This window comes from Felis catus, chromosome B1 (assembly GCF_018350175.1).
Source record: "Felis catus isolate Fca126 chromosome B1, F.catus_Fca126_mat1.0, whole genome shotgun sequence".
NCBI lineage: Eukaryota > Metazoa > Chordata > Mammalia > Carnivora > Felidae > Felis > Felis catus.
The window spans coordinates 171,400,259-171,461,206 of record NC_058371.1 but is presented as its reverse complement, the minus strand read 5'-3'; the positions used below and the strand labels follow the sequence as shown (position 1 = coordinate 171,461,206).

Here is a 60,948-nt window from a genome sequence, read left to right as displayed (position 1 = left end):
AGCATTCTCCACATTCTGTCGATCATCATTTCCCAAATCCTACCACCCAAGAGGATTTTACGGAGATGCGGATGCAGCATCCAAGAGCATTGAGTCACGGACTGGGAAAATCAGTCCCTTTTTAGTTTTTCCAATCTTCCTGGTTTTGTCAAGAAAACAAAAAATCTTCATTTGATGTCAGTACTTCTCTACCATCTAACACTTACTAATCTACCCTTAAAAAACCCCAGCAACAACAAAATGAGCGCAGATCTCAGATTTTGAGTCCTTAGTTAGATGTGGTGTCTACTTAAATGCTATGTTGTCTAGCTCAAATTTGACATTATTGTTTCATTTATACTGTGATTATTTTTAGGATTCATTTTCGGCAGGGATAGCTGTTTGCCATTTATTCTTTTGAAATAAATAGCCTCAAGTTTTTAAAATGATAAAGAAAAATATGAAGTAAATAATTGCACAGGTGCTATTCATCAATCATGTAAGTCATGAGGGCAGTATATGGTGATCTTCGGCTATGAGAGAAATTGGGAGGGAATACCCAAATACCTGACACGTGAACAACTGGGCTTTGGAATCAGATGAACGGACGTGGGTTTAAATCGCCATCTACCACTGGATACTTGACCCAGAGCAAGTGATTTAACTTCGTTCCACATCTGCAAAATCAGGAGAATGGCCGTTCACTACCCACCTTGGGATTTTTGTGAAGACAACGTACGTAAGCTTGCATGTGTAATGCATGGTCCTAGAACATACTCAATAAGGTTAGCCATTATTATTTTTTCTGGAAGTTTGTACCTCTTATTACCCTTCACCTGTCTGCCCCTCCCCTCACCCCCCTGCCCCCTTACATGCCATGTAAGCGCCGTGCCTGGCACCTAACACAGTGAGGTATAACCACTCCCGTAATTTCTGTTATCATTAGCATCATGTGTTAGTTTATGTCTGCTTTGAAGCAGATGTCAAAGTGGGATTAGATGAGCACGGGACTTACGAAGGGGAAAACCTGTGAAGGAGAAAGGACCAGAGAGCAGGGGAAAGGGGAGAGAAGTCCTAACACCTGTAACAGGAAGGAGGCTAGGGTTGGGGAAGCCTCAGACTGCAGTACAGTGACAAGCCACTGAGGAGTCTGGGAGCCAAAGTCGACCAAAGTCGAGCCAAAGACATCCCTTTGCTGCACTCTGTCATTGGTTGGGAGAAACTCACGGGAAATGTGGTCTTCATGTGGACGTGGTGGCAGATCTAGAAGGGCCTCCCCACCAGAGGATATCTGAGTGGCACATTCATGGCTGCTATGCCTATCATTTCCATCTTGCACGTGAAAAATGCAACCTGAGAGTTTCCTCCAATTCATTTATCTAGTTAAGTACCCGGTCATTGCAAACCAGAGAGAGATTGAAATTACTTCACACCTAAAAGTGAAATATGATATTTGAAGGATGAAAGAAATTCATGGCCAACTTACGATTTTTTTGTTTCAATGCCCAGCTAACAAACCAAGAAATTATTTACTTTTGAAGAGTTTGTCTTGATCACATTTTTTTTTTTACTAACCCTATTTGCCTTTTAGCTCTAATTTGGGGTTTCTAAGGTTTAGCATTTCAGTCAGAGAGTTAAGCACAGTTGATATTTTCATGCAAATTGAATCTAACCCAGGGGCCCAAATGTCAATCTACAGGTATGTTCAGCTCATACGATGTTAAAAATATTATTGAACCAACATTTTAAAATTGGGAGATATCATATTAAAAAAAATTATTTTTGGTCTCAAAAGCCAGAAGATCTGGAACATTGAGCATGAATTTCAGCATGACAATATGATGTAGGGTGAGGTCAACTGCCGCTCAAAGTGGGGCTTTCCTGTTTGCTCCACCTGTAGGCTTCACTACCCGCATAAAATATGCAGACGTCCTTACACCCAGCAGGCTTCACTTATTTATACACCGGCTTGGTCCTTTGGGCAGAGTGGTAAGTGTGCCCCCATATCACATTCTACCCTTCTGTAGCAATGTTTTAGCTGGACTCATGGGTGCCCATCTAGGACTACATTTCCCAGTCTCCCTTGCAGCTTGCAGCTAGTGTGCTCATGTTGCTAAGTTCTGGCCAATGGTACGAAAGCAGAATTGATGTTTGGAACTTCCAGACTTCTTTTATTTTATTTTATTTTATTTTTAACGTTTTTATTTATTTTTGAGACAGAGAGAGAGCATGACGGGGGAGAGTCAGAGAGAGAGAGGGAGACACAGAATCTGAAACAGGCTCCAGGCTCTGAGCTGTCAGCACAGAGCCCGACGCAGGGCTGCAACTCACGAACCACAAGATCATGACCTGAGCTGAAGTCGGACGCTCAACCGACTGAGCCACCCAGGCGCCCCCCAGACTTCTTTTACAAAAAAGCAAGGTGCCCTCCCTTCTTTCTTTCCTTCTTCTTGCCACAGCTGGAATGCGGATGTGATGGTGGGAGCCAGAGCAGCCATCTGACACCACAAGATGGAAGCCATATATATTGAGAACAGCAAAGCAAAAAGATAGGAGGAAACCGGGGGTCCAACACCAAAGCACACGTACCAGCTCTGAAAAGCTTGTGCTCAGACTGTTACACCAGAAAAATAAAATTCCACTTTCGTGTCCCTTTTACACAGCAGCCTTAACTATATCTTAACTAATACATACCCATTTGCAATTGAGTCTGGCCTCGGACTTAATTGGAACTGAGGTGTAAAGGAAAAGAAAATTAGTGATTTTGCAATTTTTTCCTCCTAAAAGGAACCTGTGTGAGCAGCATCAAAACAAATTGCACTGAGAGCTGAGATGAGGCATAATCCTCTCTAGGGTAAAAGCAGTACGGAAAACCCTGTCCCTGTCTTAACAGGCTCTGTTTGCAGGTGGTTCCATTTTCCGGTCGTGAACTGGTTTGTGCAAATGGCTCCTTCGGGGCCACTGTTTCCCCCACAGCTACATGTCGCGGGTTCACAGGCTACTGTGCCACATTCTCACTTCTTTTTCATCTCCACCTTGTCTTTGAAGGCCACACTTGAGCAGTCAGCCCTCCCACCTTTTCTGGGCAGTGCCCTGTGAGCAGAAGAGAAGTAGAAACTTCTCGTTTGGTACTGTTCTGGCTCCCAAGGGGCCATCAGAGGTTTCCCGGGGCTAAGCGTGAAACCATTGAGGATTTTCACAGTTGCAAACTGAGCAGAGCCTGCTGCACTATGTGAAGGTAAAGGGCCAGTTATGGAAATTGATCTATGACCAAAAAAAGATGTCACTACCTCCCCAGAGGCAGGTGCCAAAAATGAATGTTACTGTGTTCCCTAGAATGATGAATGAAAACATTGAATGAAACCTGAGTAATAATTGTGCTAGACTATTTAGTGTAACCTGTGACAAAGAATCCATTAAACCGGGACTATTTGGGGGAATACAAGAAAAAAACGTGCTGTTTAATGTGCCATAATCGTGGGGCGCCTGGGTGGCACAGTCAGTTAAGCGTCCGACTTCAGCCAGGTCACGATCTCGCGGTCCGGGAGTTCGAGCCCCGCGTCGGGCTCTGGGCTGATGGCTCAGAGCCTGGAGCCTGTTTCCGATTCTGTGTCTCCCTCTCTCTCTGCCCCTCCCCCGTTCATGCTCTGTCTCTCTCTGTCCCAAAAAATAAATAAACGTTGAAAAAAAAATTTAAAAAAATAAAAATAATGTGTCATAATCGTGATGTACATTTTCTCGTTCCACCATCTCAAAATTCCTCCGAGGTAGTATTATAGCTGCTGGTTTCTTGAAGCAGGTATGTTAAGTAACTGGACAAAGGTCACACAGCTAGGAGGTAAAAAGCCAGGATTTTGACATTCTGGTGATCTACGTTCATTCCATATCATGCAGCCTCGTGGATGCTCGAAGACTGGCCTAATCAGAAGGAGGAGGCAAGTGAGATCACAGACAAAACTGCCAGGGATGGAAGTATCTGGGTGAGGAGGATGCAGAAAATGGATGCAGGAAAGCAAGAAAAGAAAGTGGAAGAGGGAGATGTTGAGAAGACTATATACCTGCATCGGATCATCCTAAGGCCTCACAGCTTACAGAAGAAATCAAGATGAGCACAACTCCCTGGTCCGTGAGGGAGAAGGGGTCGTGGAAGAGGCAGTTGGCAGATGTGTATCGGGAGGGCTGAGCCGGCAGCAAGGTGAGATAAATCTGAAAAATAAATTTTACTACGCTTTTTACCTTGCTGGTTGGTTGGTATGCTATGGAGTGGAGAAAAAATTATAACTTAATAGTTAGCCAGACTGGAGTTAACGTTTCTGCTTATTTGTGTATGTGTGCTTTCCCCCTTCCTGGCAGATCTTTTGTTCTGCCCCATGTACCCAGGTGATTCTTTAGATAGTTGGCCTCTATGTCCATTCATACCGCAAGATCAAAAGGGAAGATGATTCCCAAAGCACTGTTCTGGGACACTGAATGTCACCAAACCTCACACAGAATTATACCAACTTTTCTTTTCTTTCTATTATCACTTAACTTCTGCCTCCTCAGAGAGGCAGTTCATCTTTATTTTCGTTTAGAGGTAAAATATTTTCTAACAGCATCAATGAAACCACATTCAAAGTCGATGACGACCCACTTTTCATTTTTTAATTTTTTTTTATTATTTTCCTTCCGGCTTTTTTAGACAGAAGACAAATGTGAGTTCTGTTTGGCACAAAGTGACTATTCACAAATCTTTTTATGTATTTCTTTCTCCTTCAGCCATTGACAAGTGCCTGACAGCTCCAAACTCCCTCAACATCGAACCAATTAGACAGATGAAACCCTCAGAGACAGGGAGGTTGTTTGAGATGTAGACGGTTACATATTTGTGGTGGGGGCGGGGGACAGGCTAGGGTCTCGATATCTACAGTTAGGCTGTGATAAGAATGATGTTCTCTCCCCTTGGTCAGCCAAGCGTTTTCTACAGAATGAGTGTCCTCTCCAGAGGAGAAGGAAGACAAAAAGATGTAATGAGGTACTAGGGAAAAGCAGTTCTCCCTGGCTGTGGCCATGGCCTGGTTTGGAGAAAGTGAAACTAATTTGGGCAAAGTCCTGTCCTGTTTGTCCTGTCCGTTCTGTCTGTGAGGCCCTGGGGCAGAGGCAAAAGGTCGCGCATATTGGACTAGAATATTAAGGAAAGAGGAAACAAGGTCTAAAGTGAGACTGTGGGGTCCGGGATATTTCCAAATTTAACAATTTTTTTTTTCTGCTTTAGGAATTGCTCTTTCAACTCACCTTTTCTTTCTTCCTTCCTTCCTCTTCCTTCCTTCCTTCCTTTCTCCCTTTCTTTCTTTCGTTCTTTCTTTCTTTCTGTGAAGTTTCCGAGAAGAAAAGGCAATATTTGCTCTAAGTGCTACAATTTACTTCAAGCTAACTGGGTTCTGAACATGAAAGCCCTTTTTACTTTCACAGCAATTTAAAATACTAACAGTGATAATGGAGTGTTTTCATACTAACTGGTAGGGTCCCCACTTAAAGCTACATAACCCTTTGAGACCCGAATTTCTCCTCTCTTATCAGAGACAATCGGGGCCTTGCCCAAGGTCACACAGCTGGTAAGTGGCAGAGTCTAGGGATTTGTCTTCCGCCACACCTGTCACCACAATTCTCCGGTGTGAGCAGCCACTTTAGATAATTCTCAGGTACGAGCCGCTTTGGGCTCAATGTGACAAGGACACGCTCCGCAGCCTCCCACAGGGGTGTTGTGAGACCCTTCCACAGACTTGAGTTCTTCTTCCCTACCAGTGCGGCCAGAGCTACAAACAGCTGAATTTCTTTATCATCATTTTAGAAATGATAAAAAAAAAAAAAAATCCAAAAGACATTTTATTCCTCATGAAGAATTGGCAGTCTTTATTTATGAGGGATGCGTTCTGGAATGTTCTGCCTTGGTGAGTGAGAAGGAGACTTTCGTAGAACTGAAAGCAAAGAAGAAATGGGGATAAGTGAAGGAGAGCTGAAAGGAGGATTTCAAGTGAGATTGGGACTCTTCACTCTTATTCCTCCTCTTCTTCAGCTTAGGAGGTCTCTGCCTCCCTGCTCCTGGGAGAAAACAGGGGCTATAGCCTTTTAAGTCAAACAGAACTTGGCTCAAATCCTAGCTCTGGTGAGAACTGTTGAGGAAGCTATTTAATCTCACAGAGCCTCATGTCTTCATCTGTAAAATGGTGATAATATTATTACCCTCTTTGTTGGGTAAATGGGGGGGGGGATTGACGAAATTATGCAGTGTTTCTCCAAGCATACCACTGGTGGTAACAAGAGGGTTTTCTGGTGATACGGTCGTATTTTAATGTAATATTTATGATACAACAAACCCATTATTTCACAGGTCTTATTGCTTAGTGCAAGGCTAAGTAAAAAAAAAAAAAAAAAAGCAAACCAATGTAAAGCCTATTTTAATAAAATGTTGAATGTGCGATGTAGAGCTGGCAAAAAGGGGCAGAGGGAGGGAACGACTGTCAGGAAGCCCTGAACTGATGCTTATGAAAGCTGCTGGCTCAGCCTCCTCTGCTCAGGGACGCGACTCCTTTCCCACTCCTCCTGGTAAGGGGCGAGGGGGGGGGGTGCGCAATTCTGGACAAAGAAGCAGAAAGACCCAGGGTGGATGGGCCAGCTGCGTTCCCTTGGGGACCTGGAGCGAGCTGCGCTGTGTGGAGCCCCTGGAATTTCACCACCCGCTGCTGCCCTCTGGTGGTCATGTGCTGTCGCAGCATCCCAAGGAAGTTAAAGTTAGACCCACAGCGATTTAGCACCCAGCACTTGTGCACCTCCCTTTCTGACACCCTTTTCACCTCTTCCCTGTCCTGCACACCCACCCCATCAGTCCCACATGGCCTACCCTCCCCAAAGAGTCACTTCCTCAAGCCTAGACACCACAACACCTGTTCCCCAAACTCCTTACAAATCAGTAGGGGATGTTCTGATTCTCAGATGTGAACAGTTGAGCTTAGGTTTCCCAGGAAACTCTTGTTTTAAAGGAGAAACTGGTTTAAAAACCAAATGAAGTCAAATCAGCAGAAAGCAGCTATATTTTATGATGGGACCTTTCCTTGGCTCCCACCTTTCTCTGTGAAATAGATGCTTCTAAGTAGGCACTAGGTCCAAAAGACAAAATCCTTGTATTTCTTTCCAGAAAATTCTGCAAGAAACTTTCAAAATAGTTTTACAGCTGGCATTATAGCTACATTATTTTTCTTGAGTCTGAAACCCCCAAATAGTAGTAGTTTTAAAAAGATTAAAAAATACTTATCTCTCACATAAACAGAGGCAACCTAGGGCTGGTATGGTGGTGGCCTGATCACCGGGTTCCTTCTTTCTTGTTGTTCCATCTTATTCAACACATGGCTTCTACCTTGTGGCCCAAGATGACTGCTCCAGCTCCAGACCTTGGATCAGCATTCCAGTCATTGGTCTGAGGAAAGTGTGCATTTTCATCCTTTAAAGCACTCACCACTTTCCTTTACATCCTGCTGACCAGGACTCAGACATGAGTACATTGTAGGAAGTGTAACTTTTTTTTTCCTGAGCAGCCTTGTGCCCTGCTAACTTTGGCATTGTATTACTGAAGAATGGGAGAATGGATTCTGGACACAATTAGAATCTCCTCCGCAAGAATATTGCTGGGGTTGTGAGAAACACTCAGACTCAAGTAGGATTGGATCCAACGACTAAAGTCAGCCTCGTCTGTATTTCTTCTGCCATTGTGAAATGCCCCTGGAGTAAGGGTTAGTGCTTTAGACCTGCAGCCCAGGGTATTGATGTTCTAGTTTTGGCTCCACTGCAGGCCAATGTCACGGCCTTGAGAGAGAAGTCTAATGTTCCAGGCCTCAGTTTCTCTGAAATAGGTTAGCTAATTTGATCTCCAGGGTCCTTTCCTGCTCTAACATTATGACTTCTTATAGCCCTACCTTGGCATCTATAATCAAGCAGTTAAATAGAAAATGAACATACCGTTTTTCCTACTAAATGCTATGGATAAGCAAGAATAGATAACCAATTGCTAGCCCTAACTGTCCTTTTAGCCTTGTCATCCTTCAGCAGGACTCCTTCATGCAGGAATTGGTTGGAAATGCAGTTGTGGACCAGGAGATGCACTTTATTTTCCCATGGCACTTTGGAAGCAGAAGGGCTAAAGCAACAGACAAGGAAGCTTGTGGTTGTAAAGTCTCTGTTTATATCCGGTGGTAGTGGCTGCAATTGCTTGTCTCAAACTGCTGGGATAGGAAACATCTGTAGCCAATTGATAAAGAGGGTATCTGCTGTGCGCACTCTAATCTTGAGGAAATGGGGATCCCAAAGTCACCTGGATTAGCCACAGACCAGAAAGGAGCCCTTTTAGAGTTCCTTTCAGTTGCTGAGGCACACGATGTTTGAAAACCCCCTCCTGCTCCGTCCCAGAGGTAGAAAAGCATAAGTCACCATTGCTCGACTTCCTTAGAAATAGCCAATGAACGCTAGCATCTGGGCCTTAATAAGTGGCTAATCTGTAAACACAAACACTGCTTTGTCTGCTTCTTGGAGCCACATAGGGAACAGTTTGCCGGTTAATCACCAGAGCTATGAGATATTACCCGTCTAGCTCTAGGTCACAGAGTGGATGAGCTGCGTGGTGGCAGGAAGAGGACACAATTGGACACCCAACCAGGGAATGAGGCACACATTGCCACTTGCCTATGAGGCCCCCAGCCCAGGGTGAGCATTGCTCCTGACTTGAGAAAGGCTTCCCAGAGACTGGCAGAGGCAGGGAATGAGAACGGGCACTCCCAGGTGTAGCATCTGGGGTAACATCTTTTTTTGCCAGGATGACTCCTTGGGGTCAGGAAGACCATGCCTGGAATCAAAGAAGAAGGGATCTAGAAAGTTCTAGAGCCAGGCAGGGTAGCTCTGAAATTCCAGTACAAAGAATCTGGCTTCAGCTAAATGACAGCGATTTCTTTCCTGGAGCTGGCCAACATTTGAACTCTGTCTACCTGACTGGTGGCTTAGATCCTTTATGTTACTCCCACTGTGGTGTGAGTCCTCCAAACACCTCTTTCTTGAATGCCACATAACTGATATTGATAACTGATATTTATTGAGTTCTCACTTGGTAGTTACTGGCCTAGGTACTAGGTAGTGTCCTAACATTTTCTTATTTAACCTCACAACTACTATTATACCCACTTTATAGGTAAGCTGACTGAAGCACAGAGAGTTTAAGTAACTTTCTCAAGGCCACACAGCCAATTCCCAGCATAGCCAAGACTCGAGCCCAATGACATCTGGCTCTGGAGTCCATGCTTCTAACCATGCTGCTTCTCTCTTCAACAAATATTTATTAAGCACCTACTATGTACAGGTACTGTGCTTGCTGCTACATATAATCCTGGGGTGGACACCTAGTTTTCCTGCTCTGACCTGGACCAGGGCAGAGGCACAACTTGGACACCAGCAGAGTAGATCCAGAGTCTTGATTAGAGACATTTTTATTTTGGACAGAGTGGAGGGCACAGGGTAGGTCTGCATCAGTGCTGGTTGTTTATGCTGTGATCTGTTCTGATGGGCGTCCATGCCCTACTAGTTGTAATTACTTTGAATATCGCCCTTGCCCACACAAAGTTAAAAAAAAAAAAATGAGCTTGAATGCTTGAGTTGGTCATGAGCGCACAGCTCCTGCAGTCCTCACTATTCCCTATTACCTTCTTATTTGCCTCTTCACTCATTTTGGCTACTATCTTCCATCTGAGTTCATAACTCCTACCCCATCCCTTTTGCATCCCAAGTCAGGCCCTGCATTGGCTCCCTAGTTCCCTGAAGGCTAGGTGGAAAGACTCCGAGTGGGCCTGGGGAAGGCATTTAGAGCTGGGGGAGGTGAGGTCAGATGGGCAGGGAGTCAATCCTGATTGTGTTGAAGTGATATTTCACGTTGTGAAATGCTATCAATACGTCATGGGGTACAGTGCCTATTGGTGAGTTTGTCCGCTCCTTGGTATAATAAGGAAAACAAGAAGTCAGAGGGCAGGGGAGACACAAGGGCAAAACACAAAGTGTATGAACAAGGAATAGTCATTGAGGGAATGAGATGCTGCCTGTCTGCCCAGAGCCCTTCGATCTGCCTGGGGGTCCTTTTCCTCCTTCTAGTCTAGCTCACTTGCTACTTCCTTTGAAACTCCCAGAAAGCTTACATCTTCCTTCTTAGGGCACATTTATTTACTCTATTTTATTTTAACAGCAGCCAACACCTACTGAGAGCTTCCTGTGCACCAAACACTGGTTTGAGTACTTTACTACTGACTCACTCAGTTATTACAGCAGTGCTACAAGCCAGACATATCATAATGGTGCTCAGTGTACCGATGGGGCAGACTGAAGTGCAGCCATGTTAGGTAACTTGCCAAAGTCAGACAGCTGTGAGCGGGAGAAGGGGGTTTCACTGCAGCCACTGGGGCTAGGAGTCTGTGCTCTCACCCACTGTGCCACACTGCCTCTCTTGGCTTCGTCTGTTCGGACATCAGTCTGTTGGACTGGCCTGTGTGCTTCCGGAGCTTGGTCTTACTTGAGTCCCCATGTCCAGTGCATAGTACCTGCCCCTCTGGAGGGTTCAGTAATTAAGCCAGCACGTACATAAGCACCATGTTATCTTTAACAGAGACATTTTCGTTCAGAGATTTTCAGGGTGAATCTTTCTTCATATCTTAGGACTATCTTGGGCAGCATGCTGTTTCTTTGAGGGAGGGCTCCAAAACCAGGGCTAGAAATGGGCTCTTCATTTGGAGAGGTTGCACAGCTAGAGCTTAGAGCATCTACAGATTTCCCCCTCTATCTGAAAGTACAGTGTTCCTATGAAACCTTTCATAAGCCAAAATAGCGTAAAGCAAAGAAGCAATTACCACTTATTTATATGGAGAAATTTTGAGTGTTCCCCAGACTCAAAAAGTAACCTTTCATAGGCTTTTCTGATGCCTTCGGGACACTTCTTGCTAACAAATACACAGATGTTCGTGACACAGTTCAAAGCTATGGTGGCTTGATGCTGAGATGCTGAGTGTGGTTCCTGGGGAAGGAGCTCAGACGGGGGCCCCCCTCATGGCTGCGCTGCCTCTGTAACGGCTTGCTGTCACACAAACACCGAATGCTATTTTTGCTTTTCACCTTTTCTCACAAAAGCAAAACCTCTCTTGGGTTTCTTTCCGTTAGTGAAAACAGGTACTAACGTAGGTCTTTTGCAAAAGCCGAGTGGCATAATGTGAACTTTCAACAAGTGGATACCTGTATGTGATCTCATTTTAAAAGAGGTGCATAAGGGGTGCCTGGGTGGCTCAGCCTGTTAAGTGTCCGACTTCGGCTCAGGCCATGATCTCATGGTTCATGAGTTTGAGCCCCACGTAGGGCTCTGTGCTGACAGAACCCTCTGCCCCTCCCCCACTCGCACTCTACCCCTCTCTCTCTCAAAAATAAGTAAACATTAAAAAAAAAAGTGCATAGGGACCATTGTGAGGCAGCTTCCAATGGGTAAGTTGGGGATGGTTTGAACGTCAAAATAATTAAAGACAACCATGGGTTATAAAGTATTGAAAAATTGCAATCCACTCATCCATACTAGGAAAGAGATAAAGGGGAAGAAAGGGCTCTTGCTTCCAGTAGAAAGCTGTGTGCTGGCTAATACTGTGCAGGATGTGCTGGAGATTGAAAGTTACCAGTTACAATCCTCCACTAAGAGATTGGCCCAGGCAAGAATCATCAATGGTTGCTAAATCTAAATGGAAGTTTTGATGAGGAAGAGGATACTTGCGTGGTCTTAAAGTGCCACTCAAAGATTCCTTATTGCAAGGGAAAAAATAGTAACTGCACCGTGAAGAAGTCAGATCACACCTCGACTGTGCCCCTCCAGTAAGGGGCAGATGGACTTTGTCTGCTTCCAGATGTGATGCCCTGAGAAGGACACAGCATCTCCATAATGTTGGGGTCAGGAATATATAACCTGAGTTTAATGGTGAGGAAACATCAAAAGCCCCAAATGAAAAAATTCTTTTAAAAACAGGAGAGGAGGGGCGCCTGGGTGGCTCAGTCGGTTAAGTGTCCGACTTCGGCTCAGGTCATGATCTCGCAGTTTGTGGGTTCAGGCCCCATGTTGGGCTCTGTGCTCACAGCTCAGAGCCTGGAACCTGTTTCGGATTCTGTATCTCCCTCTCTTTCTCTGCCCTTCCCCTGCTCACGCTCTGTGTCTCAAAAATAAATAAACATTTAAAAAATTAAAAAAAAAATAAAAACAGGAGAGGAAACTAGTAGTCTTCAAAAATATCAGTGTCATAAAAGACAAAGAAAGACTAGGTAAAGTGTGTCAAGTTAAAGGAGACTAATGAGTCCCAGCAATCAAATACTCTAACTGACCCTGATCTCAGGCCAGATCCTGTTCTAAAGAAAATAAAGTATCATACAGAACATCAGTGAGTCCATTAATAAACTAGGGAGAAAGATAGTAGGTTAGATATAATTACTTTACCAATGTTGTATTTACTAAGGTTGGTAACTGTACTATGTTATACAAGACAATATACTCAAAATACACACTAAAGTGTTTAGGAGTCAATGGCCTACGATATACACCCTTTAGATGGGTAGATAGATAGATGGACAGACAGATAATCAGATGAGCAAAATAGGAACTATAGAGGAATATGGAATAAGGGAATAGTATTCTTTGCTTTTCTGTAAGCTTGACATTAAAAAAAGCACATTTGTTTATTTATTTAAACTTTATTTACTTTGAGAAAGAGAGAGAGCAAACAGAGGAGGGGCAGAGAGAGAGAGACAGAGAGAGAGACAGAGAGAGAGAGAGAATGCCAAATAGGCTCCATGCTGTCGGTGCAAAGCCCAATACGGGGCTCGAACTCACCAACTGTGAGATCATGACCTGAGCTGAAATCTAGAGTCAGATGCATAATCAACTGAGCCACCCAGGTGCTCCCCAAAAAGAAAAAAGTTTTAAAAGGCAAATACATGCTACTGTGATGCAGAGATTGTGGAGGGGAAAGGGCAGAAGCAGGGCAAATGGTTAGGGTGTCATTGCAATAACTGTAGGTAAGAGAAGACAGTGGGTTAGGCCAGGACAGTAAGCGGAGAAGGGGCAGGAAGTGCCCAGGTTCTGGATATGCCCTGAAGGTAGAGCTAATGGATTTGCTAATGCATTCATTCCTTGTGGAGCTGAGAGAAGGAAAGGAAACCCGAGGAGAGACTTGAGGATTCTGGCCTGACCAACTGGGGGGAATGGAGTTGTGAATAACTGAGATGTGGAAGATGAGGGAAAGAGTAGGTTTGAAATGGAAGATCATGAGTCTGGTTTTGGACACGTGCCTGGTTAAGTGGATTTATGGAATATATGATCTAACTTTAGGTAAGCTAAAGCTTATAAAATGGATAACTAGCCTTAAAAGATTCTTCCAAGGTAGCCACGAATCAAAGATAAACTTAATAATGTGAGCACAAAGTGAATTTTCAAAACAAGTTTGCATTTTTGGTGGGTAGGACTCTCAGTGGGGCCAGCAATGACAACCCTTAAAATCAACTGGGGGGGTGGGCTAAATGGGTGATGGGGTGATGGGCATTAAGGAGGGCACTTGTTGGGATGAGCACTGGGTGTTATATATGTGACGAATTACTGAGTTCTACTCCTGAGCCAAGACTACACTGTATGTTGACTAACTTGAGAAAAAAAGAAAAAAGAAAAGAAGAAAAAAATCTTTAATCATCAAAAAAAAAAAAAAAGCAACTGTTGATTATAAGCTGAACTTAGAATCAGACCCCAGAATAACTGTAATACAAGGTGTTAAGCCAATATTTTTAAATATTTTAAGTATAACAAAGCAATCACATTGCTCTTATCAAAAACAATAAAATGCTTTTATTATACATTTTAATATAATTTATTATTAGGTGAATTAATGTCTATTTCATCTTTAATTCAACCCATTAAAATGTCTATTTTTAGTGTATGTTCTATCATGTAAATAATATATTCATAAGTAGTACATGTATATAACATACATAAATATACATAAATGGCTGGGGGGTACATGCTCAAAAATTCAACATGTGTGGAGATCAGAAAAGTTTGGAGATGCAAAAACAATAAAAGCAAAAATAAACAGGTGGGACTACATCGAACTAAAAGCCCCTGCACAGTAAAGGAAACCATTAAATAAGTTAAAAGTCAACTACGGAATGGGAGAAAATACTTGCAAGCCACAAATCTGATAAGGGTTAATATCTAAAATGTAAAAGTAACTCAAACAGCAAAAACAAAATAACCCAGTTAAAAAATGGGCCAAGAATCTGAATAGACATTTTTTCCAAGGAAGACATACAAATGGCCCATGGGTCCATGAGAAGGTGCTTGCCATCACTAGAAATGCAAATAAAAACCACACAGAGATATCCCTTCATACCTGTTGGGAGAGTTATCATAAAAAAGACAAGAGACAATAGATGTTGGTGAGGATGTGGAGAAAGTGGAACCCTCTTACACTGTTGGTGGGAATGCAAACCGGTGCAGCCACTGGGAAAACATTATGGAGGCCCCTCAAGAAATTAAAAATAGAATTACCATATGATCCAGCAATCCCACTTCTGAGTTTTTATCCAGAGGAAATACAGTCATTATCTTGAAGAGATATCAGTATTCCCATGGTCATTGCAGTATGTTGTTCCTATAGTCAAGTTGTGGAAACAACCTAAGTGTCTGTTGATGGACATATACATACATATATACATATATACATACATATACATACATATATATATACATACATATATATACATACATATATATATACATACATATATATACATATATATACATATATACATACATATATACATACATACATATATATACATACATATATACATACATATATATACATACATATACATATATACATACACACATATATATACATACATGTATATACATATATACATACATACATATATACATACATATACATACATATATACATACATATACATATATATACATACATACATATACATACATATATATACATATATATATACATACATATATATATACATACATATATATACATACATATATATATACATACATATATACACATATATATATACATATACATACATACATACATACATACATACATATATACATACATATATATACATACATATATACATACATATATATACATACATATACATATATATACATACACACATATATATACATACATGTATATACATATATACATACATACATACATATATACATACATATATATACATATATACATACATATACATATATATACATACATACATATACATACATATATATATACACATATATATATATTTATATATACATACATATATATATGTATATTTATATATAATAATATTTAGACATACACAATGTAAGGATAATACATATTATATATTAATTGAATGCATTCTATAAAATAATTGAATATTATTCAGTTTTAAGAAATAAAGAAATCCTGCCATTTGTAGATTGACATGGATGAACGTGGAAGGCATTATGCTAAATAAAATAAGCCGGACAGAGAAAGGCAAATACTGTATGGTATCACTTACACAGAGAATCTACAAAGAAAAAAATAAATTAAGAACGTCGAACTCATAGAAACAGAGGTAGAATGGAGGTTCCTTGGGGCTGGGGGGAGGATTAGTAAAAGGGTACAAACTTTTGGTTTGAAAACAACAACCAAAGAACAAAATTTTAAAAAAGGAAAAATTTGGAGACCTCTATAACCTACAATGCAAATTCCAGGGGTAAAGCTGTTACCTATGCTACCGTCTGTTCCATCTTCCAGCAAAGGTACAGTGTGGTTGGAGTAGTGTCATATCAGACCCACTGCCCGGTACCCAGCTCAGTGAAAATATATCGAGTGCAGTAACAAGTTCTGTCCACAGCATGTGAGTGACGGCATGCCATCTAATAGAATAGCGTGCAACTTCTAAAAAGAAGAGACCATTTTGGATTGATGAAGAAAGACGCCCAAGATGTAATAAATGAAAAAAAGCGTGGTAGAACAGTGTGGTGTCAAATAAACAAGCATATATATGTGCCTTTATATTTATAGAAGACTTCTGGTAGCAGTGGGCAGTGGTTACCTCTAGGAAGTGGTACTAGTTAGAAGAACCCTCTTTTACTTTGAATTTCAATTTACTTATTTAAAAAAATTTTTTTATTTTAGAAAGAGAGAGAGCACGAGCTGGGGAGAGGGGCAGAGGGAGAGAGAGAGAGAGAGAGAGAGAGAGAGAGAGAATCCCAAGCAGCTTCCATGTTGTCAGCGTGGAGCCCCATGCAGGATTTGATCCCACAATCCTAGGATCATGACATGAGCCAAAATCAAGAGTCGGATGTTTAACCGACTGAGCCACCCAGGCACCCCTCAATTTACTTTTTAATATATTGTTTAAATTTAAAAATATATTGTAAACATGCATTAGTTCAATTTTTTTTTTTAATTTTTTTTTTTCAACGTTTATTTATTTTTGGGACAGAGAGAGACAGAGCACGAACGGGGGAGGGGCAGAGAGAGAGGGAGACACAGAATTGGAAACAGGCTCCAGGCTCTGAGCCATCAGCCCAGAGCCCGACGCGGGGCTCGAACTCCCGGACCGCGAGATGGTGACCTGGCTGAAGTCGGACGCCCAACCGACTGCGCCACCCAGGCGCCCCCTTTTTTTTTTTTAAAGCATTAGTTCAATTTTTAAGAGTTTCTAAAATTTCAGGCTTTTGAAATTCCTTTTATGATTTTATTATTATGAGATACATACTGTTTTGTACTAAGATGACCATGACAACACGGATCAAAATGGCGTAAGATTGAAAAAATAAAAGGTGTAAGATTGGCAATAATCTAAATGTCGAGCATTAAGGGAATGGTTAAGTAAATAATGGAAAATTGACTGTAATATAATGTGGTATTTAAAAAAAAAAATCAATATTCTGAGAATTTCAGCCAGATGGGAAATGCTGACAATATACTAAGTGAGGAAAGCAAGATCTATGTAAATTCAGTGTTAATATCAACGATATTAAAAATACATAGAAAAAAAAAAGCCTGGAAGAAAATATCCCCAAACGATAACAGTGGTTGCCTCTGACGGTGAGATTATGGGGGATTTTTCTCTTTCGGGACCTGTGTATTTTCATCTTCCTTCCCATTTTTGTGCAACGAGCGTGCATTATTTTGTAATGTGAAAGAAAAAGAAAGTAAAATACTGAGAAAACCATTACATGCGTTCCTGGCATGAGTCAGGAGCTGAATTTTCATGTTTAAATTAGTTTCAGAAACACAGGAGTGGTTTCTAGGCAACCTGCTTGGGAAATCATGCTCCTTTCCTTTGTTGCTGTAGTGTGTGTGAGGGTCTCAGAGAAAATGTAGGAGATGAATCTTTGTGAAAGCAGACTCCTGCTAAGGAAAAACAACTTTGGCCACTCCGTTTCGGTCACGGAGACTTGAGTTATCGTGACCCCAGAGACACATAGGGACCCGAGTTTTGTGCGGTTTTTGTGTCAGGGGGTTGTGTGTGTGTGTGAGTGGGTATGTGTTTTGGCAAATGAGTGATTGATTTTAATGACGATTGCCATAGGTAGGTACAATAGCTATTCAAGTCTCTGCCTGTGGTGTGAGAAATGGGTAGGGGGTGGGGGGCGGGGCGGGGCCGGGAGGCATAAGAACCCAGACCAATAACCCCAGGTTGAGGGCTTTCCTGAGAATTCAGGGCTGTGAATTCAGACAGTGAGTGGCAAGGTTTTACAAGACGGATTGCAGCTCAAGATGTGAAAAGATTGCCTCATCATCATGTGAACCATTTACTATCATTATAGACAATCCTGCTGAGCCAAAGGGCTTTAATCAGGAGGAAACACTGAAAAATGGAATCGGAGCTAAGAAACCCTTGGCCTAGTCTGATGGCTTGTGGAGGATGGGATGAGTTAAGAATGCTTTTTAGCCTCAAGGGAGCCATGTTCTTTACTAAGAGTTAGCAGAAGGGGCAGAAGGTATTGTTTTCAGCTCACAGTGTATGTTTTGTAGACCCTGACTACATTTTTCATCAAGAATGACATGCATTCTGCTTGATAAATGGGGTCTGAGCTTAGATTCTTGCTCCTAGGCCCCCTAGTGGTTGTCTTTTGCAATTAAATAAATTAAGTGAGTAGGTAAATAACCATTTGGACAATGATAGCATTTGTCTAAGGGTTATGCCTTTGACTTTGGCAACTCCCAGACTTTGTCAAAGCACAAGAGGGGTGGTTGCAAATCAGGATCTCTGCCTCAGGGAGGAAAGACCCATTTCCTAATAGAAGGTGGGACAGGAGGGCAGGAATCTTCCAAAGTGGATGGTAATGAGCTTATTCTGTCTCCGCACTTTTTCTTTTTTTTCTGTCTCCACACTGCTGAACCCACATCCTGCATTCCACTTAGTAATAGTCCACTGGGTCTGCTCACCCCTCCTTTAGGGTGACAGACACCTGGAGGGTAAAGGAAGAGGGGGACTAATATTTACTGACCCCCTTCTCGCATGGTAGCTCTTGAGGACAAAACACTTCTCTTTTCATGTTTGTTTGCAGGGCTTAGCACATGTGTTTGTGCTGAATGTTTGCAGTCTTGAATGCTATATGGAGGCCATGAGAAAAGTGAGGTGCAGAGAGGTTAACAAATGTCTGAGATCTCTAGCGAATAAATGGCAAAACAGAAACTCAAACCCCAAGTTCAAAGAATCTACTCTTCTTTCTACCCGGATGTCCCCCAATCTCACCCCATGCCCTCTGGCTTGCTGGCCCAACCTGTCAGGTGAGAGCTATGCTGTCTCTGTGTCTTTTGAGCCATCACCCTGGGGGCCAATGGCTTCTCCCTTCTCTGAACTTCTCTTTGGTAGAGAGTGAGTCACCCCTTTGAGGCATATTCTTCTTGTATTTCTTGTTCAACTCTTGTTTATTTATTTATGATTCAACTTTTCTTAGAAGTTTGTCTTTTTTCTCCATTAGCACCTTGAGGGAAGGGGCAATGTATTAATTTTTCCATAAACTCTCTGCCCAGCATCTAGTAAATATTTGCAATGAGACTAGATTAAGTAGCAGGGCTCTGGTCAGAACTTGCTCCCCGGGGGCCTTTTGTATTAGGAAAATAGCAAACAATTTTAATTTTTATCTAAAAATATTCCTTTTCATCAAAAATAATTAAGCGATGTTTCCCCCCTGCCAAGGGGCTTGCCACCTAAGGTGAGTTAAGTACAGATCTTTCTCTAGGAGCTTAGAATCTTGAGCATATATATAGCTTGACTGTGACTGCACTGCACTGGGGTCAGAAATGGAACCTAAACTCACTTAGCTCCTTCCATTCTGACTGGAATCTGTTGGCTCCCAGGCCAAACACAGGGCACCCCTTCCAAAGCAGAGTTCTGCTCTGACAAGCCGGAACACTGATGGAGCTGGGAACAAGTAGCTGGCTTCTCTACCAGGTACATTTATATCCGGGTTTCTTCTTCTTCTTAAGGCTGCCCTGCAGGGAGCCAGGCTGGCCCAGGTACAGGCAGAGTAAGGTTAGGACCCAAAGCACTCAGCTGCCACCATGCTTTCCCAGAGGACACCAGGCAGTGTCATTCCTCAGGGGAGGCTGACCAAGGCTGCCTGGGGAAGCCTGGCATAGGAAGAGGTGAGCTGGCCGTCAGAAGACCTCTTGACAGACTCTTGTTCTTGCCACAACAATAGTGTATTTCATGAGCATTTATTGGGCTTCTTGTGTATGCCAGGCACTGGGGATACCGAGACAAATAGAGCCTTTGGGAGGTATTCAGTCTGGTTGGGGGAACAACCTTGTAAGCAATTAAACAGTAGGACAGGCATTATAATAGAAGCATGTCTGAGAAACCTCAAGAACATGGAGGAGGAAGCACAGAATTCTGCCCGGAGAGGCTAGAAATATGCTTAATTGATTAGGCAACTCTCAGAAAGAGTCTTCAAAGAGAAGCAATTGTTCAGTGGTTGGGCAAGGCAGGATGAGCACGCTAGACTGAAGGAATGCCATACACGCAGCATGGTGGCAGGAAGGAGTGCTGCAAATCCTTCCTGGCACTAAAGCTATGGGGGGTGGGGGGAAGAGGCGGAGCTGAGAATATGAAGGGCCTCATATGCTGTGTCTTAGGGTGGAGCTCTGCCCTATGGATGACAGGGGAACATGGAAGGATTTCGAATGGGGTGCAGGGGGTGTGTCATGGTCAGATGTCAAAAGGTCTACGTAATGACGATGTGAAGGAGGGACTAGAAGAAGAAGAGGCTGAAGTACAGGGACCAGTCCTGAGGTGATTTGCAATAGTCCAGGCCACACTCGCTTGTCATGTGTCAGGGAAGATGAGAAGGGTGGTATGTCCTCAGGAGATGGGACCAATGAAGCCTGGTGACAGATGGGATGTGGTGGTTTGTGAAGGGAGTCTAGGCCAACTCGCAGTTTGGGCATGGAGAAATGGGAATGGTGGCTCCATGCACCAAAATCAGGAATGCGTGAGAGGGTAGGGGGCGGAGGTCAGGGCGACAGATGAGTTAAATTTTGGCCATGTCTAAAGTGCATGTGGGACACCTGAGCAGAGCTATCTAGTAACTGGTTGGTATGCGGGCATCTGAGCTCAGGGAAGATGCTGGTTTTTGATGGAGGAAGGCTGGATCAGGCTTCTCTCTCTGTAGACATTCAATAAACATTGTTTTGAATAGCTAATTAATGATTACAGGGCACTGGGAAAACAGAATGATGTTGCAATGTAAATGTGGATGCTCTCACAGTAATGGACTGATGGTTGCAGAAAAGCTCAAGCTAAATAACACTAATTTTTTCCTGCTATAAATAAACCTTCTTCTGCAGTCGGGGTTTCCAATTACACAGTGAAAAGAAATGCAGCAGTGGAAATGAGGAAGGGGGGCATATGGGAGGCATATCATGCCTGCAGCGTGAAAATGTTAGCAAGTTCCAGCCCAAACGGATAAGGTAGTAATTTGATCTGGTGGAAAAGAGATGAGAGTCTAATGCCCTCGGTCCAAGTACCGGTTTCTCAACTACCTAGTTAGGTGTCTGTGAAGCTCATCGATGTGCAGTAAATGTTTTCTACTTACCTTTAGAGACATAGTCATGTTTTAAGCTCTTTATGTGTGCTATTACTTCATTCAATCCTCAGAACAAACACATGGTGGGTCCTTTATTATGTTTCTTTGCAAATAAAAAACTGAACACAGAGGGTTGAGGTGACTTACTCAAGACCACCCAACTGAAAAATGGCAGTTCCAAGATTTGAACCCAGACAGTCTTGGGCCCAGAATCTGTTAAGAGGCAATTAACTGCTGTGCGTTTCTGCCTCTCCATGTAAAAGAGTTAGGAAATTCCACTGTGCTGGGCTTTTGTGCCCAAAATCGGTGCACAGATTTTGTAAAGGGCAAGAAGCAGAATTTATAGTAAGTCCTAAATTATAGGTGCGTATTTGTATTATGCTCTCCCGTAATTAGTCTTTCAAGGAAGTGGTATTTAAAGATTTGTCCCGTATCTTCTTTTTGGGGAAAGCTCTGGGAGTTCCTAAAATTATGTGACTTTGTGTTTGAAGATGACAGCGGACTACCTGAGCAGCAGTATTGTTCAGCATTAGAGATAACGGTGTATGGAATTCAGCACAAGAATAGTGGTCATGGGCTCATGAGTAGGAGAGACATTGCTTCCATCCCACATCTGCCACTTGGACATGTTGTTGAAAACTCTCCATGTCTGCTTCCTTGTCTGTACATGAGATAACACTAATAACTTAGTGGGGCTATAAGGGTTACAGGGGTACAGAGTTCACAGTCCAGGGTAAGAGAGTCACTGAGTGCGCTAAGCATGATACAAATAGGTGTATGAGAATTGGGGGAGGTGCATTCTAGGAAAAAGGAAGAGCGGAAGGCTTGCTTTGGCAGGGAACTTGAGCATGTGATAGACTACAAGAAGGTTGGTGAGACCATCTCATAAACTTATTAAGCAACTAGCATTCTTTTTGACATCTTCAAAGTCAGCATTTCTCTATCATGCACGTATAACTAATAAAGCAAAACTTATGATTTTAAGGAAATAATTTTCTCCAAACACTTAAGTGTTGATTGCAAGCCTAATTAAGTTCTTCTACCCATTCAACCAAAGTCACAACATGAACACGTTGGATTTCCTTAAATGCATCAAATGTCTTAAAAACCTGATAAAACACACACCAGTTTTGCAATGATTACAGAAATTATTAGGTAAAATTTATTTTTAAATTGCTAATATCATGGATTTAAGGTTGCCTGTTCATCATCTCCATTGTTACCCATATCTTAATTCTTATTTTTATTTTATACTTTCCTCAGATTACAATTTTATACCAACTTATGGTTGCAATACCCATATAGATTACCCCCATCCTCCCCCTCCCCACCCCCCAAAATTTCAGACTAGTCAAAGTTGTGGATTCTGTGATCAAATGGTTGATTCTTAGTGGGGATACCAGACCTAGCAATTCAAACCTGCACAATTAGTCTTTAGGTTGAACCTTTGAAAAAATAATCAAGTCTCCTTTCTGATGTCACAGAAATTTTAAGTTCAAAGGGATTTTGAGTTTAGAAACCAGAAACATATATTCCTTGAAGTTTTCACAATCTCTATTCCCCATCCCACAATTCAGCCATTATCATATATTGATTTGATCTGTCAATATAACTAGCAACTTAGGTAAACTTTATCAGTACCTCATTATAATTATAGAGTCACCTAGAGCCTTGCTACTCACAGTGTGGTCCAGGTACCAACAGCCTCAGCATCGTGTGGGCTGAAGAATCTCAGGTTCACTTCAGATAAGCTGACTCAGAACCTGCATTTTCACAAGACATCCATCCACCCTGTGATTTGACCGCACTTTAAAGGCAAGAAGCACCAGTATAAGGAATTCATCTCCCTGAGGGTGAGGGGTCAAGCCTGAAGTTGGCACTCCCTTTGCAGCACATTCAATTAATTTGTCATCTTGGAACCCAGTGTCTCTCCTTCTTTTCTTATCGTTTGAGACTGTATTTTTAACTGCTAAGATTTTCTGCTACACCGATCAAGAGTAGAGGGCCTGGGACTGAATCTGAGAAGTCCAGCACTGAAGAAGGGGGTAGATGAGGAGGAGTTGCCCGGAAAGCTAGGGGGGAACCAGGCGGGCTTCCCTGTCATGGAAGCCCAGAGCAATGACCTTTCGAGGACATAATATTTGTCAGGTTCTCTTATCACACTGATAAGCGTGTAGTGAGCACTCCCTAAATATTAGCCGTTGTTCCTGCCGTGGTTATTAGTAGTAATTTAAAAATGAAGAATTTAACTTAAATTTAAGATTTGAGTAATTTAAAAATGAGGGGCGCCTGGGTGGCTCAGACGGTTGAGCATCTGACTCTTGATTTGGGCTCAGGTCATGATCTCAGGGTTGCGGCCCGGGCTCCACGCGGGGCTCCACGCTGAGTGTGGAGCCTGCTTAAGATTCTCTCTGTCTCCCTATGCCTCTCTCTACCACTCCTGCTCTCTCTCTCTTTAAAACAGTGATGAAAAAATAAAATAAAAATGAAGAACAGATGCTGTCTTGGGCAAACTGGAAAACCTCAAAAGGAGCATCGTCACAGAGATTTCCCACAAGAGCCATTTTCCCGGGCCTTGGGGGAAGAATCTACAGTCCCTTCCAGGGTGTTGAATGGAGAAGGGTTAATTTTTAGAATGACCTCAGAAAAAAATAAGGTCAAAGGAAATAGTCCATTGGCTTTTGGAGTATTTACATTTCCTTCCGAGGGCAGGATGAGGAGGCACGAGGGAGAGGGTGATAATGTGCATAAACGTATTTTTAAAGAATGCTACAACTTTTCTACCACTCTGTTTACTGACCTTTGACCATAGCACTTCATGCATTTGCTTTTTTTTTTTTTTTTTTTTTTTAACAGAAGCAAATAGTTTGGATGCTGTTTTCAAAATTCCCTGCCCTACAGGAGTGAGAGGTCTAGTCCTGGAAGCCTGGTGAAGAGTTGATTTCTCTGAGACCCTCCTGAAATATTGTTTTGGTCTCGCAGAATTGTGCTGTTAGAAATTGATCCAGCTATGGGATGAGGAAAATATAATGCAGGGACATCCTAGAAAGTATACTGATTAGGACAAACTGACTCTAATAATCTATTTCCTACCTTGAATATGTTAATAGATTGCATTATCACAAGCATTTAGCTATTAGCCTGCAATCCTGGACAGGTGGATGGGTCTCTGTAGATTTAGTATCTGGAGCTGTTGCATCTCAGACCGTTTTGTGCCATCTCTTCAGAACTGGTTAAAAACCACAGATTTTATTTATGACGTTATCCTGAGCGTCTTGTGCGAGGGCCTGCGGGGAGTTTACAGAGACACCTGGTGGTTGGTAAGGTGAAGTACCCTGGCTTTGTTAGATAATAAAGGATTCGAATTGCATCTAAAATTTGGGTAATTTTTGGGGCGCCTGGGTGGCGCAGTCGGTTAAGCGTCCGACTTCAGCCAGGTCACGATCTCGCGGTCCGTGAGTTCGAGCCCCGCGTCAGGCTCTGGGCTGATGGCTCAGAGCCTGGAGCCTGTTTCCGAATCTGTGTCTCCCTCTCTCTCTGCCCCTCCTCCGTTCATGCTCTGTCTCTCTCTGTCCCAAAAATAAATAAACGTTGAAAAAAAAATTTAAAAAAAAAAATAAAAAAAATAAATAAATAAAATTTGGGTAATTTTTGTGGTTGAGAATTCCATTGTTTTTTTCCAAATATTTTAGTAGGATTGCCATCATATATATTTAAAAATTAGACTTTGAATCATAGAGATGATTTTTATAGGCTCCAGCCTCGCTTTCCTTAAAGAAACAATCAACCAAATGAATTGACCAGCACCATCAGCTGGGCTAAATCTAACCAAGGCCAGGACTAGGGTGAGGCAAGAGTGAATTCAAGGAGGCACCATTCAGTAATGAACATATATAGGTTTTTAATGCGATATTTTATTTATTTATTTCTTAAAGTTTATTTTTAAGAGAGAGAGAGAGAGCACGAGAAGGGCAGAGAGAGAGTGAGAGAGAGAGAATCCCAAGCAGGCTCCACACTGTCACCACAGTGCCCGAGGTGGGGCTCAAACTCATGAACTGTGAGATCATGACCTGAGCCAAAGTCTGACATTTAACCAACTGAGCCACCCAGGAGGCCCTTAATGAAATATTTTGAAAAGTCAAAATTAATGCAAAAAGTCTTTATTAACAAAATGTCAAAATTGTAAACGTAGGATCAGTATTGCTGATTTTCTCTTTTATTTCGGGCTCCAATATGGCCAGAAAGACCCTGAGAAGAGTGAAGGTGTCTGTGGACTTATCCCTGACCTGGCTCATTTATGTCAATGGATGCAGGTCCACCCCTCCCCCAACCCATGGTTTCCCTTGTCCTTCCAGTGGCTCTCCAGGTCTCCTCCAATCCAGATCAAGAGTAAGGAGCCTCAGTCAATGGCAGTGCTTGGTGAGAAGAAGAAATGGAGAATAGAAAATTAAAAAGTGGCCCGGGGAAAAAATTGGGAATTCTGTCTTCCGGTTCTCCTGCTTGACTTATCAGGACCCTCCTTCCTCTACCTTCCTCCCAAACATGCTTGTTAGAAACAGGGAACATTCATTCCCACTGAGCTGCGTTTTGCGTTTTGCTAGGTAGCACCAAGGGCAAGTGAGAATGGAGGTAGTGCTCTGGTGAGAAACCCCTTCTCAGGCCTTTTCTGTTAAAAAATTTTTTTAATGTTTATTTTTATTTTTGAGAGACAGACCGCAAGCGGGGGAGGGGCAGAGAGCGAGGGAGACACAGAGTTCACAGCAGGCTCCAGGCTCTGATCTGTCAGCACAGAGCCCCACGCGGGGCTCGAACCCACGAACCATGACATCATGACCTGAGCCAAAGTTGGTCGCTTAAGGACTGAGCCACCCAGGCGCCCCTAGATCTTTTCTGTTTTAATATATCCCTTTAGTTCCCCTGGACCAGGACCAGGGTGGGGGTGGGGTGGGGTAAGCAAGGATCTGGGTCCAGGGTGACCTGCTGCTTCTCAGGGGGTGCGCACTTGTGTGAGATGTTGGTAGCCAGAAGCTCTCAAAATAGCCTGGGAGGGTGTGAGTTTACTGCACGGTGCCGTCTCTGCACTTCCGCTTCCCCTTCGTGAGGCCCGGCAAAGGCAGAAGCAGCTCGCTATAGTTAACAGAAGTGACCCCTCCTGCCTCCTCCCTGCTCATCTCTCACCTAACCCTTGCACTGTCATCAGAGAGATGGTCACTGGAAATCGCAGGAAAATATGGTGTAATTGTAACCACGTGAGCTGCTAAGAGAGGGGAAGTAAAGCCCGTGGGGTGAGAACATACTGAGGCAGGAAGGGATCAGAAACTCAAGAACAAAGGGAAATTTCAGAAAGTCCCACGAAGCAAGTGGCTTAACAAGGAGTCCAAAAGGGTCTTATAGATAGGGTCTCCTCTTCACATGGTGAAGAAATCCCAGAAATAAGAGGAAGCCCAGGGGCGCTCATCTTAAACAACTGTGTAAAGTTTTATGGCTTTCAAATATATTCCCTTAGAGGGTTTCAGGGAGAACAGTGCACCTTCTGACAATGCACTGACACCAGAGCCTGCCATGGTCTCCGGATCATTCACCCAGACACATCGGATACCCTGTCTCGTGTATCAGCTGTTCTCCTGACCCAGAAAATTGCATATCCCTTATCACCTGCTCATGTCTCTTCATGAACTTGGCTCTTCTGTTGGCAACATTATGGGTCTCTTTTTACCAGTGGAGGTTTTGCTGACTACCAGAACCCCTGTGGTTCAGCAGGGGAGTGGCATTAATTTTTTTTTTTTTGAGTGGCATTAATTTTTATTGCGAGCCTGCTCTATGCCAAATATGTGCTTGGAGCTTTATCTGTTTTCTCTTTAATCCTCAAAATACCCTTTTAGGTAAATATTATAATTATCATTTTTCACAAATGAGAAAATTGAGACTCAAGGAAATTATGTGAGTTGCTCAAGCTCATTCAGGTAACTAGTAAGGGGTGGGGCCAGGACTTGAACCTGGGCCACAGAACTCCTCCTACATCTTTATGGGTTTTTGTTGTTGTTAGATTAAGTCAGCAGAGACAGGGGAGAGATGCCTTCACTCCCTCCTCTTGCATCCATGGCAGATTCTGCTAACTGATCTTGGCATATGTTTTCCTGAGCTGGGACAATGTATAAGGCACAGGATATATTTAGAGAAGTAGAAGTTATGATCTATGTTCTCAAGGACTTTTGCCTTGACCTAGGTTAAAATATTACATAATACCAGAATAGTAATGTAAGGCTGCAAATAACACCCTAGCCATAAGTGCTAAAAAGATTCTGGTAAGCTTATGAATCATAGGATCCACCATCCTTTGTGTGAGAGCTGGCTGTCTCCCAACTTTTTAATTCCCTGGATTTCTTTTCTCATTTTAGATATTACTCATTTATTCAATCAATCAATATCTCCTCTGAACCTGAGAGTAGAGCACGGAACAAGGCCATATCCCCACTCTCATGGAACTTAGTTTCTAGTAAGGAGACAGACTATAAACAAGCAAGCGCACACATGCACGCACGTACCTCAGCTGGCCATAAGTGCCATAAGAAAAGTAAAGCAGGAAAGATATAGAGAGAGGGTTGGAGTGCTACTTTGGGGAGGGTCCTCAGGGAAGGGCTTTCTGAGAAGGTGGCGTTTGAGCTGAACCAAGAAGGAAGAGGGAGGGGGAGTTGGGAGGATGGGTCCAAGGACGCCCCAGGCAGAGGGAACCACCCCGAGCAGGGGTGGTGTGTTTATGGAAAAGCAAAGGAGACCAGTGTGGCTGTGGTGGAGGAAGCAAGGGGAACAGTGTTAGAGATGGGAAACCAGAGGTCTTGCAGTCACTAGCAAGGATTTTGGCTTTTACTATGGGTATATATACACCACATCTTCTTTATCCATTCATCAGCTGATGGATATTTTGGGCTCTTTCTATAATTTGGCTCTTGTTGATAATGCTGCTATAAACATTGGGATGCGTGTGTCCCTTTGAATCAGCATTCTTGTATCCTTTGGATAAATACCTAGTAGTGCAAGTGTTGGGTCATAGGGTAGTTCTATCTTTAACTTTCTGAGGAAACTCCGTATTGTTTTCCAGAGTGGATGCTCCAGTTTGCATTCCTCCCAACAGTTCAAGAGGGTTCCCCTTTCTCTGCATCCTCACCAACATCTGTTGTCTCCTGATTTTAGCCATTTTGACAGGTGTGAGGTGGTATCTCATTATGGTTTTGATTTGTATTTCTCTGATGATGAGTGATGCTGAGCATTTTTTCATGTGTCTGTTAGCTATTTGTACGTCTTCTTTGGAGAAGTGTCTGTTCATGGCTTCTGCCCATTTCTGAAATGGGATTATTTATTTTTAGGGTGTTGGAGTCTGATAAGTTCTTCATAACTTTTGGATACTAGCCCTTTATCTGATATTTCACTTGCAAATATCTTCTCCTATTCCATAGGTTGCCTTTTAGTTTTGTTGAGTGTTTCCTTTGCTGTGCAGAAGCTTTTTATGTTGATGAGGTATCAATAGTTCATTTTTGCTTTTGTTTCCCTTGCCTCCAGAGATGTGTCTGGTGTCTTTCTAAGAAGAAGAGACTAGGACACAGATACACGCAGAGGAAAGGCCATGTGAGGACACAGGGAGAAGGTGGTCATCTACAAGCCAAAGAGAGAGGCCTCAGAAGAAGCCAACCCTGTCGGCACCCTGATCTTGGACTTCCAGCCTCTAGAACTGTGAGAAAATAAATTTCTGTTGTTTCAACCACCCAATCTGTGGTATTTTGTTATGGCAGCCCTAGCATACTAATATGTGGGAGACAGGAGTCAGAGATGATGCCCTGGGGTGGAGTCTCTTTTCCGTTGTGGTTACGAAAGTTTGGGAGTTGGGTATTTTCTTCATAATGCTCAGAAGCACCAAGAGAAGTTGTCCTGCTTGCTTTTGCTATGAAGAGTTTCCAGTCTACTATGCACCTCTAGCAGTGCCAGAAGGCCGTGGGGAAGGAGGAAGACACAGACATGTGCAGTTGCACAGGGAGGAACAACCCCGCCATGCTAGCACCACGCTGAGATGCATAGCCCACTGTTCTGTTTTTCGGGAGGTCCTCCTTCCCTCCTTTCCTGAATCCCTTTTGTTGTCATTTCACCGGCATTTCCCCAAGCCAAATGGATTTAGGTACAATTGAGGGGTAGGAACAGAACGGTGCTCTGGGACTCAGTGAAATTGCTACAGCCCTGCCCCCAAGCTCTATCTATCTCATTCATGGGAACCTGAAAGGGACTCACACTTACTTCAGAAACATTCCCCTGCTCTCAGCCCCAGCCTGGCCGCGGCCGCAGGTTCTATCATCATGGTATGTCACCCATAGTTGGGGATTCTGATTCCCTGCCCATGTGGAAGTGAGGAAGCCTCCCCAGCCTCCAGACATCGAACAAGGTTGCCGTGTGCTCTCTAGTTGCCAAATGTTTCTGGCTCTTCCATTCAAAGTCTCCTTTTATGCAAGAGCTCCCTCTCTCTAGGAATTTGAAGGGCCCCTTGGAAGCCTGCACTGGAAAATAGTTTGAATTTCACTGGATGAGCTGCAGTGTCAGCCCCGGCCTCACGACACATCTGCCCTCAACAGGCTTGCACACTGTGATTCCCTTTTCCTTTCGGGCTGCACTCCTTCATCCGGGATGCTGACCCCCATGGCGGTTTTCTTGAGCCTGGGTAAGTGGATGTATGTCAAAGGTCAGGAAACTATGGCCAGCTGTCTATTTTTGTAGATAACGTTTTATTGGAACCCAGCCGTGCTCATTCATCTACACCTTGCGTATGGCTGCCTTCGCAGCACAACTGCAAAGAAGAGTGGTTGCTGCAGAGACCATATGGCCTGCAAAGCTGAAAATATTTACTATCTGGCCCTCTTCAGAAAGCATTTGCCAACCTCTGTGATAGATTTAGATCGGCTAACTTTCACAAAGTGGATAAGAGGATTAAAAAGACTACTACCAAAAAAAAAAAAAACAAAACAAAAGTAAGAAAGCAAACATATAAATCCACTGTGGATTGACAGTAATATTAACATTGCAATAAAAGAAGACAACAAGAAAATGGCAGGGCTGTTACTCTCTCACTTGTAGGGCTGCTTGTCAGATAAAAGGATAATCTTCTAATTAAGTCTGTCAAGAAGTTGGGGTGGGGGTGTACAAAGAAATGGATGGAAAGAAAGATAGATGAGAGAGAGGGAGAGAGAGAGGAATTATGGCTACAGGTTACATGGAAATGCTGGAGTGCATTTCCCCCCTTTAATTATCACTTAACCCTTTTTATGGTCAAGCACTGTTCTTAGGAATTCACATATATTAACTTATTTGATCCTCAAAACAACCCTAAGAGGCAGGCTCTATTTTAGTTGTCCCCATTTTATAGATGAGGAAACTAAGGCACGGAGAAGTTAAGTAATCTGCCGCAAGTTACACAGCTAGTATGTGGCAGGCAGGACTTGAATCCAAGCAGTTCGACTCCAGAGTCTATACTCTTAAACTCTACGCTATCCTGTGTCTCCTGATTATGAAAACAAAGACAGAAACAAATCCCCAAATGTTTGGAGAGCACTGCCTTAGTGGGTAGCCCTCTGGGGAAGGCTTGGCATCCAACTTGGCAGCCCTTATCCCAAACTCCGGTGTGTGGTGAAAGAATTTGGAGACCACCCCCTTTAAAGGGACTTTGAGTTCTTAATTTTGAGACTCATGTCCAGGATGAACCCAGCAAATGTAGAAAGTAGCAGTGAGACAGGTGCTCCTTGCTACCAGTGAAATAGGGTGTGGAGGCCCACGGGGCATTTCCTGAGATTTCAAATGAGTTGAGAAGCACTGCTTAGCAAGTGTCACAGCTCTGAGCACCCAGGACAGCTGAGAGCTCGGGCCGCTTGCTAGGAGGGGCCGAGGGCCTCCGGCATGGCTCTCGGTGGAGATCTGGCTCCTTTCCTATCTACCCTGTCCCTAGGCCCCACTTATCTCATTTGTAAAATGAGGGAGCTCAGCTAAATGATCTGTACAAGCTCTTCATGGGTTAAAACTATTCTGATTTCGTATTTAATAAAATGAAGAAAATATTCATGCCATGTTAATTTGTGGGGTTTTTATAAAAATAACCCTTTACATTATTTTTGACTTTTGCAATGAAAATGTAGCAGAAAGAAGGTATTTGTCCTCCCCCACCCCCACCCCTCCTCTGCTACTGGGAAGAGAGTCTTTCAGCAAAACAATTCACTAGAGTTCTTTGTCAGGCAGGAGTTCTATTTCCAAGGGGTGGAAACACTGCCATCATTCTTCTGGAATGGAGCCAGGGATACTGCCTCCCCCCCCCCCCCCCCCCCGGGGAGGCTTGACCACAATGGGCAAAGCTTCAACCCAAAAGGGTTGAGTAGGGACCCTGGGGGTGGGGAGAGGGACAGGAAAGGCTGGGAGACCCTTGAAGGTAGACTGTGTGTGAGCTACAATGCAACCCCATGGGAACAGGAAAAGAGTATTTAGAAGCAGCCTCTGCACTTCCATGTGTTCATGAGCAAGACAGAATTCTGCTAATGGCCTGTGTCCTTCCAGGTCTCAAAGACATGACAACACAGTTCCATGGGCATTTTAAAAAAGATGGCTGCCGTGTGAACCTTATCTTTCTCTGCATGGTTGGATTCTTCTGGGTGACCTTTCTTTTCCCTTCATTGTGCTTTTCTGTACTTTCTAATTTTTCTGCAATAGATATGTATTGCTTATGTAATAAGATATTGAAAATATTTTTTTTTAATTTTTTTTTCAACGTTTATTTATTTTCGGGACAGAGAGAGACAGAGCATGAACGGGGGAGGGGCAGAGAGAGAGGGAGACACAGAATCAGAAACAGGCTCCAGGCTCTGAGCCATCAGCCCAGAGCCCGACGCGGGGCTCGAACTCACGGACCGCGAGATCGTGACCTGGCTGAAGTCGGACGCTTGACCGACTGCGCCACCCAGGCGCCCCATGTAATAAGATATTGAAAATATTATGGGGGTGCCTGTGTGGCTCAGTTGGTTAAGCCTCTGACTTCAGCTCAGGTAATGATCTCATGGTTCGTGGGTTTGAGTCCCACGTCGGGCTCTGTGCTGACAGCTCAGAGCCTGGAGCCTGCTTCAGATTCTGTGTCTCCCTCTCTCTCTGTGCCTCCCCTGCTCATGCTCTGTCTCTCTGTCTCTCTCTCAAAAATAAATAAAACATTAAAAATTTTTAAAAAGTATTATGATCTTATAGAATGTCTCTAATATCATTATATTACATTTTGGCAACAAACAAGTACCTCAAAATTGGTCCGTTAGGGAGGATTTGGCTCCCAGAAACTCTGAAATGGCTAGAATACTTTATGTCTGTGAACTTGTGGCAAGGGACTGCCACTTCTCAAAAGGTGCAGATGTTGAAAAGATTATTGTGCTCTCCAGAAATTCTTTTTTTTTTTTTTAAGATTTATTTATTTATTTTGGGAGAGAGAGATAAAACATGCTCGGGCACACACATGTGTGCACAGGCAGGGTAGGGGCAGAGAGAGAGAGAGAGAGGGAGAGAGAGAATACCAAGCAGGCTCTATGCTGTTAGCACAGAGCCTGACTTGAGGCTGGATCTCACAAATTGTGAGATCACGACCTGACTGAAATCAAGAGTGAGATGCTTAACCGACTGAGCCATCCAGGTGCCCTGTGCTTTCTAGAAATTCTTTGAATTGTGGGTCCCCTTTATCTGGCTAGAGTATACTTTATTGGGTGATGATTTTGCATAAACTATGGTGAGATGCTGTTCAGAACTAGTACCACGAGCTGGGAGAAGGTAGCTGTTGGCATGAAAACCATGAACTTTCAAACTTAAATATCTGAGTGCTTTGTTAACCTGGATAAATATGCCATTGGATATGGCTGACCCTAAGTTAATGAGGCACTCAGGAAATGGGGTATATTTGGAGGGTCCACATTTCTGGATGGCTAAGGTTTATTCAGATTATATTCATTGTAAATCAGTCTAAAGAATATCCGCCTGCTTCTCAGCCTTAACCCTAAATAGTGAATTCAACAAATTTCTTTTTTTCATTTAGTGTCCTGAAAAGCATGGGACTGCCATATTACAGGTTTCTTTTTTATACAGTTTGGAGCTGAGAGATTGGATAAAGATAGGCAGGTCCCTAGGAAAGCACCTAATAGTTGTTTTTAGAATGAATTTTTAAGCCTATTTTACATCTCTGTTGAAATTCTTCATTCATGCATTGTTCTTTTAGAATGAATTGGGGTGGAGTTTGCTTTTGGTCATTAGCATCTTTGCCCTAAGAGGCAGAATTGCCCCCACCTCCAAAAGTACTGCTTTAACTTGGATTGTGTTAACATTGTAGGTTAGTATCGACTGTTAAGTATTTAAACAAATTGTAAGTGACCAAAATGAATGAACCGAGTTAATTAAGAACAGTAAGATCACCAGGGATGATCACCTTCCAGGCAGCAGTACCAGCACCAAGTGTTCACTCAGCACCTCTCCCCAGGGGCTGTTCTGAGTGTCAGAAAGGATCAAAGAAACACAGGTAGAGACTCTCTAAGCAGGAGAAGTTATCACCCAGCTGCTGTCAATTGCCAAGTGGGTGAACAACAAAAGGAGGAGGGGCGTATTAGCTTGTCGAGCACCCTGGGTTGGGGCGGGCGGCCTGGCCAAGTGCTGCTAGAGGCAAACTACTCAACATCTCTAGACCTCAGTTTCCTCATGTGAAAACGAGGTGTTCAACTCAATTTCAAAAGGACCTTCAGCCTCTGAGACTCCAGAGCAGATGTTTGTTGAAGGAGGCCTGAGGGTTTATAGCAGGAACTGTCATTTGATGGGTGAGTCAGACTGGGGGCAGCAGGAAAATAATGTCTTCACAATCCACACAAGGGCACAGGCAATTAGGAAACACACTTAGCTGATGGCTTGAGTGTCTGTTCCACTCGAAGGATATATTCCTGAAGAGGGACAGGGTGACTCATCAGCCGGCTGTAACCTGATGAAATAGAGCTATCCAATTTCCTTGCTCTGATTCCAGGCAACCAAAGGATCTTAATTTGGTTTTCCAAGGCAGTTTCCCCAGGCAAGCAGAGGAGTAAGTGATGGCAATTGGAAATTGACATTCTTCGTGGGAGCAAAATTAGATCACGTGTGAGAAATGACTGTGGAATTAAATAAAGTAGCATTCAAATTCAAAGAAACAGCATTCTCAGTAATATCCTCATTAGTTATGAATCATTTTTGTGGTGATTTGATTGGCCTTTGAACCATGTTTCTTTTTTAGAGCTAGTAAACCCTGGGTGACTCGATAAATATAGACATTCTGGATCTGGAACATGAGAGGCAAAAATTACTAACATTTACATGGTGCTTTACAATTTTTTTTTTAGGGTGATTTCACATAAAGATCCCAGTAGCGCTGGGAGCGAGAGAATATTATGTTCCTGGTCTCCAGCTCAGGAAAGCTTAGTACTGGAGAGCTAGGAAGGGTTCGAGCCTGCAGTCAAACCTAGGTCTTGGGCTTCAAATCCTGATTGCAGCGCGGCTTCCGAAGGGAGTGAATGCTCTTCTCCCAGCCCCTCTCCCCATATTCACTCACATTACCACAGGAGACACGTGCCAGATCTTGAAGGGGTTGAAGCAGAAGGTAATCTGTTCTGGAGATCATGAAACTGATCTCTTTCCCTCTGCAAATGCCTCGTGAAGCGCATTCGTAGGGCCTCTCCAGAGGCTGCCTCATGAGGGGAGGTTCTGCTTGGCTTCCCTTTGTCATTAGACTCAGGCTGAATCTGCTTGCTGCATGTGGAGAAAGTGCCCGTTCTGCTTTGGCAGAGTCTCCGGAGTGTTGGGTTCCTCCCTGTCTTCATCTGAAAGTTTGGTCCGGATATCCCTGCTGAAAGTGACTAGGGATCCCCAGCTGGGACAGCTCCCCTAGATCACCACTGCCGATCTAGCCCACTCAGCCTCCTGCATCTCTGCTGCCAGAGCTGCCTGGCTCAGATTACCAGAGGGGAGGGAGGGTGGGTATGGATCTCAGGATCTGGGGCCCCAGGTGCACCGCAAGCCTGAGCTCTCCATCTGCCTTGGCGAAACTCTGCCTGTGGCAGAGTGAGATCTTTGTATCCAGACCCTTCCAATTCACGGAGGCAAGTGGAAGACTGCTGCGTGGCTGGGAATTTCTAAAGGCTCAGGAAAAAGATGAACTGGCCCCTTTCCTGCATCTCCTTTTGCTGGATTTACTTTGCTGTCTCCAGACTGAGAGGTAAGAGGCTGATGGGTGTGTAACCATCTCAGCTCATTTGGGGGCCACTTCTTTGGTGGGAGTGGGCCAGCAAACAGAACAAATGCTCTAACTGCCAGGAAGTGTTTGTGCCTCTTATTGACTCACCAGAAAAATATACCCAAGGCTTGTCCCTAGCTGATGCTGGGTCCTGCCCAGTTCTGGTCCTCAGTTTGTTGTTCTTTGCTTTGAAATATATACGACATTGAATATTGATCCAGGTCCCTCTTTTTGAGCAGCTGTAGAAACAGCAGATGGAAAATATGCTCAGAAATTGTTTAATGACCTTTTTGAAGATTATTCCAATGCTCTTCGTCCAGTAGAAGATACAGATAAAGTCCTGAATGTCACCCTGCAGATTACACTTTCTCAGATTAAGGACATGGTAAGTAACATAAAGTGGTGACTCTTTGAAATCGTGCTAAGGATGAAGCTAACAGTGCTTTCCAAAGAGATGTCTTACCCAGAATTTGAGAGGGAGTGAGAACAGACAGCAACATGTGCAAGCTGGTGGAGGAAGGGAATACCAAGGAGAGGTGCTCTCTACAAAAGTAATTTCACTAAATGTTACCTGATCCTGGCCATTAAGAGTAAGTCTTGATCATCTAGACAGAGATGGTGTCACATATCGTAGGATTCCCTTTCTATGAGGTGTCCAAAATAGGCAGAACCATAGAGACAAAAAGCAGAGTAGTGGTTGCTAGGGGCTGTCGAAGAACCAGAGACTCGTGAGTGGTGGCCTGATGGTCATAGGGTTTCTTTTTTGGGCTGACAACAATTTTCTGGAATTAGATAGCGGTAATGGTTGTACAACATTGTAATCCACTGAATCATACATTTTAAGAGGGCTAAATGGTGAGTTTTATGTTACATGAATTTTATTCCTGTTTTTTTTTTTTTTTAAAGAAAGGCAGTGTTTTAACATGGCGTATCTTATTCAGTGCTTATAGGCATTTAATTACATAAAGTTATGAAACTTGAAAGACTTTCTTCTGTATATTATAGATATTTTCTGACTTTCTCATTCAAGTGAATCATCAGTTGATCAATTTTCAGAGAAATTTGGGCTGTTGATCCATGCAAAGATCTGATGGCTTCAACATTTGTCCACTTTACATTCAGAACAGTAAATTAAGTAGAAAAAATATGGCCTTGGCAGTCAGTCAAAGGGTTAGACTAGAAAAGCTCTCATTTATTTAATGAAAGTAGATTTGTGCCCTTGGAATTTCTGTTGCGAGGAACAAGTGTTCTAGAGATGGAAGGCATTTGGTTGAGGTGTCTGCTGGACAGAGTTCTATCATGGTTACTTGTGCAGGATGAAAGAAACCAGATTCTGACTGCCTATTTATGGATCCGCCAAATCTGGCATGATGCATATCTCACGTGGGATCGAGACCAGTATGATGGACTGGATTCCATCAGGATCCCCAGTGACCTGGTATGGAGGCCAGATATTGTCCTATATAACAAGTAAGTACAAGTCAGTCATTACTTGGGAATGAACTTGCTGATTTAACAGAATTGACACATAATGAAAAAAGATATTTAAAACATGCATGAAGTACCAATTCATGTATCTAGACCCTGAAATCATGGTCATAGGATCTTAGGTAATATAATAATGGGTCATAAAAGCTTAGAGCTATGTTCCCCTTTTGGATGAGAAACGATTTTATAGGTTGTATTGGTTTCCTAGGGTGCTCTAACAAAGTACCACAAACTGGGTGGCTTAAACAGCAGAAATATATTAGCTCACAGTTCTGGAGGCTAGAAGTACAAGGTTGGTTTTTTCTGAGGCTATGAAGGAGAATATGTTCCATGCCTCTCCTCTAGCTTCTGGTGGTTGCTGGCAATCTTTGTTTTCCCTGGACTTGTAGAAGTATCACCTTGACCTCTGCCCTCCTCTTCACATGCCGTTCTTCAATGTGTTGTCTATGTCCATTTTTTCCCTTTTATAAAAACAAAAGTTGTGTTGGATTAGGGGCTACCCTACTCCAGCATGACCTTGTCTTAATTAATTACATTTGCAATGGCCCTATTCCAAATTTACATTCTGAGGTGCTGGGAGCTAGGATTTCAGCATATTCATTTCTGAGGGATACAATTCAACCCATAACAGTTGTGCTCCCTTCTCCAAGATCATGTATCAGTAACAGTGATACTACTAAGATTAAATCAGAATGGGCCAGCTAGTAGCTGACCTGTGGATTTCGGACATTGCAGTGGAAGATAAACTAGATCATAAGATCATCAATTGGCCTTTTCCTGATTTCAGAGCTAGGAACCTTGAGAAAACGGGTAGGTACGGTTTATGTTTCCCAGATTTTAAAGTGCACATAAATCACCTGAAGAGCTTGTGAAAATACAGATTTTGATTCAGTAGGTCTGAGATAGAGTTTGATGTTCTGCATTTCTGTAAGCTTTAGATGTCAGTGCTGCTGGTTCATGGACCACACTTCGAGAAGGAACCACATTGCTCTATCACAGTTCATGTTCAGTAGCTCCACCTGTTTCGAAGGAGCTTCTCTCCTTTTCTTCTGGAACCCAAGTTCCTGTGGGTTGGGAAAGGTTCCTCTTTGACTCAGAACAGGGTGAATGAGGGGCAGTTCAGGGGAGCTCTCCTGAAAACTCAGCCTTCTAGTGCGCATGAGTTTCCCTTCAGGAAGAAACATTGGTGAGTTGCAGCCAACTCAGAGAACTCATCCAAGGGACATGACCTATTGAATTGTAGTACCTATCCTTCTGACCTTTCTCCATTCTGAGTGGACCTTCCATATTCTTTTCAAGCAAGACAACATACAAGTGTTAGTGCTTTATTAGTCCAGTTTCTACACTCTTCTCTCTCTCTCTCTCTCTCTCTCTCTGTCACACACACACACACACACACACACACACACACACACAAGGCAAGAGAATGAGTCACATTGTCCATTAGTTCCTCTCTCATTCACCGGGCATAGGTAATCAGAGAATATAGTTTACATAGATCATTATCAGTATCCTATCAATTCTAACAGTTCTTCCTGGAAAGTAGAGTGCTAGTTCTTCTCCTCCCTCTGCTTTGGTTGGCTAAAGGTGTGAGCAACTCTTACTGACATGCTTCTTTGAAAGCTTGCATGGTAACCTAAGTTAGACCTACCCCAGTCCCCTGTTGTTACAGAAGCCAGTTGTGTGCTCATGAGCTCATACAAACCTACTGTGGCTTTCCTAAATTCTATCCCCATTCTCCCCTCCCCCTTTCTCCCCAGATCATTGGCCTTGAGGTGTGTGAGTTCTATTCCCTGTCCCTTTCAGGGAATCTTTTCATCACGTTGATTAATCAACTCTTTTCTATTCCTCTGGGTTGACTCTTCAGTCTTCTCTGCCTTCCTGTCCCAGATAGTTCTGTCTCAGATCCTTTATTCTGCTTTGCATTCTCCTTCTCAGTAATGTCAGAATTTTATTACTTAAAGGAAACTCTAAATGTAGTTATGGTTGGATGCCATTTGCATTCCTATACCCAGCTGAAATGAGAATAGAAGAGAGTTATAGGATCAGGCAAAGAAGGGACCTTGGTCATAGCCATTTTCCTGACCCTGGCCCTTCCAGCTGAATCCCTGGACCTGCAGACTCTTCTGATCCCAGATATAATATTCTTATTATTTCTGAGAAAGTAGTACACAACCTTGGAGACCACAAAATAGGCTTTCTGAATGGTGGTGGGAGAGGAAAGAGGAGTATATGGTAGTGATCCAATCAGTTGTGATAAATATAGATTGGGCAGGAAGATGCTTAACATCTAGATTCACCACTGGTGCCTGAACCCACAGGGCTACACTTGTTAGGGTGTGTTCAGGATGGTTATTGGTCTGGAAATTACTTCATGTCAGGAGCAGTTGAATTTGTTGATACTTAGTTTGGAAGCAAGAAGTCCTTGGGAAGACTTGATAGCTATGTTAGTCAACCAAGGAGAAAATTAGGTAAAGAAAAGAGAGAATTGCTCTAAAATCCAAGACTATTAAAAGTTAAAGGGAAGATAAACAGTTTAAAAAATAATCATAGCAAATAACTTAAGCAATGAATGTTCCCAAAAGATAGTGAGCTCTTTAGCAATATAGTTATTCAAGCAGATACTGGCTCTGTTACCAGATCAGTAAAAGAATAAATAAATTTTGGCTCAGAGTTCTAGTAAGGTTGTTTAGTCTAAGTATATGGCCAATATAATGGTTAGTGCAAAAGGCTACAAGGATTCCTAACATTACACTGGGTAAAGACTGGATTATAGAAATTCTGAATGTACATTTATTATGAGAGAGTTCTTTTTTTTTTTTAAAGTTCATGTATTTATTTTGAGAGAGAGAAAGAGAGAGAGAGGATGTGCAAGAGAGAGCAGGGGAGGGGCAGAGAGAGAGGGATAGAGAGAATACCAAGCAGGCTCCTGGCTGACAGTGCAAAGCCTGACATGGGAGCCTGATGTCACCAACACTGAGATCATGACCTGAACCAGGGTCCGAAGCTTAACTGACTGAGCCACTCAGATGCCCCATGAGAGAGTTCTAATGGTTGGGTTTTTTTTTTTCAAGATTTTTTAATTTTTGTTTTTTTTTTAAGTTTATTTGTTTATTTTGAGAGAGGGAAAGAAAGTGCATGCATGAGTGGGGGAGGAGCAGAGAGAGAAAGAGGCAGAGAGAGAATCCCAAGCAGGCTCCACGCTGACCATGCGATGCGGGGGCTAGAACTCATGAACCATGAGATCATCATCTGAGCTAAAATCAAGAGTCAGACACCCAACCAACTGAGCCACTCAGGTGCCCCCCAATTTTTTTTAAGTAATCTCTATACCTAATGTCAGGCTCAAACTCACAACCCCAAGATCAAGCGTCGCATGCTCCACCAACTGAGATAGCCAGGTGACCCTAATGGTTGGGTTTCAGTGGGCCATGTTAACACTTGTTTTAGACCTACTAAGGAATTGGGTACCTTATCATATATGGACAGACTTTGTCTAGAATTTAGCATTAGGGCTCGCTTAAGTCATCTAGGTGGTTGAGAAAATGGCAAACTTGTTAGATGAGTTTAGAAGTAAAGGAGGGGAAGAGGAACAGGTTTGAGGAAAAAAACGATGAGTTTGGTGTGGGATCTATTCAGTTTGGGGGGCCAAAGGAACATCCACATGGAGACAACCAATGAAGAGACTGAAAAGGCAATTCTTAAACCTGGAAAGAAGGTCAGGGATAGAGATACCAGAAGCCCTTTGAGCCCTTATAGAACTACTCAAGGAAGGAAAGAAAATGTGGGTAAAGCTGGTGAAACTCTTCACTGAAGACATTTAAAGAAGCCATATAGAAGAAATGGCTAAAAGGGTGGAAAAAGATGTGAGAGAGAGTTGTGTCATAGAAACCACAGGGAAGAAAGGATGTCTAGAAACTTACAGTGTGAAATGTTTGGGAAGAATCGAACAGGATAGGAATTTAGAATAGGTCTTTATATTTGCTGTTTGCGTCATGAATGACCTTTGAAAGAGGACACACTGGGAAGAAGCCAAACTGTAAGAATAAAAGCAAGATGGGGAAGTGACAGCAACGTGTATCACTTCCAGTGTATAGAAAAAGAGGCGGGAAGTGAGAAGTGCCTGAGAGGAAGGAAAGCTGGTAGGAGAGACTATGGAATGTTATGCCCAGAATTCGTGATCCCCAAAGACCACTAGGGAGCCGAGTCTGATGCAAAAGCAAAAGAGCCTTTATTCGAGCTAGCTCGAGCTCAATCCCCTACCTGCACCGATGCAGCGGTGAGATACCGAGGAGAGAGAACGAGTTTCAAAAGGACAAAGGTTTTATTGGGGCCTAGGGGCGGTTGGTGAGGTAATGGCTGTGGCCTCAGCCGATTGGCTGGGGAAGGGTCTGGGGAAGGGTCAGAGTCCTGTTAGGCAGGTGAGTGGGAGGTTACTCAAGGGGAGGAGGTGTGGTCAAGGTGAAGGACCCAGAACAAGATGGAGTCCACCGGAGTAGGCCCGCCCTTTCATGGAACAGCATTGGGAAAGGTTTAGATGATATAGAATAAGAAGAACCAAGAGAGGGACACCTGAGTGGCTCAGACTACTGAGCATCCGACTTTGGCTCAGGTCATGATCTCACGGTCATGGATTCGAGCCCTGTGTCAGGCTCTGTGCTGACAGCCCGCAGCCTGGAGCCCACTTTGGATTCTGTGTCTCCCTCTCTCTCTGCCCCTCCCCCACTCTCTCTCTCTCTCTCTGTCTCTCAAAAATAAATAAACATTAAAAAAAAAAAAAAAGGAGAACCAAGAGATGCAGAATCCTGAAGGAGACCTGGGAGGACAGGAATCACAGTATCAGAAAGGAAGTTAGCCTTGGAAAGAAAGCGGGGGCTTCTTTTTGTTTTGGAAATGTCCAAAGAGATTCTCTCTGATCCTGAGATTCTCTCCTCCTATACCAAGAAGGCAGGATGGGTGAGTGATATTCTCTGTTCACACATAGTTCTCACTTCTCATTTAGCTAACTACATACATTTCCCATTGTTACAGAGGATAGGTTCAGGGATTTTCAAATGACTTCAGCTTGTTATCTTCACAAAGACCCATTCTAAAGATCCTTCTCTCTAAACCCTCATTAAAGGCCATCATTAAAATTTGAGCACCACAAGGTTAACTATAATGGTCTGATTTGGTCCACTTCAGACCATTACAATTAATGTTGTGGTGCCCAATTTTTAAGAAGTGGAAAAAAATACTTTAAAACATGCCAGTTCTTTGATCCAGCACATGTTCTTCTAGCAATTTAACCTAAGGAAAGAGTCAGTGGATAAATGCAAAGATTCAATTACAGGGACATTCACTACAGCATTGTTTATAAATGCAAATCCTGGAAACTGACAATGTTGAGCATCAACAGATGGGTTAAATAAGTATGGCATCTCTATATAATGGAATATAAAGGAAAACTATCAGCCGTGAAAATAATGTTGCAGGAGAATATGAATGAATAACCACATTTTAAATTTTGTATCATCCTTTTTATGCTAAAATAATTTTTTTATTTCAGGATAATTTTAGATTTCCAGAAAAGTTGCAAAGATGGTACAGAGAGTTCCTATATACCCTTCACCTAGCTTCCCCTGATGTTACATCTTATATAACAGTACATTTGTCAAAACCAATACAATGTTATTAGTTAAACTACAGACTTTATTGGATTTCACCAGTTTTTCCACAAATGTGCTTTTTATTCCAGAATCCAATCCAGGATGCCTTTCACATTACATTTAACCATAATATGTTTTTGTAGGGAAAAAATTATAAGGGAGACTGGAAAATACGCATTAAATGTGAATAGAAGCGTATCAGTTAAGGTTGTGAGCATTGAAAACTGACTTTGACTACTTTGTGAAAAAAGGTGTTTGTTGGAAGGGCATGGTGCAGCTCATTGAATTAAAGGGGGAAGAAAAGGGCACCTGGGTGGCTCAGTCGGTGTCTGACTTTGGCTCAGGTCATGATCTCATGGTTTATGAGTTCGAGTCACATGTCAAGCTCTGGGCTGGCAGCTTAGAGCCTGGACCCTGCTTGGGATTCTGTGTCTCCTTCTCTCTCTGCCCCTCCCCCACTTGTGCTCTGTCTCTGTCTCTCTCTCAAAAATGAATAAACATTTTTAAAAAATAAAGGGGGAAAAAAATCAATGACCAGTTTTTAGAAAGGACACCCTGAGACTGCTCTAGAGTTTGAGGAAGCAAGGACTCCTGAGCTGGTTTGTTTTATTAGGAAGCACCACCAGGGTGACTGTTTTTGGTCTTTGGGTCCCTCTACATAAGATCTAAACTCCAGGGAGAGTCAATCAGTTGGATCTAGCCCTTGGCCAGAGGAGGCTGGGGCACCTTGATGAACATTTCATCTGCCTTCTAATGGTGGTAGAAAAAGTCACTCTCTAAAGGAAAATAGAAATTCTGTACCCAGGCATAAATGTTGATAAAGCAAAAAGAAGATATACCTAGAATAAATTATTATTTCTTAGGTTATGGGTAAATGAATTTTTGTCTGCATTTTTCAAATGTTCTATGATAAACATGTACAACTCTTCCAATCACAACAAAAGGCTATTTTAATATTCTTGTGTCCAAGGTCAATAAAATCAGGTAAGCAGGCCTCCCTGTTAGAATTCAGCCTCAACAGGGTTACTTTTTGTCTAGATGCTTGAATCATTATACCTGGACTAAGAAACTGGCTTTGGAAATGAAGAGGAAAGGACATAGAGCAGAGATGCTTTAAAGGAAGAATTCTGGAGAAGTTGGCCCTGAGTAGTTACAGGAGATGGAGGAGAGGGGCAAATTGGAATTGGTTCTGACTTTCAGCCAGGGTGACAGGGAGAATGGTGACCCATTGCCAGAGGCACTGAAGTGATGGCCACAGGGCCATGAGCTGTTTGGAGTGAGGGAGTTGATGAGTTGTCTTGACCAGCAGCTTTCATATTCCTCCTGTGGCCTCCAGGGCTGATGACGAATCTTCTGAGCCTGTGAACACCAACGTGGTTCTGCGGTATGATGGGCTAATCACCTGGGATGCACCAGCCATCACCAAAAGCTCCTGTGTAGTGGATGTCACCTATTTCCCCTTTGATAACCAGCAGTGCAATCTGACCTTTGGTTCCTGGACCTACAATGGCAACCAGGTGGACATATTCAACGCCCTAGACAGTGGAGACCTCTCTGACTTCATCGAAGATGTGGAGTGGGAGGTCCATGGCATGCCTGCTGTGAAGAATGTGATCTCCTATGGCTGCTGCTCTGAGCCTTACCCAGATGTGACATTCACTCTCCTTCTGAAGAGGAGGTCCTCATTCTATATCGTCAACCTCCTCATCCCATGCGTCCTCATATCTTTTCTGGCTCCCTTGAGTTTTTATCTCCCAGCAGCCTCTGGGGAAAAGGTCTCCTTGGGAGTGACCATCCTGTTGGCCATGACTGTATTTCAGCTCATGGTGGCAGAGATCATGCCGGCCTCAGAAAATGTACCTCTGATAGGTGAGTTCAAGTGTCTCACACTTTGAGACTAGCTTTGTAGTGACTGGGATTGTATCTGTTCCTTTAAACTCATAACAATTAGGTCAACCTCAGACTCAACACAGGCTGTCACATACTTCATTTAGTGTCTTCAGTTGGCATCTTTGAAAACAGATATGGCTGTTTTCCAAAACTAGTCTTATGGCCTCCGGGTTTACACAAAAGGGAAATGAGAGGTAATATAGTTTAGAGCAGTGCTTCTCAAAGTGTGGTCCCTGGACCCACAGTGCAGCATCATTTTAAAATGCAAATTCTCAGGGCCCACCCAGACTACTGAATTAGAAACTCTGGGAGCAAATCCTGGCAATCTGTTTTAACAAGGCCTCTGGGTGATTTTGATGTACTTTCTGTTTCATTGACTTAGAAGTGAAGGCCATGATTTTGAAGTTAAAGAAATCTGCATTTGAACTCTGATCTCACCACTCATTTCTTAATGATCAATCTTAGGCAAGTTACTTCATCTTTTAGTTTCTGTTTCATCACCTGAAAATTTTGTGTAATTGCTACTCATTGTGTCATTGGTTAGGGTAGGAGCTGGCATATGGTAAGTATCCAGTAAGTAGTGACTATTATTATCTTTTCACATCACAAGGGATTTCTTCTTGGGAAAGACCGGTGAACATGATAGAAATAGTTGACTATTTTTAAGCCCATCATCTTCCCTTAAGAGAATAATCTTTAGCCTTTATTGGGCATAGTAGATATGGGAGAACTTGTTAAAATGTAGATTCCTACATCTAAAGAGTTTGATTTAGCAATCTTGGGCAAGAGTTGGGAATCTAAGGTGATTCTAGGATAGGCCACATTTTCAATACTCTGCTCTAATAAAATATCCTTCTAAGGGTAGATGTGGAACCAGAGACTACTCACCCCTGCCTCCTCTTCTTTTCCTTACCTCATTTTGAGGCCCCTCCTAACACCTTTCCTACCTGCACCCTGCCACCTGGGTCCTACTCAGCTCCAACACATCTGTCTCAATGACTTGCTGTTGTAATAGATGCTTCCCAGAATCAGAGGCTAGACCTAATTTCTGGTTCTTAAAGTAGACAATTAGGAGAAATTTCAGGACACCTAGAGACTTAGAGACCAATATGAAAGGGATGTTGTACTGCCCTTTTATCCTCTACTGAATCCAATATTACCCAATATTCAGACATTGCTATGTTGGTTTCCCTGTTTGGAGAGCAAAAAACATAGATGCACGTACACACGGACGGACACACACACACACACACACACACACTCACCTTTTTGAGAAATAGACACAGAGAGTTCTCCCTGCCCCACCCCCACACCACTAATAAAGAGGAAGAAGTGTATTGGCATTTCTATTACCTCTCCTGAGACCGAAATGATTGACAGTGATGACCTCTAATCACAACCTATTTGAGGCAAGAACAATTGGCAGATCTCTCTTTCTTCTTTACAAGTGACATTCAATGGAAAGCTGGCTAAAGCTTTAAAGAGAGAAGTCTTAGGATGTGTGTCAGAAATTTTGCAACATTACTTATTCTGTGTCTGTGATAATATTCCTTTCTAGGAAATAATTCCTTTCTAGGAAAGGTGCACACAGATCTTGAGCATGTTTATTAACTATTACAATGTGTCATTTGCAGCACCTATGAAATACATTTCTAATCTTATAGAAATGTGTTTAAGTTTTCTGAAGAAATGTAGTATTGGATCTAAGCTTCTGGCCCATAGTCTTTAGCATATTAAGACAAGTCCCATTTATTCTGAGTTTACTTTGAGCTTTTAACAAATAATGAGTGGATGATGAAATTATCAAGTACATTGTTTTCATCTGTTAAGATTATCATCTGAGCTTTTTCCTTTACCCCATTAATATAGTGAATTAGGTTTTCTGATGTTGAGTTAAACCCTCCTTTATCATGGTGAATTATCATTTTAAGACACTACTAGATTTAGTTAGCTAATAATTTTTATAGGACTTTCTCAAATACATCTGTAAGTAAAATGACCTTAATATTTCCTTTCTTGTTATTTTTGGAATCAAGGCTAAATTGACTTCATAATAGGAGATAGGCAGTTTTCTCTTTTTCTATTTCTGGAACAACTTGACATGGTAAGACTTGTATAAGACATGCACAAACTTGTAAAAGTTTGGTAAACTCATCTATAAAACCAACTCTGGAGCTTTCCTATTCCTTTTTTTTTTATGCTAAATTTGATGTCTTATGTATTTCTAGAAATTTCATTTAGGTTTTCAAATATATTATTGTACAGCTATTTATAATATTGTTTTATTGTATTCTAAATTTCTATCCTGTTACTTCTTTTATATTCTCTCTCTCTCTCTCTCTCTCTCTCCCCACACCCCCCCCACCACCTTGCCTGTATGCTGTGAGTGGCTGTATCAAAGGTTTATCAATTTTATTCCTCTTTTCAAATAGCTTTTTCTTTGGTTTGCTTTATTTTTTTGTTGTTGTTGTTCTAAATTTTATAAATTTGTGCCTTCACCTTTATTAATTCCTTCCTTAACTTTCCTTTTTCATGAATATTTGCTTTATGCAGTCACATGTTAAAGACAAACAGTGACATAGTGCCTCCTTTCTTACCCAACAGTAAAGAGGTCTGAAGACAATTCTGGGAGCTGGCCAAGATTGTTGTTTGTTGAAAGTGGAATTTTTTCACATCATGATCTCAGCAAACATTTAGAAAACTAACTCAGTGCAAGAGACAGTCCTCAGAACTTTACATGTATCATTCTCCATTAAGCCTCACGTATGCCTGTATATCTAATTATTATACTCATTTTACAGAGAAGGAAGCTGAGGCATAGCAGGATGGTATAGCTGGCTCTAGGCCACAAGTCTACTAAGTGATAGAGCTGTCATTTGAACCCAAAAGGTTTGATTTCAGAAGTTTATACTAGTAACCATTAGTGTATACAGCTTCCCTAGAAAAGGTGTTCGTTTCTTTTTTCTTTTTCTTTCTTCTCTTTTCTTTTCTTTCTTTCTTTTTTTTTGGGGGGGGGGCAAACATAAGGACAATTTTAAGCTAACTCGGTTGTGGTTATTTTCCAGGCAAATACTACATAGCCACAATGGCTTTGATCACAGCCTCTACCGCGTTGACCATTATGGTGATGAATATCCACTTCTGTGGGGCCGAGGCTCGGCCAGTGCCACACTGGGCCAGGGTGGTCATCCTGAAATACATGTCCAGGGTCTTGTGTGTCTACGATGTGGGTGAGAGCTGCCTTAGTCCCCGCCACAACAGGGAACGAACCCACCTCACAAAGGTTTATGGCAAACTTCCAGAGCCAAATCTGAACATGGACAGAAACAAAGACCTTCCCAGAAAGAAGGAAATAAACAAGCTCTTAAAGAATGACTTGGGATGCCAGGGTGAGAACCCACAGGATGCTGACAGTTACTGTGCACGGTACAAAGTGCTGACAAGGAATATCGAGTACATTGCCAAGTGCCTCAAAGACCACAAGGCCACCAATTCCAAGGGGAGTGAGTGGAAGAAAGTTGCAAAAGTCATAGACCGATTCTTCATGTGGGTTTTTTTCATTATGGTGTTTGTGATGACTGTTTTGATCATAGCAAGAGCAGATTAGTGGGCATTTGGTATATGGAAATAAATCAGTAAAATTCCCTGTGATCTACTCTAATATTTTCCCAAGTCAGATTTACATACACACATGCAAATATATATATATATATATATATATATATATATATATATAGTGTGTGTATATATATATATATATGTATATATATATATACACACACACATACACACATATATATGTAAACATACATATAAAATTTAGTGGTTATGTTGTGTTTACTTTTTATTTTTAATTTCTTTTTTTAATGGTTATTTATTTTTGAGAGAGAGACAGAGACACAGAGAGACAGACTAAAAGTGGGGGAGGGGCAGAGAGAGGGAGACACAGAATCTGAAGCAGGCTCCAGGCTCTGAGCTGTCAGCACAGAGCCCAACATGGGTCTGGAACTCACGAGCCATGAGATCATGACCTGAGCCAAAGTTGGATGCTTAACTGACTGAGCTACCTCCTGCACCTCTTTTATTTTTAATTTCAAATCAATATTATATAATATATCTTTCAAGTTAAGTGATGCAGAAAAAAGAAAAGTTGTTAAGCAGGAGGTCCAAAATTTCAAGGGTAGGAAGATGAAGGAAATAAAAAAGGATTCCTTTTGCAGCCCACCGGGGTGGTAGGCGGCTGGCCCCTTTAGTAGTACAGATAACTCAGAACCTTATATTACTCTTTAAAAATGAAAACAAAATGAAACAAGCTCATTCTCCCCTTAGTCCCTATTAAAACATGCTTTAAAAAAAAAAAGAAAGGAAAATAGTCATGTATTCTTCAGTGCAATTTAAGTCGCTATGTTACCTTTCTCAGGACTGGTGCATTTCAAGTCATTTCTCAAATGATGGAATAAAAATTTTTGTTCCATATATAAAGGCAGTCTAAGAATCAGTAGCTTCATGGGTAAGAGAACTTTCTTCATAATGACAATGTTATATATGGTGATATAGTGGTTATATTTTATATAAACCCTAAAGAAGAAGTTACTCCTGCATTTAGTCTTTGACTTAAATAAGATGTTCAGCAAACTGGGCTCATTCATTTGCTCATTCAATTATTCACCAAATATCTATTGAGTTTTATGTATAATAAAGTTGCATGATTCACATTTGTATTGGGTATCATAGCAAATCTTATGCACAGGTCTGATCCTTTTTTAAAAAAAAATTTTTTTAAACGTTTATTTATTTTTGAGACAGAGAGAGACAGAGCATGAACGGGGGAGGGTCAGAGAGAGAGGAAGACACAGAATCTGAAGCAGGCTCCAGGCTCTGAGCGGTCGGCACAGAGCCCGACGTGGGGCTCGAACTCACGGACCACGAGATCATGACTTGAGCCGAAGTCGCACGCTTAACCGACTGAACCACCCAGGCGCCCCAGGTCTGATCCTTTTTGATCTTCACAACAATTCTGTGAGCCAGCCAAGCAGGTATTTCTAGTCTTTTTTTGTCAGAGAAGGAAACTATGTCAGAGGAAGGTGCATGGAAGTGACCCACCTCCTCAACATTCAACCAAGTGGTAAGTGGAGCTGGGATTCAGACCCTCATCACTGTGACTCTGAGTTTGGACCAGGCCTGCTCCGATCACACACTGCTTTTGGTCATGATAGATCATGATTTAGGATACAAGAGACTGAGGGATCCTCATTCTGAACTCTGATTTTCTGCCCTGAAGTACTTCCTATGCTTTTCCACTTTTTTCCTACTTTCAATCAAATGTGTCATCAAATTCTCCCCAGACAAATACAATATAGTGTCTGAAGTGTATAGAAATATTGCCAAAATGCCACGGGAAAAATGATGCCGAATCTGTTTGAGGGAAAGCTTGGGAAAGACTTTGTGGGAGGTGTAACATTTGAGCTGGGCTTTGAAGGATGAGTAGGAGTTTGCTAGACTAAGAAAGAAGTAGGGTAGGGATTAGAAGGCATTAGGAAAGAGAAAAGAGGATGAGCAGAACTTACAACAGAGGTCTTGGTTTATTCATGGAATGGATTATGAGGAATTAGAGAAATATAACTTGGAATCAAACCATTTTTTTCATTTTAATTATAGAACTAGTTTTATCAGTTAACAGTTGTATTTGACGAAAAATAACAGAAAACTCAATGTCCCTTGACTTAAGCAGACAAAAGTTATTCATTTGCACAAAGGTAAATCTAGAGTTACAAAGTCCAGGGACCTTTTCATCTTTCTACTGTGATATTGTAAGGCACAAATTTGTGGTAATTTGTTAGAGCAGTAATAGAAAGCTAATATAGTACCCAATGAACAACTCTGTGTATATAACTTTTTCCATGTTTTAGATTGCTTGTTTGGGATAGATTTACCTATGGCCAGATTGAGATGTTTCCATTGAGACATGCTTAAAAGTTTTGAACTTTATCCCCAGGACACTGGGGAGCCACAAAAGGATTTTCAGCAAGAGAATGATAATGTCAGATTTGTTTTTCAGAAACAAGACTGTGGGGGCAGTTAGAAGATTGTGGAGAAAGGATAGAAAAGGCAGAGAGATCTGTTGGCCTGTTTTTGACCAATTCAGGGAAGTGATAATGAGGCTTGACCCAAGATGGTGGAGATAAGTGAAAGAGTCATTCATGACCTAAGTATTTATGTACTAAACAGACAGGACATGGTGACGGGATGGATGTAGGGTTAAAGAGAGAGTAGTATTGAGAATGATTCTGAGCTTCTACACCAGACAACTGAGAGGAAGAGTAAAGGAGGATTGGGCTATGGAGGAGAGAATTCTGTTTAGGACATCTTGTATAGGAAATGCATATCAGACACCTGGTGGAGATGTCCAATGAGTAGTGAACATGTGTTTGGAAATTTGGAGACAAGCAAAAGCTTTTACAACTCAAGCTAATTGTTACAATATTTACTAAGTTATTTCAGTGGGTAAGATGCAGTGCTACAACCTGAGAGACTGAAATGAATAGAAACACATTCTTTGCCAGAATTCTGTAAGATTACAACCATTGCCTGTCATTAAGGCATTTACCTTGTTATGGTGTCATTTCTTCATTCATGTGTCTGCTTCCCCAAGTATACTGATATCCTCTCTGGCCTAGCACCCAGAAGTTCTGTCATTCTCTTTTTACCCTTTGGGATAAGGGTATTCTCTTTTTATCCTTTGTGTGCAATAAAGGGCCTAGTACAAAGTCATTAGCCACTGAGAGACTGTTAGTGGATGAGTAAGTGAGAGGAAGAGCTGTAAGAGTGTCCAACTGAATGCTTTAGAAGCACAGACTGGGAAGGGGCTCCTGCCATAGACAATATACCAAAAATAAATTTGAGATGAATTATAGACTTAGAGGTAAAAACAAATAAAAATGAAAGGTTTATCAGAAGATCTAGGAGACTTCCCAAATAAAATTCTCCACCTCAATACATTTGAAAATGTGATAACTACAGGAAAGAGGAGTCCAGGGCTCATGAAGAAGAGGAACAAAGGGGACTGGTTTGGATTGGGTGGTCAGGCTGCTGAGGAATTGGCATTTAAGATGAGATCTGAGGATGAGAAGGAGTTAGCTGGGGAAAGTGCCAGGTCACAGAGAGTGGAAAGGTCAGAATTCAGGCTCAAGGGCAGAACAGGGCTTATTATTTGAGAAAAGTGAGAGGAGGCCCATGAAGCAGAGCTGAACAATGAAAGCAGCAACGGGAGAGCAACAGAGGAGATTGGCAAGAGGAGGAGGCTGGTTCGTACAGAGCCTTGCAAAGTTTAAGAAAACACCAGTGACTTTATCGTCTGACTGCCTTAGTGCACTGCGTTTGGTAAGGTCCTGACCTTTGTTCTTTCTTCTTCTTTAGTCTCTGTGTCTACTTTTCCATGAGCTCATTACTCAGACCAGGACTTGCCAACACAGCCATGGGCAAACCTGGCAAATGGGCTGTCTTGGTCAAACTGGAAACACAGGTTCTAGAAAGTCTTAAGAAACAGTGGTGAGGCGACCAATAATGTCATCAACTCCAGAAGCAAGTGCGAGAGCTCTCTGCCCATTTCTTCCTTCCTATCAGATCACACCGCTGAAATAGGCCTCACTGTTGAAACTTCATGAACTTGTCAACATAGCCAAACCTCTCCAACCTTTACAAAATAAGCCCCATGACAAAACCTTCCTTATCTTGACATATTTCTATCTGTTTCCTCCTTCCAGTCAGGGTTCCTCCTTGCATTATTCGGGGTTCCAGCAGGACACAGATAGTGTGCTCAAATTAAGATAATTCGTGGAAGGCTTATAGAAATGTGGGCAGGATGTAGAGGAAACAAGGGGGTTGGGTGGATAGAGAACACCAGGACTAGCAAAGCAGAGCTATTACCACTCTAGGGCCTGAAAGAAGCCAGGAGAAGGTGGTCACCTGAACCAAGCTGGAGAGAGTTGTGACCTTTGGTTGAGTGAATGCAGCAGACTCCGTACGGAGGGAATTGGAAGACTATATATACCTGCCTCACTCCTTCTTCCCTCCAATCTCCTCTCAGGGCTCACTATTGGCCAAACTCAATGGAGTCACTCAATGGTATCCTGTTGATGTTGCTGTTTATCTAGGACACAGAACAGAGTGCTGGAGGGTAGAGCATGGATCTGGAGGGACAAAGGGGAGGCATCTGACATGTCCCCTCACTCTGTGACTTCGTTCTACATTTTGAACCTGACTTCTTTTCACCCTGCTCAACTCAAACTGCTCTAGCAAAGTTCACCATTCAGTGATTGCCCAATCCACTGGACACCTCTGAGGCCTCTCTGTTGCCTTCAACACAACTGACCACTTCCTCCTTCTTACACCTCTTCTCTCTTACTTTCTATCTTACCACTCTCTGCTTCTTAAATGGCTAATCCTCAGAACCTCTGGCTGGTTCCAGTTCCTCTTCTTCTGGTACGGGTTGATACCCCTCAGTGCTCCATCCTTAGCTCTCTTCCTCCATGGTTTTTACTACCACATATATTCTGGTGGTTCCTAAAACTACTTATTTTATCTTGTACTCCCTTTAGTTCCAAACCCAGTATAATCTTCATGTCAGCTGAGTATCACCACTTAAATGTCTCACAGACCTTCAAATTCAACATGTTCCAAACTAAGCTCATTATCTACATTTCACCCAAGTCTACTCCTCCTCTGTATTTCTGTGTCATTTAGCTTACCACTGTCAATGCTATTCCCTACACTAAAAATCAGGCCGTTATTCTGGATTTTTATCTAACTCGACATCAAATCAATCCTTGATCCTATCAGTTCTACCTGCTACATGGTTTCAAAACTGTCCTTTTTTCTCTATGCCTCCGGTGGTTGTCTTATTTAAAGTCTTTGTCATATTTGCCTGGACTACTGAAGTACTACTTTTTTTTTTTTTTTTTTTTTGCACAGTAGTACCTTAACTGGGCCCCCTGTCTTTAGTTTCTTCCCCTTCTATTTCATCTTCTTTGCTGCAGCCAAACTTGATCTTGTGATTCTCCCACCTAAAACTTTTAAATGGCTAACTACATACCTGCAAGTTGGGTAAAGTCCAACTTCCTTAATATGATATAGCAGCAATTAAAAATGTGTGTTTATGTGTTTTCTTTTCTGCTTCTCTAGTAAGAGGTGTTCCTTTGTTCACCCTGGGAATGTAAATTATCTTCTTGGCATAGAAAGTAACCACTCTACTATCTCTTGAAAGAGAAGTAATCAGATCTGTTTTTGTTGTGAGAGTCTGAGACCCCAGGAGTAATTAGGGTCTTCATTATGAGAGGGGTTTTAGAAATAACATCTTAGGTGTTTGATGATTTAAAAAGGAGTTGCAGGGGTGCCTGGATGGCTCAGTCGGCTGAACGTCTGACTTCAGCTCAGGTCATGATCTCAGTTCGTGAGTTCGAGTCCCGTGTTGGGCTCTGTGCTGACAGTTCAGAGCCTGGAGCCTGCTTCAGACTCTGTGTCTCCCTTTCTTTCTGCCCCTCCCCTGCTCGTGCTCTGACTCTTTCTCTCTTTCAAAAATCAATAAACATTTAAAAAATAAAAATAAAAAAAATAAAAAGGAGTTGCAAAGCTGATTTCCTACCCTGTGCATGTGACTCCGGCTGAGCTAGACATACACTTTCACTTGAGACCTTGATCTTAAAGTATATACTAAATATTGACAGCCAAGAAAAATATGCAAAGTAAGAGGGTGAAAGAAAGGTACTTGCCTAAGGGGATATTGGAGGTCATGATAAATAAATCAAATTAGGATTAGGTTAGAAATAGACAAAAGCAAATAAAACCAGTGGAAATGAATTGAGAGTCCAGAAACTGACCTCAGCATGTGTGAGAATTTAATATATGTCAGTGAATGTAGTTCAAAACAGAGGGGAAAAACTATGTTAAAAAAATTGCACTTCTGTCTTAAGTAAGATACAAGTACTAATTTAACATGGATTAAACAAAATCAAACAAGAGCAAATCTGTAAGAAAATCTAGGAGGACTTCAACGAGATGGTGGACTAAGAGGTCCCCTCATATCCCCCACTCAGCAGTGACAATTTGGCAGCCATTCACAGATAAAAGTGCCTTTGTGGGAGTACTGTGAGATCCAGATAGAAGACTGTGAAACCCCAAAGGAGCCCAAGACTGAGGAAAGTCATTTTGAGAAGGTGGGCACACGTCCAGGTAGCAGACTCACCAGTTGTGGTACAGACCTGGAAACAGTCCCTGTGACTTGGCTACAGCCCATTTGGCTTTGGACCTACACCAGCACCATCTGCCAAGGGACCCAGAAGGAGACATGCCCATCTATATCCCCAGAGGTAAACTGCCAACCTTAGTTTGACTTTATATCCTGAAATGGTCCTGCAACTGGGCTTCAACTCCTCTCAGCCATGGGCCAGGAATATTTCTATCCACCCAAGGACTCACAAGGAGACATACCCAACCATGCTTCCAGAGGTAGGCCCACTGACCTCAGTCTCACCAGTACCTTAAAGCAGGTTTATGACTGAGTTCTATCTCCTTTCAATTGCAATCCAGGAGCAGGGTCAATTGCAATCCAGGTCAGGAACCCAGTAGGAGATATGCTTCTCATGTTTCCAAAGGCAGGCCCAACAATCTTGGCCCAACTTCGGATTCTAAAGCAGCTCTGCAACTTGGCTCCAGTTCCTCTCATCTGTGGTCTGGAACCAACTCTGTCTTCCCAGGGATCCCTTCTCTTCAGTGTCCAGTTGGGAACTCTTCTAATGACGCAGAAGGAGCCACATTTATCCACATGCTAGTAACAGGCCTATCATCTAAGGGTCCTGAAGACGATCCTTTTCCCAGTGACAGCTTATTGACCAAGGTTCTAGAGGCAATCTTGTCAACCCAGGAACCAGACAGAATTTACACCTGCCCAAGAGACCAGGCAATCCACACCTGCCCAAACTCCTGGTAACTGGGCTGCCAACTGTGAACCCCATGGCAGATCCAGCAGGAACCACATGACCCAGCTCCAACTCCACTCAACTGCAATCCAGGAGGCAATATCATCAGTCCAGGGACCTGAGACAGAGTGCTTTACTTGCCAAAGCCAGTCTGTCAGGCCTGGAAGAGGTATTTGCTTCTTCAAACGTACAGATACCAATGTAAGGGTACATGCACCATAAAAATTCAGACACCACCAAAGGAAACTAATAAAGCACCAGTAACTGACCCCCAAAGAAATGGAGATGTATAAATTTCCTGACAAATAATTCAAAATAATCATCTTAAAGAAGCTCAATGAAATGTAGGAGAATACAGATAGAAAACTAAACAAAATCAGAAACAATGCATGAAAAAAATGAGACATTTAATAGAGAAATAGAAGCCATAGAAAACATGCACACACAAAAATATAAAACAAAAAAAACTATCAAAATCATAGAGCTGAAGACGATAATGACAGAATTGAAAAATTCAAGACAGCTCAACACAGACTGGATCATGATGAAAAAAGAATCAAGCAAACTTGAAGATAAGCCATTTGAAAGAGAACAAAAAAGAAAAAAACAATGTAAAAAAGTAAATAAAGCATGCAGAACTTATGGCATACCATCAAAATAATGAATATATGCATTATGGGAATACCAGAAGAAGAGGGAAAGAAGGGGGCAGAAAGTGTTTTTAAAAAAATAATGGTTGAAAATGTCCCAAATCTTGGGAGGTATATGGACATCCAGATACATGAAACTCAAATATCCCAAGTAAGATCAACCCAAGGAACATTACCTCAAGACACATTATAATCAAGGTGTCAAAAATGAAAGAGAAAGAGAATTTTGAAAGCAGTAAAAGAGACTTGTGACATATAGGGGACCACCTATGGGCTACTACCAGATTTCGCCATATAAATCTTGCAGGACAGAAGGCAATGGGAAGTTATAGTCAAAGTGCTGAAAGAAAAAAAAAAAAACAACCTACCAACCAAGAATACCATGTCTGAAAAAGCTGTCTTCCAGAACTGAAGGAGAGACAAATAAAAGCTGAAGGAGTCCATCACTCTAGACCTGCTTTACAAGAAATGCTAGGTGGATTTTTCAAGTTGAAAGGAGGCTAAGTAGCAGCATAAAAACATATGAAAGTATAAAGTTTCTTGGTAAAGGTATATATAGTCAAATTCAGAATACTCAAATACTGTATTGATGGTGTGCAAAGCATTTTTAACTCTAGTGTAAAAGTTAAAAGACAAAAGTATTTGAAATAACTACAATAATTTGTTAATGGATACACAATATAAAAAAAGACGTAAAGTGTGACATAATAACATAAAATGTGGGTGTAGAGGAGAAGTAAAAGTGTAGAGATTCTGTATGTGATTGAAGTTAAGTTGTTATCATCTTAAAATAGACTATTATAACAAAGATGTTTCAGGTAAACCTCATAATAATCATAAAGAAGAAATCTCTATTAGATACACAAAAGGTGAAGAGAAAGAAATCAAGGAATACCAGTACAAAAAAAAAATCAACAAATCACAAAGGGAGACAGCAAGAGAGGAGGAAAGGAATAAAGGAATTAGAAAACAATGAACAAAATAGCAATAGCAAGTCCTTACCTATCAATAATTACTTTATATGTAAATGGAATAAATTACCTAATTAAAGACACAGAGAGACTGGAAAAAATTTTAAAACAGAATCCAGCAATATGCTGCCTATAAGAGACTCATCTTAACTTTTAAGACACACATTGACTGAAACGCAGTGATGGGAAAAGATATTTCACAAATGGTAACCTAAAGAAAGCAGGAATGATTATATTTATATCAGACAAAATAGATTATCAAGTCAATATCAGTCACAAGAAATAGAGAAGATCCCTATATAATGATAAAGTGGTCAATTCATCAACAGGAATAACAGCTGTAAGCATATGTGCAACCCATACTGGAGTATCTAAATATATAAGGTAGATATTAACAGAACTGAAGGGAAACTAGACAACAATACAATAATAGTAGGGGATTTCAATACCCCCACTGATGAATAGATTTTCCAGAAAGAAAATCAATAAGGAAACAGTGGACATGAATAACACTCTAGATCAAATGAACCTAACAGACATATACAGAACATTCCATCTAACAGCAATACAAAACAAATTCTTCTAAAGTACACAGGGAACAGTCTCAAGTATAGTGCATATGTTGGGCCATGAAACAAGTCTTAACACATTTAAGAAGACTGAAATCATATCAAGTATCTTCTATGACCACAATGATACAAAACTAGAAATAAATAATAGGAGGAAAATTGGAAAATTTAAAAATATGTGGAAATTAAACAATAATTCCTGAAAACCAAGGTCAAAGAATAAATCAAAAAGGAAACAGAAGTATACTTTGAGACAAACAAAAAATGGAAACACAACATATCAAATCTTATGGGATGCAGTAAAAGCAGTTTATTGCAATAAATGCCTACATTAAGAAAAAAGAAAGACCGTAAATAACTTTACATTTCAAGGAACTAGAAAAAAAAAAGACTAAACTAAGTCCAAAGTTAGCAGAAGGAAGGAAACAACAAAGATTAGAGCAGAAATAAATGAAATAGAGACTAGAAAGACAATAGAAAAGATCACTGAAACTAAGAATTTTTTTGGAAAATATAAACAAACTGACAGACTTTTAGCTAGATTAACCAAGAAAAAAAGAGAGGACTCAAATAAATAAAATTATAAATGAAAGAGACATTACAGCTGATACCACAGAAATGCAAAGGATTATAAGAGACTACCATGAACAACGAGACACCAACAAATTGGATAACCTAGGAGAAATGAATAAAATCTTTGAAACATATAACCTTCCAAGACCAATCTTGAAGAAATAATCTGAAATGATCAATGACAAATAAGGGGATATGATCAGTAAATCAAAAGCTTCCCACAAAGAAAAGCCTAGGACCAGATGACTGCACTGGTAAATTTTACCAAACATTTAAAGAATTAATAGGGGCACCTGGGTGGCTCAGTCAGTTAAGCATCCAACTCTCTTGATTTTGGCTCAGGTCATGATCTCACGGTTTGTAAGCTCAAAGCCCTACGTCAGGCTCTGCACTGACAGTGGGGAGCCTGCTTGGGATTCTCTGTCTCCATCTTTCTCTGCCCCGTGCATGCATGTACTTTCTCTCTCAAAAATAAATAAACTAAAAAAAAAAAAATTAAAGGATTAATACCAATCCTTCTTAAACTCTTCCAAAAACTGAAGAGGAGAGGACACTTCCAAACTCATTTTACAAGGCCAGCATTACCTTCATACCAAACCAGATAAGGACACTACAAGAAAAGAAAATTACTGAGCAATATCCCTGAAGAACATAGATGCAATAATCCTCAACAAAATACTAGCAAACTATATTCAACAGCACATTATAAAGATCATACACCATAATCAGGTGGGATTTATCCCTGGGATACAAATCAATAAACATGATATACCATAATTAACAGAATGAAGGATTAAAATCTTCATCTTAAGTGTTCTCACTACGACACACACACACACAAATGGTAACTATGTGAGGTGATGGATGTGTTAATTAACTTGATTGTGGTAATCATTGTGCAATGTGTACATATATTAAATCATCACTTGTTACACATTATTTTTTTAATATGAAATTTATTGACAAATTGGTTTCCATACAACACCCAGTGCTCATCCCAAAAGGTGCCCTCCTCAATACCCATCACCCACCCTCTCCTCCCTCCCACCCCCCATCAACCCTCAGTTTGTTCTCAGTTTTTAACAGTCTCTTATGCTTTGGCTCTCTCCCACTCTAACCTCTTTTTTTTTTTTTTTTCCTTCCCCTCCCCCATGGGTTCCTGTTAAGTTTCTCAGGATCCACATAAGAGTGAAACCATATGGTATCTGTCTTTCTCTGTATGGCTTATTTCACTTAACATCACACTCTCCAGTTCCTCCACGTTGCTACAAAAGGCCATATTTCATTTTTTCTCATTGCCACGTAGAATTCCATTGTGTATATAAACCACAATTTGTTTATCCATTCATCAGTTGATGGACATTTAGGCTCTTTCCATAATTTGGCTATTGTTGAGAGTGCTGCTATGAACATTGGGGTACAAGTGCCCCTATGCATCAGTACTCCTGTATCCCTTGGATAAATTCCTAGGAGTGCTATTGCTGGGTCATAGGGTAGGTCTATTTTTAATTTTCTGAGGAACCTCCACACTGCTTTCCAGAGCGGCTGCACCAATTTGCATTCCCACCAACAGTGCAAGAGGGTTCCTGTTTCTCCACATCCTCTCCAGCATCTATAGTCTCCTGATTTGTTCATTTTGGCCACTCTGACTGGCGTGAGGTGATACCTGAGTGTGGTTTTGATTTGTATTTCCCTGATAAGGAGCGACGCTGAACATCTTTCCATGTGCCTGTTGGCCATCTGGATGTCTTCTTTAGAGAAGTGTCTATTCATGTTTTCTGCCCATTTCTTCACTGGGTTATTTGTTTTTCGGGTGTGGAGTTTGGTGAGACTTGTTACACATTAAAAAATCAGGTTGTACTATCTAAATATGTATAATTTTCATTTGTCAATCATACCTCAGTAAAACTGGGGGAAAAAAAGAGAAAAAAATTTAGGAAACTACCTGTAAGCAGAAAAGGAGACTTTTTAAAATTTAGGCATGGGGCGCCTGGGTGGCTCAGTCAGTTGAGCGTCCGACTTCAGCTCAGGTCATGATCACGCGGTCTGTGGGTTTGAGCCCTGCGTCGGGCTCTGTGCTGACAGCTCAGAGCCTGGAGCCTGTTTCAGATTCTGTGTCTCCCTCTTTCTCTGACCCTCCCCTGTTTATGCTCTCTCTCTGTCTCAAAAATAAATAAATGTTAAAAAAATTTTTTTAAAAATAAATAAAATTTAGGTATAACTGACACATAGCATTTTATTGGTTTCAGGTGTACAACATTGTGATTTGATATTTATATACTGTGAAATGATCACCACAATAAGTCTAGTTAACATCCATCACCTCACACAGTTACAAAAATTTTTTTTTCTTGCGGTGAGAACTTTTAAGATCTCTTTTAGCAACTTTCAAAAATGCAATACAGTACTATTAACTATCATCACCATACTGTACATTATAGCCCCATAAATTATTTATGGGGATCTTCTGAACATAAATTAGAAATCAGAAGCTATAAACCAAAAGATAAACATATTTGATTACATAAAGTCTAAAAAATTTATGACGAAAGATACAATGAACATAGTCAATGAAAAAGTCAAATGATAAATGATAAATATACCAGTAATACTGCTAATATTCAAAACATTCTTACAAACTGATCAAAAGACTAAATCCAACAGAAAACAGAGAACAAACAATATGAAAAGACGACTCATAGAAAAATAAATTGATACGGCTAA

The 60,948-nt window shown here is 41.8% G+C and overlaps 1 protein-coding gene and 1 long non-coding RNA gene across 2 annotated transcripts; both read left to right on the top strand.

Annotated features, from left to right (window-relative positions):
- The first annotated feature begins 3,112 nt into the window (after positions 1–3,112).
- LOC109499200 lies at positions 3,113–29,338 on the top strand. Its single transcript, XR_002156409.3, has 3 exons — positions 3,113–3,217; positions 3,874–4,174; positions 28,724–29,338. It is a non-coding gene; the product is annotated as an uncharacterized LOC109499200 (long non-coding RNA).
- A 3,441-nt stretch (positions 29,339–32,779) lies between these two features.
- On the top strand, positions 32,780–48,139 carry CHRNA9 (cholinergic receptor nicotinic alpha 9 subunit). The gene is made up of 5 exons (XM_023253185.2): positions 32,780–35,444; positions 35,702–35,847; positions 36,778–36,932; positions 43,935–44,467; positions 47,554–48,139. Exons 1-5 carry the CDS (start codon positions 35,381–35,383, stop codon positions 48,093–48,095), a joined length of 1,440 nt encoding a protein of 479 aa, XP_023108953.1. The 5' UTR covers positions 32,780–35,380; the 3' UTR covers positions 48,096–48,139.
- Positions 48,140–60,948: the final 12,809 nt, after the last annotated feature.

Bases quoted from the DNA above. Each gene is read 5' to 3' on its own strand.
- CHRNA9 (XM_023253185.2), top strand. From the start codon at position 35,381: ATGAACTGGCCCCTTTCCTGCATCTCCTTTTGCTGGATTTACTTTGCT. The intron at 35,445-35,701 runs GTAAGAGGCTGA...CTTTTTGAGCAG, and splicing joins TGCTGTCTCCAGACTGAGAG to CTGTAGAAACAGCAGATGGA. The intron at 35,848-36,777 runs GTAAGTAACATA...TTACTTGTGCAG, and splicing joins TTTCTCAGATTAAGGACATG to GATGAAAGAAACCAGATTCT.